General features: G+C 45.5%; 1 long non-coding RNA gene across 1 annotated transcript; it reads left to right on the top strand.

Annotated features, from left to right (window-relative positions):
- Positions 1 to 8875: 8875 nt before the first annotated feature.
- Positions 8876 to 19790, top strand: LOC117801790. Its single transcript, XR_004624500.1, has 3 exons — positions 8876 to 9035; positions 19070 to 19178; positions 19498 to 19790. It is a non-coding gene; the product is annotated as an uncharacterized LOC117801790 (long non-coding RNA).
- The last annotated feature ends 35268 nt before the right edge of the window (positions 19791 to 55058 follow it).

Genomic DNA, 55058 nt, shown 5'->3' with positions numbered 1-55058 from the left:
AGACCTTGCTCCAGGCTGAAAAGTGCCTGGCGTAGGAAGGCTCCATTCTTGATTTTGTTGCACAAGAGATTTGAGTAACATTCCCAAAAGGTATGGGTTACAGAAGCTTGAAGGAGTGAGAGAGAGGTCACTGTGGGCTACAGTTCAGGTTCTCTACTCATTTTCTTCTAGGACACACCTGACAAATGATGCTTATACTCAGTGCCCACAGCTACAGGTGAACCTAGGCTTTGATGTAATTCCTGGCTACTGACCTGTAACACAACAGATTTTCCTCCTACTTAAGAAAGAATGTTGGCCTGCAAGTAAGTGATGTTATCATATGGATAACTTTGAATTCATTCAAATTTATTTTAAAAACAGTCATGCCTGAACTTCTCTATTTTTGTGTGGAAGGGGTTTGAAAATTCAACAGATTGCTATAGTGCACAAAGAAAATGTAGACTACTTGCTGTCTGTAGCTGACCTAATCTTTGTCCTGGGCAGTCACAGCACTGGGTCATCGAGGTGGGGAGGGGGTGGGGAAGAAAACGGCCTTAACTTGACAATGAATGTCATGGAAGTTTTTCTCCAGTTTAAATAGCTTCATGCAGGTAACTCAGAGTGCCTTGGTAAATACTCAGCATTTCAGACTTCCTCTCTATCAAGTTATTCTACAGTGATGTGGTTATAGAAAATTTTAAGAGAGGTTACCATTGTTTAGAAACTGGGAAAGAGTAGTGCTTCATCAATAGGGAAATGCATGGACATTGCGATAGATTCTGAAAATAGCCCCATTCTTCACCTCTCCCTGTATCCTGACTTTTTGTTATGTTACTTTTCAGGTCCTCCAACTCGGTCTGGGCTCAACCGTATGATTTTCTTTAGCCCATGCGTATAGCTGACCCAAGGCAAGCAGATGTTTGAAATAGGCTTACAAGTTAGGCTTGAATCTTGTGCCATTGCCATTAGAACACGCCTGCTGGGGGAGAGAGATACGTGGAGCACAGCCGAGTCCTCCGTCCTCATAGCAGAGGTCATCCTGGATCAACTATCAGACAGACTACCCTAAATATGAAAGTGGACCCAGCCAATCAGCAGAGCTGTCTAGTAGCCTGCACCCCTCCCCCCACCCTAAGAAATGTGAGCAATAAACACCGTTGTTGTGAGCCATGAGGTTTTATGGTTCTTTGTTACAGTGGTAGTCCAAATCCACTGAGAAGCAGATGCCTAGATGGAATAAAATGTACAAGGATTTTATGCAGGGAATATCAATGCGGGAGGAAAAAGGGAGGAAGGAACTGCACACCAGGACCTCTGTCGGAAGGCAATGCCAGGTCTAACCCAAATGAAGGAAGGAGGGAAGGAAAGTTGGGTAGACATGTCTGCCATGTAGTCTAAGGAAAGTTCAACCTCAGCCAAAGTCAGCTGTCAGAGGAGTCTTGAACCTCCCAGGAACAGGTGTGCCTTAGTGTGCCCACTACACTCAGCCATTGGCTGGGAGAAACCTGTGCGAAGCATGGCCTTGGCACAAAATGGGCAATGGCTTTCAGAGCACACTAATTGGCCAGTTAGACTAATAAGTCTGTGAGGTTTTTTTCTCATGGCTGTCAAAATTACACAGCGTTATTGACAAGGCGTGGAGACTCTGCTTGCTTGTAGAAGAGCAGTTCCTAACGTGGGTGGCACTGCCTCCTAGGGGGAGTTCTGGAAGTGAACGGGGCCATTTCCTGGCTGTCGTCATGATTGAGGGGGTGCTACTGGCGATTAGTGGGCATGGGCCAAAGATGCTCCATATCCTGTAAATCCCTGAACCACCTGCACGACCAATCGTCCTGTGTCCTATATGATACCCACAAGGGGAGGAATCTGTTGAAAATGATCGGAGCCAAGAACCCAGTTCTATTTTAGACAGAAACATCAAATATTTTTTGCCCAATACAAATATGCACTGTGTTCTATGATTACAATTATTGTGGATTATGAAGAAAGGTTGCTCTGTTTCAAACTTGACTAAGTGTTGGTGACCCATATTTGGAAATCATGCCACCAAGCAACGTTACTTGGGTATTTGAATCACCAATACAATGCTCCTGAGAAAGGCTACATTTATGGCTGGGGCCACCATGTGCAACATGCAAACATTTGATTATTTCATTATATTCCCTGCGTGATCATTCCCAGGTATTAACTCACAATAAAATATATATTATGTCATCATACTGATTTTCCTGAAACTATGTGGTAGGTAAACTTTGTTTATTTATTTTTTGGGGGGGGTTAAGAGGGGCTGAGGGAGGAGAGAGAGAATCTTAAGCAGGTTCCATGCTCAGTGCAGAGCCCCACGTGGGCCTCGATCTCACGACCCTGAGATCATGACCTGAGCTGAAATCAAGAGTTAGATGCTTAGCCAACTGAGACACCTGGGCACTCCTCTTTTCAAACTTTATTTTTGGATGAAAGGAAGTGCTAGGTCTGGCATGGATAAGAACCACTCCTGTAGAATTAGGATCAAAAAACTACATAAGGATTATCAAAGAGAAGGGAAATATACCCATGTTTATAGCCGCATTATTCACAATAGCCAAAAAGGTAGAAGGAACCCAAGTATCTATTGAGAGATGAATGGATAAATAAAATGTGGTATATATATGTGTATACATAACAGAATATTAAAAAGCCTTAAGGAGTGCCTGGCTGGCTCAGTCGGAAGAGCATGTGACTCTTGATCTTTGGGTTGTGAGTTTGGGCCCCACATTGGGTGTAGAGATTACTTAAAAACAAAATCTTACAAAAAAAAAAAGAGAATGAAATTCTGACATATGCTACAACATGGATGAACCTTGAAGATAATATGCTAAGTGAAATAAGCCAGTCACAAGAGGACAAATACTATATGATTCTACCAAAACCAGTTACCTAGAGTAGGCAAATTCTTAGGGACAGGAAGTTGAACAGTGGCTGCCATTGGCTGGGCAGAGGGAGATTGTGTTATTGTTTCGTGGGTACAGAGCTTCAGTTTTGCATCATGAAGAGAGTTCTAGAAATCAGTTGCACAACCATATGAATACACTTAACACTACTGAACTTAACAAAATGGTAAATTTTATATTATGTATATTTTACTACAATAAAAGAAAGAGAAACGAAGGGAGTGTAATTCCCGTCCCCAGGTCAGACTCTGAGTGAAATTGATATGGACACTAGCATGTAATAGTGCCCATTAACGTTATACTGGTATTTAAATACATGTGTAAGTGTGTATACATATATGTTCGATGGCATATTAAAATTGACAAGAAATGTGACACGTGGAGAACTGGTAACTCAGGAAATATTTTATACCAGAACAAGATTTTGAAAAAACAAACAAACAAAAAAAACAACTGAAAGAAGTTGGAGTTTAACTGGAAAGTCCCTGTGACCTCATGACCTTTGTGCTATTTATGCAGCTATTGTTGTCCACATCAGGCCCACCCTCTCGCTGGTCGGGGTGTTGGGGCTGAGCCACATTTGCCTCATTTCCCACATTCCCCTGCCAGCCCGCTGCCTGTGGTTCTGGGAGGGCAGAAGAAAGGGGAGGAGGGCTTCTTTCCTGCTCCTCCCTCCGGTTGGGAGATGACTGGTAGCCGCAGACAGCTCTAGCTCCAGCTTCTAGCTTCTCTCCGCAGTCCCCACCGCAGTCCCCAGCCTTGCACAGCCCTCACGGGTGCCAGCACCAGCCGGCTACATCTTCCTCAGCAGCCGGAGCCCCCGCGGAGTTGCGCCCCTCAGGGAGGACCGAGCGTGCACCTGCGGAGAGAACTCCGGGCTGGGTTGGCTCTGCGGAGCCCTCCTTGGAAGGCTTGGTTTCTAGAAATACCACCTCTTCCCATTTGCTCCCCAGCCCAGCAGTAGCTGCTACATGATTAATCTCTGGTTTACCCCAGCACCCCTTTTTGCTTTTCACTACCCAGTTTTCTTTTTCACACACCTCCCCTCTACTCCCCCAGTTATCAAACACCTTTGTAATCAACTGCTTGTACTATCTTTCATCCAGCGGAAATTCCTGGTGTGATTGCTGTTTTCCCACCTGGATCCTGACTGATGGACTCTTTGAAAGATGTACAACTTCAGTCAGTAAAGTGATCTGTTAGTGAGGCTCCCTCCACCTGTCTTCCTAGGGAACAGTCTGCTAGGGATCCCTACAGCAGCAAGATTTTCAAATACTCTAACACTATTTTCCAGGTTTTTTGTTTGTTTGTTTGTTTTGAGAAAGAGAGAGAGAGAACGAGTGCGAGTGGAGAGGGGCGGACCGAGAAGAAGAGAGAATCCCAACCAGGCTCCACACTCAGTGCAGAGCCTGACATGGGGCTTGATCTCTACCCAGAGATCATGACCTGAGCTGAAACCAGGAGTGGGATGCTTAACCGACTGAGCCACCCAGGCGCCCCTCTAATATTATTTTCTACTAAAAGGAATCAGGGCTCCTTGGAGAGTGGCTGACTTTATGACTCTCTGGAGAAGAAAGTAGAAATGGATTGGAAAATCTCATCGTTGTGAAAAGCAAAAATGCTTGCAGAGATTTCAGGGACTCCCATTGGCCAGACTGTAACAACTTGAGCATTGAAAAGAAAAAAAAAATCCGTGCAAAACAAGATGATACTCAAAAGAAACAACTAAAATATAGTACATTCAAGGTAAAGGCAATCATGAGTCTCGAATAGTGTTTGCAGAAAATGCTCTTCGTGCTAATGCAAACCACACACACATCGGATTTACTTAACAGCTAAGCACCACCAGGAAAATCCAGGAAGTAGCAATTCAGCTTATCCCCCAAAATACTTGCTTGGGACAAGATCACCCTGGAAAGAGAACTTTGATCCTGTGTTTCAGTCCCAAATCGTAATTCAGGTATTTGGTAATTCAACCGATTATTTCAGTAAACAGTTATTGAGTGGCTATTATTCTAAGCACTATTCTAGGCATTTGGGATGCAACAGTGAAGCAAAAAACAACACAGAAACATCTGTCCTCATGAAGCTTAATTTTAGCGGAGAGAGGTCAGTATGCAATAAGGCTAATAAAGTAGACTCACAGTAGGTTAGAGCATGGCGAACATTGTGGAACAGGGTGAAAGGATCCAGAGATGGGCAGCTTGCAGTATGAAGTTGGAAGGCCGCACTGTGAATATGAGATCTGAGCAAAAATGGAGGCCATGAGGAAGTTATCCAAGTGGGTATCTGGAAAGAACATTCCAGGCATGGAGAATGGCCACAGCATTCCTTAACTTGGGAATGTACCTCGTGTGTTCCAGGAACAGCAAGGAGGCCGGTGTGGTTGGAGTGAAATGAATAAGGGAAAGAGGGACAGGGGCTGTGGTCAGAGAGGTGTTGAGAGAGCCGGTGGACAGGGCCTCGTGGAGCACTACCGTGACTTTGGCTTTTATTGTGAGTGAGGTGGAGAGCTGCTGCAGAGCTCTGGGGGCATGATTCAGCTGGTTTAAAATGACCTGCTGTGTTAAGAATAAGACTGTCAGGGGACCTAGAATAGAAGCAGCGAGACTTGCTGGGAGGCTGTGGTAATTACCCAGGCGTGAGGTGGTGGTGGCTTAGGTCAGGGCAGTGGCACGGGAGGTGGTGAGACATGGTTCAAATCTGAATGTATTTTGAAGGTGGCACCAAAGGTATTTGTTAATGGATCGGACATAGGATGTGAGAGAAAGGGAAGAGACAGGGACGACTCTGAGTTTCTGGCCTAAACGATTAGGAAAATGGAACTGATATTCCCGAGGTGGGGAAGGTTGAGAACAGCAGGATTTTTAGGGAGGAAGAAAAACATTTCAGTTGCGGACCTGTTAGATCTGAAATATCTATCTAGTCATCCCAGTGGAGCTGCTGAGTCGGAATCCAAAGTTCAGAAGAGAGGTGTGGGCTGATAAATCCTAGTCAGGGTGGGCAAGGCTAGGCTGAAGTAACCAACAATTGCAGACTCTCACTAGAACAACCCAACAAAAGGGGATTTCTTACATGAAGGGCTCTGCTCCATGGCCTTTTCACTCCAGAATCCAGTCTAATAGAGGCTTCACTACTGGGACTGTTGTTGCGACCAGAGGGAAAAAAGAGCTGGAGAGCCTCACACCAGCAATGAAAATGCTTCCACCCTGAAGTGGCCCAGACCTCCCACTCACATTTCCCTGACCAACGTAAGTCCTGTAGCCACAGTTCACCTGAAAAGCGTGAGGAAGTACAATTCTCTTGTGTTCCTGGAAAAAGAAGACCCGGAGGTGTGGGTGAGAAACATTAATGCCTACTAGAGCTGAAGATATACAATAGGGAGTCAGCACACAAGTAGCATTTAAAGCCAAAGGAGTGGGTGAGACAGCCAGGAAGAGAGCGCAGATAGAGAAAATGAGAAGTCCAAGGGCTGAGCCCTGAGGACCACCATTACCCAGAGCCCACTGACTTTAGTCAATATAACAAGGCTTACATGGCAATTTCCCTTGGTTACAGGAGTAATTTGTTACTATAGGATGAAGTAATGAACCAACAACATTGATACCTTAGTATGAAGTGGGCTTAAATAATACAACAGCAAGTTTTTAAATTGTTGCATGGCTCATCTATGGTTTGTTTGTTTGTTTGTTTTGATGCCTTAAAGTGATCAAAGTTAATCTGATTTCTTTATGAAATTTGTAAATCTGCTTCTATTTATGAGTCACATGAGTAATTAGGAAGATTCTACTTTTTAGATGTATAAGTCTGCTGTTTGGTGTTTGAAGTTCTTGGGAGAATCAGATATATTTGTGACTGTGGTTTGAAATCTCTAAAGGAATTCAAGGAATCGAGTTTGTAAATGTGTTCAATGTTTAGGAAAAATTAATCTTTCAAATGTATAAACTCATTGAGAATAGATCAAAGAGAAAGTGAAAGTGAGTGTTTTTCATTTTCACACAAAAATTACTGAATTTATAAATTAAAAAATCTGTATGTTGGGCTTAGAACCTTTAGAAAAAAATAGGTTTATAGATTTATAAGCTAACACGATATTAATGAAAACACAAGTAACGTCCAGTGTTCCTTTTTTTAAGATTCTATTTTTATTTATTTGAGAGAGAGAGAGAGAGAGAGCGAGTGAGAGACAGCGTGAGTCAGAGGGAGAGGGAGAAGCAGACTCCCCACTGAGCAGGGAGCCCGCGACCATGACTGGGGCTTGCTCCTGGGAGGCAGCTGCTGAACCGACCGAGCCACCAGGGGTCCCACAGTGTTCTTGCTGCCACAGGACACCGCCCGTGGATGCCGAAAACCCCAGCAAGGCTCCTCCTCCTTCAGTGCTCCTCGGGACGGCGTGGAGGGCATGCGGTGATCCTGGGCTGACACAGGGACCTCTGGGGCACGTACTGCTCCCTCTCCGGGGGTTGTCTCAGCGCTAACGTCCAGTCCTTCCTACGTGTTCATGGCTGAGACCGTTTTGACCGGCCTATCCTCCACCTTGATGGGTGCGTCCTTTCTAATGGGTTGGGACATTATTCATCATCTTCAATATTAGTTATTTTGGATCATGGCCAGATTCCATGGCCATTTCCTTTGGTCTCAAAGTCACCACAGCCTGAAATTCTTTATCCTGACCTGAGGTCTCCTTTGGACAGCCAACCCGCCCAACACCCCTGAATCTGCTCATGGGCATGGGGGGACTTCTGGATCCCTTGCACTTCTGGGAAACAGTGAATCAACAGTGAGATCTTTTTGGCCAGGACTGTTTTATTTACCCACCTATTCCCAGCACGTTGCAAGTTGCTGAGAGCATCATAGACACTATGATACAGTGTGGGGACTTGTTGAGCTGTGTAGCGGCGTGGGGTGGTGGTTGGTTGAACTGTGTAGAAGTATGGAGTTCTGGGGCGCCTGCATGCTCAGTCATTAAGTGTCTGCCTTCGGCTTAGGACATGATCCCAGGGTCCTGGAATCAAGCCGCGCATCGGGCTCCCTGCTCAGCGGGAAGCCCGCTTCTCCCTCTCCCACTCCCCCTGCTTGTGTTCCCTCTCTTGCTGTGTCTCTCTCTGTCAAATAAATAAAATCTTTAAAAAAAAAAGGAAGTATGGAGTTCTTGTTTGTTAAATGGTATAGCTTATGGAGTGACGAGTCAGACTGTGTTTCTATCTTTCTTGGCTACTTATTAGCTATGTGATCTTGGGCAAGTTACTTAACCTTCCTGTGCCACATATAATCATCTAGGAAATAGAGCTAACAACCACAACGTGCTCTGCAAACTGTATGAGCTATAGACATAAAATAATTAGCATAGATCCTGGTACATTGTAAAATGCTTAATAAATGTTGTCTAAAATAATAATTATACAACCTATTTTTATTACTATTTTGTGTGGTCCAGTTCAGTTACTTGAACTGGTTAATGTATCAGAATAAGGAGAAAAGAAAAACAACCCTCAAAATCCTAATTCCATCCAAGGAAAATGAATTTGAATTCTTGTCTGATTATTGCGAGAAAGAATGCAGCAAAGCTTTGCAGTATAACAGAAAGGCAGAGTAGACATCTTCTGGTGACCTTGTCAAATGCAAATCCTTGTTTTCTTTTTTCTTTCCCTTGTATTCTGGCCTAGCTCCCCTGGACTCTTATTGCCTCTGAGAGTGCTGGGGTGAGTCACTACCCTCAGGAAGGCGCTTGCAGAAGAGAGGGGGTTGAAAATCCGAGCCATACCATGAAAGGTCATCACCAGTGAACAGGAAGAAGACTGGGCAGTTGGCCCTGCTTGGCAGCTGACCTTGGCCCTTGGCAAGCCTCCCCCATGGGTTTGGCGTGTTGTAGAAGTGGGCAGGTCATCCTGACTCCTCTCCACCCTGTACCTCCTCCCACGCCCAGGGTCCGTGTGAAGGTCACACATCTCTCTTTTGAATCATCTCCGTGTTTAGGTTGCCCAAGTCTAAGCTAACTGGGAACACTGACTGTTCTAAACTGAAACCAGATGTTCATTTTGATGTGAAAGACAGAAGGTTCCATTTAGTAGTATATGAGGAATGGTTAAATTTGTGCAAGAGTCAAGGTCAACATCAACAATGGTAAGTCATATGGATAATATATACCCTTTTTCTAAAATAAGATTTTATTTAGTTATTTGAAAGAGACAGAGATAGTGACAGAGATAGTGAGAGAGAGCATGAGCAGGGAGGAGAGGGAGAAGCAGGCACCCCCATCGAGCAGGGAGCTCACTGCAGGGCTTGATCCCAGGACCCTGAGATCAGGACCTGAGACCAAGGTAGATGCTTAACCGACTGAGCCACCCAGATGCTGACTGAGCTCCGATACTATATACCTTAAATGCAATTTACTTCTATGGTTTTCCTTCCTGAAATCCATAACCCCTGTCTAATCACGTGAGGAAGATCAGACAAATCCCAAAACAGGGGCAGCCTTTAAAATACATGACCAGTACTCAAAACTGCCAGGGTCATCAAAGACAGTGACAGTCTGAGGAATTATCACAGCCAAGAGGAGCTTAAAGAGACATGAGGACTAAATGTAGTGTGGTGTCCTGGATGGGATCCTGAACGGAAAAGGACATTAGGTGAAAACTAAGGAAATCTGAATACAGTGTCAATATTGGTTCATTTATTGTGACAAATGTACGTATCATTCTAAAGTAAGATGGTAAAAATAGGGGAAAGCGGGTGTGGGTATATGGGAACTCTGTATTACCATCACAGTCTTCTCTGTAAATCTAAGACTATTCAAAAGTGAAAAGTTTATTTTTAAAATCCTGCGTAGGAGAGGTCTGCCACCTTAGCTCATCAACCGTGGAAAGGCGGGACTGCCACTTTGAAGCCCTACTGTGTGCAGGGTTAGGGATTGGAGAGGCTGGAGGAGATAAAACAGATGTGGCCTGCCCTGGCAGAGTGTACAGTCTAGCAGGGAAGGGCTTTGCCTACTTTGGCATTGCTGGAATTTCTCTCAATGAATACAACCCACTTTCATAATCTGATTTTTTATGGATGAAAAAATATAATTGGGAGTTGAATAAAAGTGACAACTAACAGGTTCTCCTTATGAATGTTAACCTGGATTTTCTAGACCACACTGATTCTTATTCTTGGACAATGGGTTTTTTTTTTAATTATTTATTTTTTCTAGTAATCTCTACACCCAGTGTGGGTTTCGAACTCATGACCCTGAGATCAAGAGTCACACATTCTGCTGACTGAGCCAGCCAGGTCTCTTGGACTATGATTTTTAAACACTTTTTTTTTTTAGGTTAAACTAGAAATCTTATCAGTTGAGGATAGAGTTTCCCAAACGTCCTTAACCACGGAATACACTAAAAATGATAATGTATTGTCGGAACCGTAGGAGACACAGATCTGCTGTGATGTAAGCTGGTATAAAGAAGGCGGGGGGTGGGGGGGAAGGGTCTCACAGAGGGATTTCCTTAAGGAAAAACATTCAAGCAAAACATCTTTCAACTTTTCATGTTTTTATAAATAAGACTTGTAAAATAATTGTAATAGATGTTTAATAGATGTGTCCTGTGTTTTAACTTTTTGTATATTTTGTCTTTTACATTGTGTTTTAAATATTGTGTGTCTTTTAAAACTCCCTGTCTTGCTACTGGGAGCGGCCTTGCTGCAGCCAAGAGGGCTGCCGGGTGCAGCCTCAGGCCTCCGGTTCCAGTGCTGTGTGTTGTGAAAAGTCCTACCTTGGCCAGACACATTGGAGCACAGAAAGGATGTCAGCTATAGGTTGTGTGATATTTGTGTCCTCTTCAATCAGGCTACTCCAAACAGTGTTCCTTGTTTCATCTCGGGCAACACACACCTAGATTTTTTTTCTTTTAGGAAGTTGAAGCTCGGTTTTTGTTTTTTTTTTTTTTATCTTCACTTTAAAGTATTCTAAATTTGTGTTAGGTTCAGATACCATTTAGAACCCCGAGGCCCTTCTTTGGATTTAAAGCTTTCTTATTTTGGCCATAGATTAAAGTTAAACATGTTAGTAGTGTGCATTTGTTTGCTATTGAATAAGCAGTGCTTAAATATCATGAACATATGCTGAAATTAGGTGACCAGGTATGTGACATTAATGGTAATCAGTCAATAAATGATGGACATAGCCATATAATAGGATTGCATTTGCTTGCATTTAACAAGAATCTGACAATGTTGTAAGTAAATTTGTTCCCCCCTCCATAACAAGAAATTTGGAGATGAGCAGACCAGAACTAGTACAGTGACTCTATGATGCCATGAAGGACCCCAACTTTGTCTCGTTCCTTGGATTGCCATCCTTAGCATGTGACTTTTGTCCTCATGGTCACAAATTGGCTGCTGCAGCTCCAGATGTGAAGTCTGTATCCCAGGCGGGAGAAAGAGCAAGGACAAAAGGCAAAAGTTGCAAAGCAGCTGAGTCTTTCCCTTTCATCAGGAAAACATCTTTCCAGAAAGCCCATTTGGTAGATATATCCTTAATCTCCCTGCACCCACCAAATGCTTTTACGTGGCTGCTACTAACCACGAGGGAGCTCAGAACAATCAAGTCTTACAGCCCGGGGCACCCTGAACAACATGAGGGTTCTACAGGTGAGGAAGGCAGTTAGAGTGCACGTTGTGCAAGCAATTTCAGGGCACGAGAGCATGAGCTCACATGTCAGTCGGTAAATGCTGCCCTTCCCTCAAAGCACAGAGCAAATGTCCTCCAGGGATTGCTGCAGGAGGGTGTGCTAAAGGCAGATCATTAAATAATGATATTTGTTCGGTTGATTTTTTCTGTATATGTTTTTCTAGAATAAGGTTTGGGAGAGAAAAATAACATCAATATCAATTATTTTTATGGAACATCACTAAATTTCTTCAGAGCACAGTTTAGGAAAATTCTGGCCCAAATCGTAGAAGTAACTTATTCCGTATGACAGATACAGTTTACATTAAGAAAACTGAAAACTTACCTCAAGATTTCTTTAAAGTATATACTCTCTTAGATTAAAATTTCAACTTAATTTAAAATTTAAAAATTGATTTGTACCTCTCAGCACCGGACCAATTGTATCCTCCTTATGACTACAAATTTTCATTTCCAAATTCCAAGTGGATCAATAGTAACACAATGTTCACTTCCTGGGTAACTCTTTTAAAAACAGTAATGTGTGCTTGTTAGTCTCTGCTTGACGGTTTTGGCTTTCTCCCGGCTATAGTCACAAGTCTTCTTTTACTCTTTCTACTGACACTAGTCCCTGTCCTGAGTGAAACTGACTCTCCTTTCTTACACTCAATTCTGAATGACTTCATTTTTACAATAAAAATAGTCATATTATGAAAACCATACATACTCATTGTCAAAAAACAACACACATTCATTCATGTCTTAGCTTAGCACAAGCTCCCTCTCATGGATAACTGTTAACACTCTCCCCCCGCCACGCCCCAATCTTCATCTCAGGAATAATATCTGGTAGGTGGCTCTAAGAGAAAGATCTGGGCAGGCTGGCCCCAGCCCCTTCCTTTTTTGGGACAGACCTCTGGTCCGACATCTCTGCTGTGCGAATAAAGCATTCACCCAACTGGGCCCCAGACTGGGGAGTGTGTCTAATTCAGAAGTTAAGCCTTCCTAAACCCACTGGCCACAGACTTAGGTCATGTTATCTTAACAGCTCTACAGACAATAAGAGCGATATTTTCATTTCCATCAGCCAGACTCCTGTGTCTGCCTCTCAAATAGTTCAAAACTCAGAAGGGAGGGGGAAAAAAAGAATATTATTTCTCTGACTTCCTAAAACCCTAATAATCTTTATCAATGTGTCAGAATGGTCACCATTCTTTAAGGCCCAGAACAAATGCCATCCCTAGCTCCCCTCCTCCTGAAAGCAGACACAACCTGTCCTTGCTCCAGTCTCTTCGATGTCCTTCCTTGCCTCACTTTTGGTCACTTGCCAAATTGGACTTGAGAGTGAGTTCTGTGCTTACACCTCAGTGCTACATAGCACAGGTGGTTCTCAACTTTAATGGTTGGGCTTTCAGACAACCTAAACTTCCTTTTCACATTCTAACTGATACTCCTAAATGGAGGGCTGTATGCCAAATTCAGACTCTCATGCATCAGCTGAGAAAAATGAACGTTTCCAGCTCTCATGCAGTAGCGTTGCTTGCCAGCCGACTGCTCTGTTCTGCAGCTTTACCATTTTTGTCAATGTTACAGTTTAGGGATAATTATTTAAATATTTTATTATATTTGCAGTGGTTCTTTTATAAAACAAACGTAAAGTGGAAAATGAAAATGCCCATCCTGGTGATCAAAAATAAAGAGCTTAGACCTGATTCGGTTAAGGCAAAGATGGAAATCATTAGGCATGCTGAATGCCAGGAATAGTTAACCTCGATTTGGATATTTGTTTTGTTTATGGTAGTTGACTTTTGTATTTAACTGTGAAGGAAAGGAGCAAAATGGAAAAAAAAAAACATGTATAATATGGTGCATTAGTCCGGGTTCTCCCGGACTTTTGAGTTTAGAAAAACATGGTTACTGAAGGGTTCCAGTTAACTGTGCTCATGATAAAAATTTTGGCTGTTTGATAAAATTCTAGCCCACAATTGCTTTCATTTCATATCCTTTTGCCAAACATCACAAATAGCTTTACACCTAGGCCTACATTCATATGATCCCCATTTTACATCACATCTTCCCTCAAGGAGTTGATAGGCAGTCCCTTAATATAATATAAATAAATAATGAAATTATTTGTTAAAGATCCAGAATTAATGCTTAGAAGGCACAGAAATACATTGCACACATGTTAGATGGGATATGTGTGTGGCTACATTTGTGCCTCTCATGTTTTCACCTCCTGCAATATACTTTATCACTTCCCAACTTTTCTTAGAACTTCTAAGTTATGGGATTTTAAGACTCTTAGGCTAATTACTTTAATTCACAGGCTTCTCAACTTTTTTACAAGATAGGTTCACAATGTGTATGAACAATATAAGCACGAGAGCTGCTTCTATGGCTAGGAGAAGAGCAGAGATGTGTCTATGGCATAGCCTCTGCCTGGGATTCCTGAACCCTCAACGTTGTTGAAGCAACAGCAATTCTCTGACGGAATGATTTTTGATTCACATAGTGAATTTTGAGTAAAAATGTTGCCTAATTTTTACAGCAAACATTTGGAGGGTGAGAGTTTGGATGATGCCGGGGGTCTAATGAAGAGAAATGATGGCCTCCCTCTTTGAGAAAAGCTTCTCCATTGGATAGATAGATGCTGGCCTCCATTCTGGACCTGCCGGGTACAGTGGGCTCTTCTCACGGGCTAGCTCTTACTCCCTCCCTTCGTCCACAGAATTCTGCCAGTCCCGGCACAATGGTCTCATTTCAGATGAAAACATCACAAGTCTTCCTTGCTTCCTTGCACAGGTGCACAGGGAATTGCTCGAAGGGCTTTATCTTTTATCTTCGTTTGGGCACTTCCCTGAAGAACTGGGGGAAAAAAGGAGTTAATTCACTAAATCATGACAGAGGCCAGTAGTGTCTGAGGGTGGGAGGACAGAGGTGATTAAGACCTGGGACACTGGGGCACCTGGGTGGCTCAGTTGTTAAGCCTCTGTCTTTGGCTCAGGGTGTGATCCTGGAGTTCTGGGATCGAGCCCCGCATCAGGCTCCTCTGCTGGGAACCAGCTTCTTCCTCTCCCACTCCCCCTGCTTGTGTTCCCTCTCTTGCTGGCTGTCTCTATCTCTGTCAAATAAATAAATAAATAAATAAATCTTTAAAAAAAAAAATAAGAGTCTGCCTTCGGCTCAGGGCGTGATCCCAGCATTCTGGAGTTGAGCCCCACATCAGGCTCCTCTGATAGGAGCCTGCTTCTTCCTCTCTCACTCCGCCTGCTTGTATTCCCTCTCCCACTGGCTGTCTCTCTCTGTCAAATAAATAAGTAAAATCTTAAAAGAAAAAAAAAAAGACCTGGGACACTGACCTCCGAGGGCTTACAGTTTAGAGGAGTCGTAACGGAAATTCTGAAAACTCAAGTCTTTTGTCTCCTGGGAAGGCTGTACTCACCACATAATACATCTCATTCATTTTGTGTTAAATAATAACTATGATTTAATGCATAATCACTATAAATACTCATTATAAAGAATGCATTGCATTCTTTGTAAGAACAAAACAGAAACTCTGGTGTTCACTGCTTCCCATAAGAAGCTGCAGAGTGAGGGAGTCCTTACCTTGACACTGCTGCTTCAGGTGACCTCTGGGGGCAAGGGTCTCTGTGGGTGTGTGTTTGGGGAGGGTGGGGGATCTTCCCAATCCAAGTTTGTAGTCTGTGATGTGGGTGGATGCCTTCCTGGAAAATGTGAGGTGCTGTGCAAATGGCTTTGGCAGCTTCTCCTGATGAAGAAATCAGTAGTGTCTATTTTTTTAGGGCTCATTGAGGGATAAATGTTATCCATGTTTCTACCTGCCTCCCTGCCCCTATGGCTATGTCCTGAAACTAGCAACTTCTCTTGCCTCATGGGGCAATTAATAGGCCTTTGTTTTCTAAAGCTCAGGCAAGGGGTGCCTGGGTGGCTCAGTTAAGTGTCTGCCTTTGGCTCAGGGCGTGATCCGAGAGTCCTGGGATCGAGCCCCACATCAGGCTCCTCCTCTGGAAGCCTGCTTCTTCCTCTCCCACTCCCCCTGCTTGTGTTCCCTCTCTCGCTGGCTCTCTCTCTCTCTCTCTCTCTGTCAAATAAATAAATAAAATCTTAAAAAAAATAATAAAGCTCAGGCAAGTAAAATTCCTAGAATAGAACATATGCAACAAGCTTCTTGACATTGGTCTAGGCAATGATTTTCTGGATTTGACTCCCCAAAAGCAAGCGAAACAAAGGCAAAAATAAACAAGTGGTAAATAAGTGGGACTATATCAAACTAAAAAGCTTCTGCACAATGAAGGAAACAGTCAACAAAACAAAGAGGCAACTTACTGAATGAAGAAGATTTGCAAATGATATATCTTTTTTTTTTTAAAAGATTTTATTTATTTGACAGAGATAGAGACAGCCAGCGAGAGAGGGAACACAAGCAGGGGGAGTGGGAGAGGAAGAAGCAGGCTCATAGCAGAGGAGCCCGATGCGGGACTCGATCCCATAACGCCGGGATCACGCCCTGAGCCGAAGGCAGACGCTTAACCGCTGTGCCACCCAGGTGCCCCATTGCAAATGATATATCTGATAAGGGGTTAATATCCAAAATATATAAAGAACTCATACAATTCAATAACAAGAAACAAACAATCTGATTTAAAAATAGGCAGAGGATCTGAATAGACATTTTCCCAAAGAACATATACAGATAACCAACAGGCACATGAAAAGACGCTCAAAGTCCCTAATCATCAGGGAAATGCATGTAAAAATCACAATGAGATATCCCCTTACACCTGTCAGAATGGTTAGTATCAATAAGACAAGAAATAAGTGTTGGTGAGAATGTGGAAAAGGGAACCCTCATGTACTCTTGATGGGAATGTAAATTGGTACAGCCATTATGGAAAACAATATGGAGTTTCCTCAAAAAATTAAAAATAGAAATACCATACGATCCAGTAGGTCCATTACTGGGTATCTATCCAAAGAAAATGAAAACACTATTCAAAAAGATATATGCACCCCCTATGTTCACTGTGGCATCATTTACAACAGCCAAGATATGGAAACAACATAAGCAACCTAAGTGCCCTTCGATGGAAGAATGAGTAAAGAAGATGTGGTGTGTATACACACCCACCCCCCCCACACACACACGCATACACACACACACAGAGGAATACCACTCAGCCACAAAAAAGAATGGACTTTTGCCACTCATGACAATATGGATGAATCTTGAGGGTATTAGGATAACTGAAATAAGACCAACAAAGAAAATCAGCACCACGTTATTTCCCTTAAGTATGAAATCTAAAAAACAAAACAAACAAATCAAAACCCAGATACATATACACAGAGAACAGATTAGTGGTTGTCGGGGGAGGGGCGTGTGGGTGTAACATGGGTGAAAGGGATCAAGCAGTGCAAAGCTGCTGTCATGGAATGAGTAAGTCATGGGGATGTAACGCACAGCCCGTAAGGTACAGATGGTAACTAAACTTATCGCCCTGGCTGTTTTGCAATGTTTACGAATGTTGAATCATGATGATGTACACCTGAATATAATAGTTCAATTATACCTCAATAAAAAAATTAAAATTAAATAAAATAAAATAATAAAAATTTAAGAATGAAAAACCCCTTAAGATACCCACTAAGGAGTTCTTTAAGTGTTAAATAATTAGTAATTGTTAAATGCTTTCTATGAGTGGTTCTAGACGCTAGCATGCATCTAAATCTCCTGGGGATTTTGCAAACACTCAGAATTGCTGGTCCCTAGTCCAGAGTTTCTGACTTAGTAGGTTTAGTTTGGAGTCTGATACTTGCATTTTTAAGTTCCCGTGTGATGCTGAGCTTGCTGGCCCGCAACCACACTTTTAGGAACCACTGATTCGTATTATTCAGAGCTCTGTGGTGGGTTGTTTGTAAGTGTTTGAGTGTTTTAGTGATTGAGAGGATATTGGCTGAGGTTTTTTCTTTGGTTGGGAATGCATTATTATTTTCCCCGTGTTATAACTAATGCAATATAGACATTTGATATCGTAAAATCTCCAGCATATTTGTAGGAACATTAGATTCAGATAATCTCTTATGCCTGTGTTGCCAGCTGAGACCACCTGGGGAGTTGTTGGGAGCCACCTTCTGGCCCGGCAGGCCCACATTCAGGACTGGAGGCCTTCTGATGGTGGGCCGTGCTGGGAGAGAAGAGCAGCCTGAAAGGGAATTCGCAGCCCTGTGAGGAAATAGACAAAAGCCCCTGCATTCCACTGCAAGGCTAAAAAGCCCTTTCATTGCTAATGAACAGGATTTGGAGAACTTGGCTGGGAGCCTGGAGCTGGGGGAACCACGGCGTGGGTAACTTATTAAGTGCCCTGTGAAAGCCCCACTGGGCAAGTCAGGAAGCCCAGGCGTGGCTACTGGATGGCATCAACGGAAGGGACCGAATGGCACCAGGCTCTCTGTGGGACCCGAGGAGGTGTCAGTATCCCAGCCTGGAGGGGGGCTTCCAGTCAGTGTCGTTTGGGATGCCAGATGGGGATTTCAACATTTTGGAGAAATGGAGCAGGCTAGGGAGACTTTGTGTGCCCAAGGAGTCAGGAAGCCTCAGCTGTCTCACCCCAGTGTCATTTTCCCGAATTCGACACCTGCTTCTTCAGTCAGGTCTGGAAACTCAACTTCCTTCTTGGTACAAAATCTGGAGATCCGTACATTCCAGTTTTTCCAGCCCATGAGAAGAGCTTGATAGAGGTTCCAGGAAGTGAGATCTGGGCCTTTCCACCTCTGTGTGTGTTTCCTTCAAGGTTGCAACGTTCATGCTGATGCTTCTCTCTCATATTTATTAGTTCTAGGTCTGCCTAATGGGGAGATGGGGCCAGGAATAGCTGTATCCAATCGGCATGAGGGTGTTGTGGAAATCACTGGAAAGATGAATGAATGAATTGTTGGAATACTGATAGAGAGTGGAAGTCTTTGTGTTTTGAGATTGTAAAAAGTTCTGAATTCCACAAGGGCGAGGGTTTGTCTGATTTTTCATGGATATCCCCAGCTCTTAGCACAACGACTGACACATCGTAGACACTCAAAAAAATTGTTGAATGAATGAATGGGAAAAAGGAAAAACACAGAACTATAGAATTTAACAATGGGAGGGGTCCTAGGGTCAAGCTCAGATCCCGATTTGTAAGCCCTAGCCAGGCTGATACTTCTCCTCACACCGCAGTGGGCTCAGGAGTCCAGCACCGGGCAGGCCTCCTCCCTGGAGCAACTGTCTCCCACTCACGTTCTCTCACTGCTTTGCATTTTGAAGACAAATAACTTAAGCTCTAATTATTGGCTCTTTTTTGGCAAGAAAACAACAACAACAACATTCCAGTCCAGCTCTAAGCATAACGTGTCTGGTCCTATTCACTCGTAAAAAGTAAAAAACAAATGAACAAACAAAACCCCCAAAACTTGGAAACTTTCTTGGCATTCTGTGTTCTCATTCCAGGTTCCTGAAGGGGTCAGAAAACACATATCCTCTGTGAACCCTTTCCTGGTTGTGGCTAAAGCCAGCTTGGCCTCCCAAAGCTTCTCCGACATCTCGGGTCCACTTGCAGGTCAGCTTCTGGCTAGGACGATCGGGGGGGATGGTCATCAATAGGAAAGGACTGGAGAGGCCTTCGGGTCTCTTCACTGCAGAGGTTCCACGACTTGCTATGGTCACCCAGCTGTCCAGAGGCAGACCCTGTTCATGTCCCAGCCCAAGGGCACTTTATAGAAAGGACACTGCTCATCAACTGACCTGGACAGGCTTCAGACCGCAGGGCCCGTGGTGAGAGGGGTATGGGTGGCGAAACCTGCCAGCTGTGGCTTAACGGCCTGGCTGGGAAGTTGCACACCTCCCCCCACAGCCTCTGACTGACCTTCCTCTCCCAGCTGCAGCACCAGAGAGCAACATCTGTTCATGTGGCCACCCCTGCCTGCTGCAGCCTGTCCCGAACCTTCTCTGGCTCTTCCCTCGGCATCGGAGCCCTTCTGTGTGTTTGTGCGGGCAGAGGAAAGGTGCAGAAAGGCATGTGTCACCTGTTCACGGTGGTTCTCTTGAGCAGTGGGATTGGAGGGGCAGATGGAGACGATCGACTTTTCCTGTACCCACCTCTGTGTTGCCGGACTTGTTACAACCAGCATCTACAACGTATGCCATTTTAAAAAATGCAATAAAATTAAAAAGCCAGTTGTAAAAGGATGCATATGGTATGATATCATGTATATAAAATCCAAAACTACAAAAAACAATACAGTACGTTGTGTATGGGGCTGTACCCACAGAGTAAAAGCCCCCCAACCTGCCCAAACACTACATACCAGCTGTGGAGAGCTGTTACAGAAGGGAGGTGCAGTGGGGTTGAGGGAGGCAACTTTGAGCCATGACATTTCATTTCCTTAAAAAAAAAAAAAAAAGAAACAAAACCCAAAACCTCAAAGCAAATATGGCAAAAGGTTAATGTTCATTGGAGTGGGTGATGGGTAGCTGGGTGACTGTTAAATTATTCTCCACAATTTTCCGTACATTTGAAATACTTCATAAGCTAAAAGATAAGCTGCAATAGGGGGAGGAAAGGACTGAGTTTACTTGATTTGTAACTTTTCATCTTAGCAACTCCCTGTCCATTGTCCGGATGGAAGAAATTGGGGAAGGAAAGAGGGAGGGAGGAAGGAAGGATCGCAATGAGTTTGGGAGAGCTATTCTGCTTTTCTGATTTCCCTTATTCTTTGTCCCAGTCACTTGGGGCTACTATAACCAAATACCGTAGACTGGGTGGCTTAAACAACAAATGTTTCTTCCTCAGAGTTCTAGAGGCTTCGAAGTTCAAAATCAAGGTGCCAGAAGAATCCATGTGTGGTGAGGGTCCTCCCCCTGGTTCGCAGACAGCCACCATCCTGTTGGATCCTCTTCTTCTTTTTTTTTTTAAGATTTTATTTTTATTTATTTTGGAGAGAGAGCGAGAGTGTGAGCGAGAAGGGGTGAGGAGCAGAGGGGAAGGGAGAAAGAATCTGAAGCAGACATCACACTCAGCACAGAGCCCAGTGAGGGGCTTGATCCCATGACCACGAGATCATGACCTGAGCCCAAGCCAAGAGTTGGTCGCTTAACCAACTGAGCCACACATGTGCCCTGCACCCTTTTCTTATAAGGGCACTAATTCCACCATCAGGGTTCTACCCTCATGACACCATCTAGCTGTAATCACCTTCCAAAGGCCTCACCTCCAAACACCATCACATTGGGGATTGGGGCTTCAACGTATGACTTTTGGGGAACAAAAATAGTCTATAGTATTCTCCCACAATGTCTTATTTGGCAATAAACAAGAGAGAGGCAAAATTAACATACTCTGGAGAAATGGATGGATGGAAGAATGGATGGATGGATAGATGGATGGGTGAGCAGACACCCTAATGAACCGACAGCTTCCAGGTTCTCGGTGCAGGTTGGCATCAGCCTTCATCGTGGAGGCTCACGGAGGCCATCCCCTGCAGCGATGGACTGTTCGCTGCCCACCTCCCGATGTGATACAATGCATCCATGAAACTAGGCCCCTTGTGCTTTTGCCTGTCAAACCCCACAAGTACCTACATGTGTTACTAAGCAGTTGGAACACAAAGTACCTACTGCCAATTATCCCCCTGGTGCCACGGGGTGAAATATCCCTGGCGTCCTTCCCCAGTCCCAAGTTGAGACCTGCAGGCGGAGGCATAGGAGCCCAAGGGGACAGTGGCTCACCTGCTTTCAGGAGGACGGGAACAGAGCTCGAACAGAGCTCGTGGCCATTCCATATGCACCACCTTAATCCTTTTATTTTTTTAAAGATTTTTTTCTTACTCATTTGACAGAGAGAAAGACAGAGAGTGCAAGAGAGCACAAGCTGCAGAGGGAGAGGGAGAAACAGACTCCCCGCTGAGGAGGGAGACAACGTGGGGCTCAGTCCCAGGACCCTGGGATCATGAGCTGAAGGCAGACGCTTAACTGACCGAGCCACCCCAGCGTCCCGATTTACCTCCTATAAAGTGAGTTTGAGGAGAGCAGGGACTGTGGGTTCTTTAGCCCTTACGTATCCCTGGTGCACAGAACAATGCCTAGATCACAGGGAGCCATTGATAAATATCTCTGATGAATGAGGTGAGCTCTAGGATGGATCCTGAAGGACGGATGGGGTTGGTCAAGGAAAGAATCAGGGAGGGAAGAGAAAATCTTCCAGATGGAGGGAACAGCATGGCAAAGGCTGGCGGAAGGAGAACAGAACATTACAGCAAGTAATTCAATATGTTAAGTGTGTGTTAGTCTGGATCTGCAGAGAAGCAGAAGCCAAGAAGAGATTAGATATGCAACGGGTCTGGTCCAGAGCCCTGCTGTGCTCGGCTCCTGACTGGGAGGAGCTCAAGGGGTGAGCGGCCTTGCCATGAATCATGCGCTGAAGCTTCCAAAAGGATGGAAGCTGAGGCCATCAGTCCACTCCGCCCCCTGAAGCAGCAGATCTCACCAGTGCAGTTCCATGACCTCCCAACAGAGAGGGTGAGGAAGGAAGTGGGGAGACATGAGTCCAGAGAGCCGAGCAGGGGCTAGATCATGAAGATGGAAGATGAACAGAGTTGGGCTTTATCTGGAGGCAGCCAGTGCCACAGTATGGTTTCGTGCAGGGGGAGTAATTGTACTCACTTGCATGTCAAAGGATTACTTTGGCCACAGTGTAGAAAATGAAAATCAAAACCTATTAGAAGTCCAAAGCCGTACTCCAGGCCGCTGAGGGTTAGCGGTCATGCAGGATTCTCAGCCTGGCTTCTTTCACTTAGTCATACACATCTAAGGTTCCTCCATGGCTTTGCAGGGCTTGATGGCTCAGTTCGTTTTAGAACCGAGTAACAGTCCACTGTCTGGATGTACTGTGATTTATCCATTCATCTACTGAAGGACATCCTGGTTGTTTCCAAGTGTTGGCAATTATGAATAAAACTGCTATAAGTACGCGTGTGCAGTTTTTGTGTGGACGTATGCTTTCAACTTATTGGGGTAAATACTAAGGAGGTGATCTCTGGATCTTATGGTAAGTGTATTCGTAGCTGTGTAAGACACCTCCAGACTGTCTTCCAAGGTAGCTGTATCATTTTGCATTCCCACCAGCAATGCAGGAGAGTTCCTGTTGCTCCCCATCCTTGCCCGCAATTGGTATTGTCAGTGTTTTGGGGTTTAGCCATTCTAATAGGTATGTAGTAGTATCTCACTGTTGTTTTAATTTGCAAGTCTTTAATGACGATGACCCTTTTATATAATTAAATTTATAGTATAACTGAATTATTTCAGATGTCTGCTTTATCTTGTTTGCTGAGATTCTTCTTGTTTTATACGGAATCTCTTTTCAAGAGTATATTTTGTTTACTATGACTCTACCTGCTTTCAAAATAGCTACTTGAATTATTTTTCAAATGTATAATAAAAGTTTGTGTACTTGTAAGGACAAGAGTTCCCTCTTCTGTGAATCCCAATAACATTTCTGGAAAAGCGGGTGTGATGGCGTGGGAGGTGTCTATGGGGGGATCTTGTCTATGGGGGGATCTTGACTCTTTTTTTTTTTTAAGATTTTATTTTTATTTATTTGACACAGAGAGAGAGCACGAGTGGGGGGGAGGGGCAGAGGGAAAGGGAGAAGCAGGCTCCCCACTGAGCAGGGAGCCTGATGCGAGACTCCATCCCAGGACCCCGGGATCATGACCTGAGCAGAAAGCAGATGCTTAACCAACTGAACCACCCAGGCGCCCCTTGAGGGGACCTCTCATGCAAATGAGGACCCATAAAATGCTAGGTTAAAAACAGAAAAAGTAGTTCCACTTTGGGTTGGTGGCTATTCCCTTCACTCCTCCCTGCAGAATTTTCAGTAAACTGGAAAAGTCACATTTGAAAACATTCTGAGACTATTGCCTTATTTCTGTAAGAACTAGAAAAATGACAAGTGAAACCAGCACAGAGGAACGACTTCAAGGCCACACACCTGGTTAGCAGTGGGGGCGGGGGGCAGCTGCGAGCTCCCAGCTGGGCCATGTGCCTCGTCTCTTCTCGGTATGTTTAGTTCTGCGACCTTGTGGTTTCAAGACGCACACAAGGCTAACCCTAGGTCTGGGTTTCTTTCCAGAACCTCCTGCCCTCCCAAGCCCTTACTTAGCTGTCAGGACTAGCAGACCGTTCAGCCACCACAAGAGTTCAATGGTGCGCTAGGCCGGAAGAATTGACCTGGTTTCAATACTGGCTGGAATGGTGCGGGCCCTCAGCTGAGGTTGCCTGCCCTCGGTTTCCCAGTGACCCAGCCAATGAGCAGCACCGGACCATAAAAGGTCCTGAGAGCACTGTGCAGGGTAGAGTCTTGCTCCCCACTTGCTCACAGCAGGGTGAGGTCAGTATTTGCTAACTGATGGGGAAAGGAAGGTAGAGATGAGGCCGGAGTCCTTGACCACACCCCTTAGCCCTTATCTGTGGGGCTGTTCAATGATCTGCTGGAAGGTGCTGAGCGCAGAGACCTTGCGGTCTGAAGATAAACACAAGGCTGACCTTACGGGTGCAGGGACCTGGGTTTCTTTCCAGGAAGATACGTGTCTCCGGCAGCTGTGGAGGGAAGCCACCACGTTTTGTAACTGGGCATGACAGGGAGACTAGAGGCCGCGGCCACTTGAAAGGCTTTGAGAACACAATCAATACAACCGCGAGCCAAGAGTTCACAGCAAGTTTCAGCTGTTTGTGGGTGCTGAACTGGAAAGTTGAGAGGGGCCCCAGCTGCCTTGCGAAGAGGGGCAGGCGATCGGCAAAACCCATTTGGTAGCCACTCAGGGAAGTCCCCACAAGACGGAAATCTAACCTTTGTTAGATTGGGGGTCAGCGGCCTTCACACGAAGTAAGGGGCAGGATTCAAATAGAACAGCAGTAAAATTACTGATCCTACTGAGTGGCTACTGAGGACCCGGCATTTGCCTGTTAATCTGCACTACACGCTTATGAACCCAGTAGGGGAAGGTCATACGACTTGCCCTAGGTTATCCAGCTGGCAAAGTTGAGAGCTTTGATTCCAGCCCACCTACCCCAATACAGAGCCTGTTCCTTCTACAGTGCCAGGTCCCAAAGAGGACAAGAACATGATTTAGACGCTGCATCAAAGAAAGGGAGCATATCACAGGATATCAAAGAACAGATTTAAAACATTCTGCTGTGTTAATAAGAATTTTTTTTCTCAGGGCACCTGGGTGGCTCAGTTGATTGAGTGTCTGACTCTTGGTTTGGGTTCAGGTCATGCTCTCATGGGTTGTGGGATTGGGCCCCGCCTCAGGCTCCATGCTCAGCGGGGAGTCAGCTTGAGATTCTCTCCCTCTGCCCCTCCCCCAATGTGCATGCACCTATGCACACACTCTCTCTCATAAATAAATCTTTTTTGTTCTTTTTTAAAATTTCTTCCTTGCCTTACAAAATTGGCATTGGCTCTACCCACCCTGACCACGGTCAGCCCTGCCATGCTTATCAGGTTTCTTTAAAGATACTCCTACCCCAGCCCCCAGTCTGGAGAGAAGCTTGTGCCTCCTTCCCTACAGCGCATCAACTATCATCCCTATGAAGAATTTAATAAAGCAGGGAAATGGGTATTTAATTCTAAATTTTCCTTGAGGATTTCCTGATTTGGTTTAGGCCCAGCCTGATTTCTCCCCAGACTGGTGGCATGGGAATAGCATCATAGCTTATGTGATCCAGAAAATGGCACAGTGGTTTTAAGTTACACCAAATTGTACACTGGGTTAAGAGTTACTGCTCCAAGACCCTCACAACTTTGCACAAACAAGCAGCTGCAGAACCACATGTACGGTATAATCCGTTTCTGGGAGACCGAAAGCCCTATATAAATTCATTTGTACCTGTAGGAAGTAATCTGAGAGGATGCTTGGTAAACAGCTAACAATGGCGAGGCCCAAGGCTCTGCGTCGTGTTTGGGTAAAGAGCCCTTACCCCCTTTCCTTCCCACGCTTCTTTATTGTTTCAGACCTCTATAACACGATGAATTATTATTTCAACATTTATTCTTAAATTTTCATACAGTTAGTAAAATCCACTTTTTTTGGTGTAGACTTCTGCAAGGTTTGCCACGTGTATAGAATTGTGTAACCACCACCACAATCACCTAGTTCTTATCACCTAGAAAAAAATATCCCTCTAACTGAATCCTTGGAACCAGTGAGCTATATTCTCCGTCGCTCTAGATGGCCTTTTCCAGACTGTCGTAGAAATGGAATCTTACAGTATGTAGCCTTTTGGGTCTGGCTTCTTTCACTCGACATCATTATTTTGAGATTCCTTTGTGTTGTTGCGTGCTTCGGGAGTCTTCTCTTTTATTGCTGAGCAGTACTCCGTTGTATGAGGTCTGTGGTTTGTTTACCCACTCAGGCCTTGCAAAACATTCGGTGATGAAGAAAGGAGCTATACACATTCACACACAGGTTTTTAAATGAACATAACTTATTTGGGGTAAATCTCTAGGAATAGGACTGCTGGGTCATATCCTCAGTATATATTGAACTTTATAAGAAATTGTCAAACTGCTTTCCGAAACCAAATAATATATGAGAGTTCCAGCAGCTCTGCCTATTCTCTGGGACTTGAACTAGATATGACAAGTGTTTTTGATTGTAGCCATTCCGGTAAGTGTGTGGGGATACATCACTGTGGTTTTAATTTGCTTTTCCCTGCTGACTGATTGCACTGAGGCTCGTTTCATGTGCTTCATTTATTTGCCATCTTTTTGGGTCTAGTGTCTGTTATAAATCTTTTACATGTTTTTGTTCTATTATTTTGTTATTGTCGACTTGCATTACAATTTTTAAGAACTTTATTAACGTATAATTGACCTATAATAAACTGCATGTATTTAAAATGTACACTCGTTAAATTTGACATAAACCTACGGCTGTGAAACCATCACCACAATCAAGATGAGTTTATCCATTATCCACAGGAGTTTGATGCCCCTTTATGATCCTCCCATTACCCTTCCTGCCACCGCCCCATCCCCAGGCAACCCGTGATCTGCTTCCTATCACGATGGATTAGTTTGCATTCTATGGGATTTTATAGAAATGGAATCATATAGTCTGGACTCCTTCGTCTGGCTTCTCTTGCTCAGCATTCTTGTTGTGAGATTCACCCATGTTATTCTGTGTATCAACACTTCATTCCTTTTTATTGTCAAGAGTATTTCACGGAAGCAGTACACCTTAATTTGTTTATTCATTCACCTGTTGATGGACATTTGGGTTGTTTTCAGTTTTTAGCCATTACAAATAAAGCTGCTATGAACATACATAGACTTTGGGCGTACTTTTTCATCTACCTTGGGCAAATCCAGTGAATACCTAGGAGCAAGTATTGGGCTGGGACATACAGTTGGTGGATGTTTAACATTTTAAGAAACTGCTGAACTCTTTCCCAAGTAGTTGCCCCATTTCACATTGCTATCTTAACTAAATGAAAGTAATTTTTAAAAAGTGGTTTTACTGGTATTTACTGATCCCTACATGTAAACTATACAAGCTCTCCTCAGTCACTGAATCTGGGGTGGGAACGGGGAGAGAGCTAAGTTTTTCCTCGTAATAAAAGGAAGGAAGAGAGGAGTCGTGTGGGGTAGCGCCCCTAGGCATAGCCAGGAATCTGGGCCCTTGGGGCAGAAGCAGAAAATGAAAAGACCCAGTGACTGTGTGCCACTGATGGAGTTGGGGAGAACACAAACGTCTCCATGGGGTTTTATGGGCATGTGGGGCATGGGCTATGCTATGTAGAGACCCCTCTTCAATCTCCCCCCGTAAAATCTCCAGTGAAATCCTTACTGCTCACCAAGGCTCTTGTGTGAGCGGATTCTGTGGACCAGTGTTTCCCAAACTTCAGATAAACACCCATTCCATAGCCTATTACTTTTCTCTAATCAATTCACTTTCACCAAATTCGGTTCATCTTCATTTCAATCCTAAAAAGGTACCTATTTAAAAAACTATCTAAATGAAGCACATTAGCCTCCAAACTCCCTCACTCACCTCATGGGCCACCCATAGAACGCACTGCCCACTCCGGGAAATTCTTTCTTAGGGTGTAGGGGAGGTGAAAAAACCCTCCCTCTACCTCCTGGGTTTAATACCCAGGGCACACAAATCATGCCGATAAAAGGCAGATTAATAGGAGAAATGTTTGTTTTGTATATATATGAGGAAGTCTTACAGAAAAAAGTTAAAACTCCAAAGAAGCGATGAGACTGGGGGAGCTTACATACCACTCTATTTTTTAATTTTTATTTTTTGAGAGACAGCGAGCTCGAGCGGAGAGCGTGTGCATGCATGAGGGAGGAGGGGCAGAGGGAAGGAGAGTCTGAAGCAGGCTCCATGCTCAGGGTAGCCGAGGCTGACTGTTCTCACTAAGGGTGATACACTGTAGAGAAGTCACAAGACAAAGGAAGGTGGAGGAGTTGGCTTCTAGGTATGTAAATTGTGGGAAGGTAAATATATGGGGGAAATTAATGGAAGATAAGGGTTATTGTTATAGAGACTGATGCTGGGGCCTTCTCCATTCATAAGAGTCTGCTCTCTGGTCATTAAGATGGTCTTCCTCTTCCCGGTATGGAGGAGGAGACCCCTTTACATGGAAACTGACAGCTGAGGAACTCAGGAGGACTCAGGTTCTTTTCCTCTAACTCCCCCTATAGTGGCAAGTTCTCCAGTTCTTTTTCTGTAACTCTCCCTCCAACCACCGGGGGCCCATCTGATCTGTCTGCACTTCTCTGAGATGTCCAGCATTCCCACTAAAATCCAGGTTCCTGCCATTTCCACCTATTTACTGGGGGAGTGACCCTGCCCTGGGCTGATGGCGCCAGGCACAGAGAGTGGTCTTTGTAGGTTTTGTGCCCAAAGTGGGGCTCAGTGAGCTTTGAGAGTCTTAATCACCCTTTCCAGAACAGAGCAAAGATTATGAATTGGGAGCCTTGCAGAGAAAGGAGGGGCACCATCATTGGGACATGAACTCTGGCTCCCAGCTCCCCAGCCCTCCGACCTGTCCACACTAGCTTTCTGACTCCTCTTTTGAGAGGGCAGAGGACATCATGGAGTGGGGCAAGGAGGGAGGAAATGGGGTGGGGGAGGGTGGTTTCCAGTAATTTCTTTGGAGTCACATCCTCTTTTTTTTTTTTTTTTAGAGAGAGAATGAGAGGAAGCACAAGCAGAGGGAGTGGGAGAGGAAGAAGCAGACTCCCCGCTGAGCAGGGAGTTGGATGCAGGACTAGATCCTAGGACTCCGGGATCACGACCCGGGCCGATGGCAGACGCTTAACCAACTGAGCTACCCAGGCGCCCTGGTCGCATTCTTCTTTTGAACTGTGACTATATAATTTGTTCCATGTGAGCGTCTCAGAAGTTTAGAGTAGTGGTTCTCAAAGGGCAGGGCCTGGATCAGCAGACCCAGCATCACCTGGGAACTTGTTTGAAATGCAAATTATCACGCCACCCTAGCCCTCCCACAAAATTGGAAACTTGAGATGGAGCCCAGCAGTAAAAAAAAAATCCCCCACCATCCCGCCCCAATCACCACCTGATCTTTAGCGCCCCCCACACACACTTGACTGGCAAAGAACCATAGCTTGAGTCTGCGATGAGAAGCCCAGGTAATTGAGAAGCTGACTTAGCAAATCAGAAGGTTTTCCTCCCCCTAGCTTTCCAACAGAAGCCTCTTGCTTCCAATAAGACTTTCACACAGTCCTCATTCAATTCTTTGTGCCGACCTTACTTTTGCATTCCAACTGGGCACAAAGCTGAGGCCTGTTTTCCCATTATCTGTCAGATGAATGCTTGGATTGGTGTCCCAGCTGCCCAGTCGTGCTTGGTAATCTGAAACAGAGACCTGGAAGTCCCAGGGCAGTTTCTGGCTTCCTGCTGGGGAGACAGCAGGAAGCCTGTGGAGGAGGAAAGGACGTTGGTGACACAGCGCCACCCTGTGGCGGCAAGGGGAAGAGCCACTTTTGGCCACGCAGTCTGCACTAACCTTAAATCTCATCAAATGCAAACATAACAAACAGCCACTTAAAGAGCATTTACTATGTACTGGCACCCTGGTCATTGCTTTTTGTTGTTATATCCTCAGCTTTTCCTATATGGTAGATAAGATCCACGCAGCTAATAAGAGAGAGCCAGGCTGAGTCCCTGGAGTCTATAGAAGCTGCAGGAGCCACTGAGCCCACTCTGTCCTTGCAGCCCCCTACTTGGTGGTGAATGCTCCTTAAGGTCGTGCTTTCGAAGCTCACTCCTGCAGGCAGCACCTGGGAATCTTGTTAAAATGCGGACTCTGATTCAGCAGACCTGGGTTGGGATCCAAGAGCCTGCATTTCTAAGGGCTCTCAGGTGACGCCAATCCTGTTTTGTGGACCACACTGAAAGCCAAGACCTCGAGCACTGAGTGCTGTCCAATAGAACTTTCTGTGATGATGGAAGTGTTCTAAAGCTGTGTTGTCTAACACATTGGCCACTAGCCACATGTGGCTATTGAGTGCTTGAAATGTGGCTACTGTCACCAAGAAACTAAATTTTAATTTTAATTAATTTCAATTAATTTCAATATAAAAAGGCCCCGGGGCTAGTGTCTATCATACTGGCCAGAGTGCCCCTCATGAGGGGGGCTCAGGCTTGCTTTGAGATGGCTTGTCATTGAAGAGCCAAATTCCATGATAGGTTAAAGCAGAACTATCAATTAACAGAGTTTTAGAGAGATTAATATACCCCAACCTTGCCATTTGACATATAAACTGAGGCCCAGGGGCGCCTGGGTGGCTCAGTCGTTAAGCATCTGGCTTGGCTCAGGCCGTGATCCCAGCGTTCTGGGATCGAGCCCCACATCGTGCTCCCTGCTCCGCTGGGGGAGCCCTTCCTCTCCCACCCCCCTGCGTGTGTTCCCTTTCTCGCTGGCTGTCTCTCTCTCTGTCAAATAAATAAATAAAATCTTTAAAAATAAATAAACAAACAAACTGAGGCCCAGAGAGGCAAAGTGACTTGTCCCAGAGCCACGGAACTAATACAGCATTCTTTTCACCACTCATACTTTCCTCTAGGCCCACTGGCCTTGAAAAGAAAAACGTATGGCCCCCGATTTAGGAACTCCTCTGTGAGTACAGTGGCACAGTTCATAGATTGGAATCAAATGTTACTTATTAGTTTATACAATATATGAATCAGCTGACCACGTTTAAAAGTTACCGGGTTTCCCAAGGAAATTAACTGATTTTTAGCTATATCATATTTATATGGTTAGCTCTAACACCTGGGTCACACGAAAAGAATTATCCTCTGGGATGTTTTGTAAGGCAACCCAGATTAAAGGCAGCCCCTATCCGGCCCGCACTGGTGTAGCTGGAGTGTCTGACTTTGCACAGGGGATGTGTTTGACTGCGGCTGGTACAGGACCCTGGACTCCAGTCATAACAAGATGACGGAACGGGTCATCCTTTATCACACTGGGACGAAAGATTTCTTGATTAATCATGTAAAAAATATTTTTTTCAGTTGTAAAGCAATAGATGTATATTATATAGAAATAAAATTGTACAAAACGTGTTGTATTTGTTCTCTATTGCTGCATGACAGATTATTTCCAGAACCTAGCAGCTTAAACCAACAAACATTTTGTTACCTTGATCAGGAGGAGAGGCTTGGCCCCGTGGTTCTGCCTCAAGGGCTCCTGGGAGGTGGCGGTCAGGATATCCTCTGGGGCTGCCATTGTCATCTGCAGGCCAGACTGAGGCTGAAGGACCGCGTCCAAGCTCACTGATGCCGCTGTTGGCAGGAGACCGCAGGTGGGCGTCTTAATAGGGTGACTCATGGTGTAGCCAGGGCACAGGGGTGAAGAGCGCCTGGCTCCAGGGGTCCCAAACAGACAGGTGGGGCCACTCGCCACTGACAAAATCCAAAGGCAGAGAGACAAGTGGTGGTGAAACAGAAAAGACTTTGAGTGAGGCCAGCCCCGGCAAGGGAGCAGACTAGCAACTCAAAGACTGTCTCCGAAGTGCTTTTGGCCTGAAAGTTCAGAGAGGCAAAGTGCAAAACAAAGGTCAGGGGCTCCTACAGGAAGGCAGCGAAGGTCAAGTTGATCCCTGTCTTGGGTGGGGTCTTGCTGGCTCAGGGCAGTCCTTACTGCTTGAGGGGGTAGTTTCAGTTCCCATCAGGAATGCTTTGCCCACGGGGTCTTTGGCCTGAGTTGAGATAAACTGGCAAGAAGAACTTCATTAGAAAGTTTGAGGTAGAAATGGAGGTAGTTGAAGTCCTTCAACGACAGTTTTCCCAAAGAATAAATGGTGAGAAAGCAACACAGAGAGGCCAGCATGGAAACTGTAGCCTTTTGTAACCTTGACACTAAGTGCCATATTATCACTTCTGCTGCATTCTGTTGGCCACATAGAGTAACTCTGCTTTTTTTTAAAAGATTTTATTTTTAAGTAATCTCTATACCCAACATGGGGCTCAGACTCATGATCCTGAGATCCAGAGTCACACTCCCTACTGACTGAGCCAGCCAGGTGCCGTGAGAGCAACGCCATTGCATTCTGGTAGGGGACTGTTCAAGGAACTAATACAGCCAGGAGGTAGGGGTGACTGGGGGCTGCCCTTCACAAGTATGAAAAAAAAGATAGAACTCACCTGGACCCTCACTCTCCATAAATGATCACTGTAGCACTGGCAGGTAAAATTCCTTTATGTCTTTTATATAAAAATAAAAATATATGGGCAGATTTTTTTTTCTAACTCTTAACTTATATATTATTCTCTGCATTTTTCTTCCATTTCCCTTTTTAGATGAAAATCCAAGCTCTTTAAAATCTCCTTCCCCCCTGGAAGATGTAAACTCAATTTTTATTGTTTTATTGGATAACTGAATTTCGAACATGCATATTTGGTGTGCCAAAATTTAAAGGGAATTAATATCTTCACTCCCCTCCTAAACAATTCAGTGACATTAGAACATTAAATCAGATGATAAATCTCCCATTGAACGTATCGTTATCTGGCATTTTAGTCCCATCTCATTTTTACATATCCTACATTAGTTGTATAAGTTACTATTATTACCATCTATAGATTTACCCACTGGTTTACCTGTTTCTCTACTCCCTGTTTTTTCTTATGTCCTGAAGTAAGATAAAGTCTTGGCTCTAGACTTGGTACCTGGAGGTTTCTTCTCCTTTTTTCTTCATGAAAGCTCAGCATTTCTAGGAGTTTGTAGTAGGAAAAATTTCAAATCATCTGGTTCCCGTGTTGCTGGGAGTTCCTTTATTCAAGGTCTGTAGCGTTGTAATAATACTTCCTTTTGAAAAACTGAAACCCAGGGAAGAGATTATGTGTCCTGAAGGGGGCAGGAGGGAGAGCAGTCTTGAGGTGGCAGAGAGTCAGGGATGAAGGGAGAAAAGGCGAGAAGGAAGGTGGCAAGACTTCAGGGGTGATGACTCCCGGGTGCCTCCAAGGGAAGGAGTATCTGAGCCGCAGGTCTGGCACTACAGCCCACAGCCAGGAGTGGACGGGGAGGGTGTCAGTGGGGCCTGTGCTTATATGCGACCCCAAATCACAGGCGCACCCTGGTGTTTGGCTGCTACAGACCAGGAACCCCACACAACTGTGGTGTTGCGGAGCCCTGATTCCCACCAGGACTAGTGAGGGCTCCAAGGCAGAATGAAGTTGATTAAAGAGAAATAAAGGAATTAAATATTTCTTGCTCATATAGTTGGTGGGCTGAGATTCACACCTGTCCCCCTACCCCAACACACACACACTATCTTTTAAAACTGTAGTCTGTAGTCTTTGCTGTATCCTGATTTTTTCACTTAGCGTATATTATAGACACGATGCAAGGTCATTATCTGTACTTCCCAACCATGTCCACAGAGTATCCCATCATGTACAGTCATCGGGACGTGTCCTGCTTTACTGGCTGGAAGTGCAAAGTGAGCTCACATTGTTTCATTCCTCAGACCCATGGACCCTATCAGGAGAAATTCTCTTCCTTCTCCAGAAGCCCTCAGCTCTATCATAACCAATAATAACCCTCCCTGCCTCCACGCGTGCCTCCCCAGTACACCCCCTGCCCCCACTGCTCTTCCGCCCAGCAGGCCAGGTCCGCTCTGCTAACTCTCCCCTGGAGAGTCCCCTGCCCCTTCCAGGAAGTCAGATGCTTCTTGGCTGCCACAAGATGTCACCAACAGCATGGCAGGTGGATGCATTTCCTGTCCTCAGGGATTGCGGTGACCCAGGCTGTTTTGCCAACCCTAAAATGGAGCTATTGGTGACCCTGTACAGGTTTTATGAGAATTCAATGGGGAAAAAAGGACTGGAAGTATTGTAGAAATCGCTAAGGCTGAGCACTCATTTTCTTATTCTCCCCCTTCTGGAAACATGCTGGAATTGCACTTCCCCACTCTCCTAATGAAGCCGTGTGAGTTTGGGTGTCAAGGAAGTCGGTGGAAGTGACTCATAAGCCAATTCACCACTTGTCACGTCTTCTTTCTTACTGCCATTGCTGCTATCACCGTGCTAAATGGTGGCTATTCCATCAGTGTAGGACCATGGAGGAGAGTCCCCAGGCACCCGAGATGGGTGTGTAGAATTAATACAAAATAAACCTTGGTTGCTTTAAGAGATTTGGACATCATCTGTTACCACACCATAACCTAACCTAACCTGACTGATTAAATTTTTTAAAAAGAATGAACCTACTCAAGGTTATAGAGCCTTAGTATTAAAACAGAAGGGAAGAAAGGATGCAGGCAGTAGGGACCCTTTTAGGGGTCTTCCCCATTCCTCATTCACTGACAGGAGGTTACAATGGCCTTAAGGCAGATTTCACGGCTGGAAATTGCACAGAACACTTTCCTTCCTACTCTTGGGGAAGTCCAAGTAATTATGTTTAGGACATCTCTGCCAGGCCTCCATCTTACCTGTAAAATTTTATGGCCCTGGTGGATTCCCTATCTTGCTATGGAAACATTTGACAACTTGGAGTTCTCAAAGCAAGATGGCAGACTGAGTTCCAGAAGGGTTGAGATGGGCAGCATAACGAAGACAGAATTCTCGGTGAAGTGGACATCAAAAGTTTTTCTCCTGTTGTGCATTGGGGTTAAACGCAGGGCCAACTTATTCTTTGGGCACAGTAAGTATGGTGCCTAATGGATACGTACCCAGGGCTCATGACATGTTTAGGGGCCCATGAAAATGCTTTAATTTCTTTTCTGAATTAGGAGGAAAAAAAGGAAATTTTAAGGTGGGCAAATGTTTTAGCATATAATATTAAAATGGTCACCTTTAGGGGCACCTGGGTGGCTCAGTCGTTAAGCGTCTGCCTCCAGCTCAGGTCATGATCCCAGCTTTCTGGGATCAAGCCCTGCATCGGGCTCCCTGCTCAGCGGGAAGGCTGCTTCTCCTTCTCCCACTCCCCCTGCTTGTGTTCCCTCTCTTGCTGCCTCTCTCTCTGTCAAATGAATAAATTTTAAAAAATCTTTATAAAAAATAAAAATAAAATAAAATGGGGGGCGCCTGGGTGGCACAGGGGTTAAGCGTCTGCCTTCGGCTCAGGGCGTGATCCCAGCGTTCTGGGATCGAGCCCCACATCAGGCTCTTCTGCTATGAGCCTGCTTCTTCCTCTCCCACTCCCCCTGCTTGTGTTCCCTCTCTCGCTGGCTGTCTCTACCTCTGTTAAATAAATAAATAAAATCTTAAAAAAATAAAATAAAATAAAATAAAATGGTCACCTTTAGGGGCTCCTGGGTGGCTCAGTCAGTTGAATGTCTGAGGCTCGATTTCGGCTCAGATCATGATCTCAGGATCATGGGATCAAGCCCCACATTGGGCTCTGTGCTCAGTGCAGAGTCTGCTTGTCCTTCTCCCTCTTCTCCTTCCCACTGCTCATGCTCTCATTCTCTCTCTTTCTAAAATAGATAAATAAATAAATCTTAAAATATATATATATTTTATATACATACACAATTGTCATCCTTATACTGACTCAATAATAAAATATAATTTTTAACATTTTTTGTGGATGAAGGGGATCACAAAGGCCAAAATCCTTGGGACCCACAAATAATCATACTGTAGCCCTGGAGAAAGGATTTTGTAACTGATATCAATCCGGGTGACCACACACTTCTTGGAGATGAGTATGGACATGGCATTGCCACCACTTGTAAATATCCTTTTCCTTTACGAGTGTGTTCAAATTTCCCTAGTTACAACGAACTGGCTCTGTCTTTGCCTCTTTAAGTTCCCATCAGGACCCCAGAAAGCCATAACTGCTAGAGGGGAAAGGTGCTGGATCAAATGCATATGGTCACGACCAATTCCTCCAGCTTGCTCCCCATGCTTGCGTTTTCCCCTCGGCCTCTGATTCTGAGAAGTCCAGCAGGTTCCAGGGAAGCCTGTCCCTCATCTAAATCCAGGCTGCCACACAGCACCTGCCCTACGCCCATCTACCCTGGCCGAAGTGATGATCACCTCCAAAATCAGCATCCCAATCCAGCTGGAGTAAGTCTCAGAACTTCTGCCAGAAACTATGGCATGCAAACGTTCTTCCCTGGAAGGCATGGTGTGCAAAGGTGAATCTGAATTCCTACACAATTTGCCACCATGATCAAAGCCAAAGGAAATCTCAGAAAAACTGAGCCAGATCCTTGATCAACCACACCTGAGCCCTACCACTAGATTTTTTGTTAGTTACATAAGCCTATAAATTCCCTTTTACTGTCAAAGCCAGTTTGGATACGGTTTTCTGCTACTTTCAACCAACTTTACTGAAACTAAATGTAGTGTTATCATTCCCACTTTATAAATTAGGAACAGAAGGGTAAGTAAGTCACTAACCCAAAGTCATAGTCCAGATTAATCTTAACATGTGCTTTGCATTGATATCAAATGCTATGTTTTCACAGGTTTCACAAATTTTATCTGCAGCTCTCCAAGTATGTGTTATCCTATAAACACTGTAAGTATGAACAGATGTAAGCAGAAAGGAATCACTGTATATAAGACTTTTGTCTTACTCTTTTGTCTTACTATATGACTCCTTTAAAGAGCTACCCCATTCTGGGAAAGCACCCCCCATCACCCGCATACCTAAAGAATTGGAAGATAGGGAATTTGAAAGGCGGACCCTCGCTGCATCCCGTCCGGCCCACCGAGCCCTCTTCCCACCCCCTCTTGGCTGCCAACCTCACTGCTTTTTTATCATTGACACCCTCACCTCCTTCCTTCCCATCTCTCTCAGCCTGCTTTTGAGTCTGTTCTTTGGCTCAGCATGTCTGGACAATTGTACCTCCTGTGGTTTGACCTGGTTCTCCTGACCTCCTCTTCTCATGCATGGTCTTCTCAGGTAGACCACCCAACCACTAATATGGCTCACCCTCAAGTAATGGATTTGTGTAATATTCTCCCTTTCTGTCTACAAAAGACTTTTTCAAATCCTCACAGCATATGGACAAGAAACACAGGAAGGAAACGGAGATGATGGATGTGGACAACTCCTCTGAAACTAGACTGAGAAAGAGAAAATGGAGATTGGGTGTTCTTGGAGGGAATGTGGTATGGGCTGGTAGAAGACGCCCAGGGTCCATCTTCCTTTCTTCTATGGTAATAGAGCCTCTGTGTTTAGGCGGGTGCTAGAATAATGGCTCCATTTCCCAGCCTTCCTTGCAGCTAGGTGTGGCCAGGTTACTAAATTCTGGCCCGCTGGATGTGAGTGGAAGGTGTGCCCTTATAAGGAAGGGCTTCCTGTCCTCCCTGCAGCTCTTCCCCTTCTGCTGACAGGAATGTGGGTTCGCACAGGCCTTGCAGACAAGGGCCACACCCTGGGAATGGTGGAGCATGGAGAATGAAGAGGCTGAGGTCCCTGACGCCATGGTGCCTGCCACCCTGCCAGCCCTGGGCTACTTGGGCCTAGATGCTGGTGGGACAGACAAGTAAACTTTCATCTTTTTTTTTTTTTAAGATTTTATTTATTTGACAGAGAGAGAGAGAGAGCTCAACAAGAAGCAGGGGGAGAGCAGGCAGAGGGAGAGGGAGAAGCAGGCTCCCCACTGAGCAGAGAGCCGACTGGGACTCGATCCCAGGACCCTGGGATCATGACCTGAGCGGAAGGCAGACGCTTAACTGACTGAGCCACCCAGGTGCCCCAACTTTCATCCTTTAGGCTTCTATTATTGTGGGGTTTTATAGCAGTCAAATCTACTTCCTAATTAATACAGATAGAAGGAAGTTTTTTAAACTTTTTTGTTCTTAATGAATTTTGAACATGTTCCAGGGTCAGTTGGAAGAAGCCCAGAGAGTGAGGCTGAAAACAAACAGTGATCCAGGATGATGGCTAAGGGCAAGGGTCTTGAGAAGACAGGAGGAAAGGGGGTCCAGAGCCCAGTCGGAGGGGCCAGCTGGCTCTGGTGGTGGGAGGGACACTCTCCACTTGGAAAAGGGGATGGAGAGGGAGGAGCAGGAGACTTGAAACGTGGCAGCAGAAAGTTGAGGTGGTTCCTTCCTAATGGCTTCTACTTTCTCAGTGAAGTGGGCCATAGGGTCTTCGGTGGAAAGAGAAACAAGAGAATAGGGCTGAGCGAGTTGATGTGAGCATTCAGAGGTGGGGGAGTGGCCTGCCATCCTTCCCATGGCCGTCTGTGTTTGCTGTCCAAAAGCACAGGAGCTAAACACCAGACACTGACGATTTAACTCGCTGTCGCATGCCACACAAGGCTATCTCTGAAGAGGATTGGAGACCAAAGTCTTCTCCAGGATTTATATTCTTAAAAATAAGAACATAAAATAGGTTGACAGCCGAATCCAGTGTATCTAGTTTATCCAAAAGTTTCAAGCCAAAATGTATTCAATACTTGTAGTTATTAAATTATAATTTGGTCCAAATTACAAAAAGGTCCATTTTGATTAAAATATCGGGATACAGACCCAAATAAAACACATAGGTGTGGCCGTTGCAGATCCCATGCTAAGCTTTTCGCGTGGTGTCGCTCTTGATCCTGTGACATAGGCATTTGCATCCTTATTTTATAGATGAGGAAACTGAAGCCCAGAATGATCAAATCACTTGCCCTAAATCATGCAGCTACTAAAAGGCAGGCCAGAATTTGAGCCAAGGTCATTCTGACTCCAAAACTCGGTTCTTACCCCCTGTCCACTGCCTTCTGTTAACCCAGGAGAGCAAACCCTGCTGTGCCAGGACCTGTCAGTCCCAAAATTTTGCTATCCCTCTAGAAAGCTATGGAGTCTTTATGGAAGCAGAACTTCTAGTGGTCAGCTTTCTATGTCAGAGTGACTGATTGCGAAATCAGGTTCTGCAGACCCTCCACTCCCTCAGCATCCCAACAACTGTGCTGAGGCAGACATCTTCCGGCTGGTCTGAAGCCCAGGACTTTCTTCATGCCAGCGGATAGTGTACTGAGTGGCCAAATTTTGGAACATTACCGAAACACAGCTTTTGACATGTTACTCTCCTGCTCCCATTGGCCCATAAGGTAGAGACCAGACTTTATGGTCTGGCATTCAAGGATCCCCCTCAGCAATCTAGGCAGGCTACACTAGTTAAGAACAGTTTCAGCTGAGTGTGGTAGAAAACCCAAAATAAATATGATACAAACTAGTTTATACATGGAGGTTTCTTCCTAGTACCTAAATAAAGGTCACAGATTGGCAGTCCAGGGATGGTATGACAATGCCACATAGTTACAAGAGTTACAGGTTTATCACTACGTCATTTCTAGTGGTTCTTGTCCTCCTGGTCTCATACGATGGCTAGAGAACCAGCCATCACATACATCTTCCAGGTATCAGGATAGAAGAAGGGAGAAAGAAGGGTCAGAGGAGAACTTGTTCTATTTTAAGGGGCTTTCCCAGAAGTTTCTATAAACCTCTGTTTATATCTCATTGACCAAAACCAAGTCATATGATCACACATTGTTGAAAGGAAGACTGGCACAAGTAAGCATTATTCTGGGAAGCCTTTAACGAAAGAATAGGGTAGGACAAATACAGGGAGAGGCAGGCTTTGGCACTTCTGGCTTCCTTGGGAACTCTCTACAGCTATCTGGTCTGTTCCTGACTCCTAGACATGATCCACATAGGGGAGCCCTCCTCCAGTCTTCAGGGAGAATCTCAACGCCTCAGGTCAAGACTTGACTTCTCCCTTAAGCATCTCCTGACTTCCAATGATCTTCCCTCTTCCTACAGAACCTCTTGGATAAGGAAGTGGAGAGTGCAAAGTCCCCAGACTTTAGAGCCAGAAAGATCTGGATCTCGTCTTGGCTCTTCTCCCACTCCTTGTGTGATCTTGGACAATTTATTTATCTTCTTAAGTATCAACTGTCTCTTCCTGTCTTCAACAACTTGGAACAGGCAGCATGGCAAGGCAAGGTCTGAATTAATTTTTTAAAAGATTTTATTTATTTATTTGAGAGAGAGAGAGAGAGAAAGGAGCAGGAGGAGGTACAGAGGGAGAGAGAGAAGCCAACTCCCCACTGAGCAGGGAGCCTGACGCAGGGCTGGATTCTGGGACTCCAGGATAATGACCTGAGCTGTAGGCAGATGCTTAACTGACTGAGCCACCCAGGCGTCCCATGGTCTGAATTAATTTTTAAGGAGACGTTAACAACTACTTCTCTGTATAGTTAGAAGGAGAGAGTTCATGTTGAAGCAAGCTTTTTTTGTTAGTGAGGAACTGTTATTTGCTCCTCTAACTTTAAAATACATATATTTTGCAAACGAGCCCCCTAGGTATAAGATCTTTATCTTTGACAATTAAAAGGAGCAACAGGACGTTTTACTTGCTTTAGCAATGTGATCCCTCGCTAAGAACCCTTGATATGCTGAGTTCTGAAGGAGGAACACATTTGCAGAACCATCTCAGAAGCTTAAAGGAGGAAAGGAACTAAGTCCCCTTAAGCCAAGCTTCTGAGATTTAAACTTGCAAAAACTTGTTGGGATGTCATTGACCAAGTCTGATGTCAGGAAAGGACACATAGAGCCACAAAGGGGTAATTTTCAGGCGGTTATGGGGAATCTGGGATGGTGATCTCCACACAAGTTACATAAAGGCAATCCAGAAACAGCCACCCGGGCTCAGCATCAGGCTTTGGGAATACACATGTGTATTAATTAAAAGCACTGCCACCTTCAAGTCTGGCATGTGGCATTATAGTGGGCTGGCAAGGACCTATACCAGCAAGGGCATCACCAAAGTATGGGCAAGTGTGTGCTGGCCTGTGCAAAACCAGTTTTCAACAGCGACACCTTGTGGCGGCAGCTGAAGCAACAGTGCAGGTTATACAATAATGACCTCTTTGGACTGAGAATGTAGGATTCTTAGAAAGTTGAAGGGTACTTCTCAAGAGGCAGATGATTTCCTACTAAAAGAGGTAGAGGAACATTATTAATGGTAAAAATAGTTTATATTTTGGTGAGGATGTGGAGAGAAAGGAACCCTTGTGCTCTGTTGGTGAGGATGTGAATTGGTGTAGCCACTGTGGGAAACAGTGCAGAGGTTCCTCAAAAAATTAAAAATACAGTTACCATATGATCCAGTAATTCTACTAGTGGGTATTCATCCAGATAAAACAAAAACACTAATTCGAAAAGACCTAGGCACCCCTGTGTTTACTGCAGCATTATTTACAATAGCCAAGTATAGAAGCAACCCAAGTGTTGTATATATATATATATATATATATATATATACATACATGTGAATATTACATACATATGTATATGAATACTCCTCAGCCATACAAAAGAATGAGATCTTGCCATTTGCAACAACATGGATGGACCTCAAGGGTATAATGCTAACTGAAATGTCTGACAGAGAAAGACAAATATCATATAATTTCATTCATATGTGGAATTTAAGGAACAAAACAAATGAAGAAAAAAGGAGACCAAAAAAAAAAGACTCTTTAAAAGTTTATTTATTTATTTATTTCGGTAATCTCTACATCCAATGTGGGGCTCCAACTCATGACCATGAGCTCAAGAGTCCCATGCTCTTCCAGCTGAGCCAGCCAGGCGCCCCAAAAAGACTCTTAGATACAGAGAACAAGTTGGTTGCTGGGCGGGGGGAGAAATTTATTTGTACCCTGAGGGAGTCATCCGTCATGCCTGTATAGAAGGCCACCAGTGGGTCTGTCCCCGGAACAGGACACAGAACTTGGAGAGAAGGCATTTCAGGTAGCTGTTTCTGCTGGGCTCCCTGCCATATCGCCTGTTGTCTCCCAGAACTTCTCCAGCTCCACTTACAGCCTGGCTCCTGGGCCTTGCGGTCCCAGCAGTGTCAGGATAGGGAGCAAAGAACAGCTCCAGAAGAAAAAAATCAGCCCCAGAAGCTGTCACTAGGTCTCCAACGGATGGAATCATTTTCAAGGTAATGAAACTGTAGTTAATGCCAACTTGCTGGCTAGTTCCCCTCCAACTAGGGCTTGGTTTTTCTGTGGCTTCTTGTCACTTTCCTGGCAGGAAAGTCCACTTCTCTGTAATCAGATTGCAGAGGTCACAGAGGCTCTTCTGAAACAGGAAGCAAGTTCTTTTCAGCATTCATTCTATTTGTTGCACATTTTAGCAGATTAAGCACTTAGGGTTGGGATTTTAAAAATATTTATTCTTCGGGCCAAAGGAGTGTCTTAATAAAGCTAAGTTCTTTGTATAAAGCTTCTTCAAACCCTGACTAATTAATTCCTAAAGAAGCAGCACGTGGCTCTTGATTATTGGCAGCCCCTCTTTGTTCATGAGACTAGCAGGGAGAGAGCCAACACCAGCACTGGGGCCCCAAGCGGCGACCTCGGACTGAACCCGTCCACAAATGTGTTTTGTTGGGGGCATTTCACACAAAAATCCAGATTTCTTACTCCTTTGGAACAAACGGGCAGTGTGGCCACGGCGGGCTTGGGTTCTCAGAGCAGCTGCTGCCTTCCGAGGGTCACGGTGCTCGTCGTGTTCTGCCAAAGTTCCTAGCACTCCTGTTGTCGCATCCGGGCCCACTGCACCCATTCCTATTCCCTGCGTGGCCCCGGTTTGAATTCGCTCCCCCCCTTTCTACCGAGGCTTCTCTTACACCACCCCGGCGGACAGCAAGATCCTGGAAGACAAGAGGCGCATCCGTTTCACTTCCCGCCCACCGCAGGAACTGAGCCTGTTACCCAATAAACACGCACTGAAGGAATAAAGGAAGAAGTGGGTGCGTACCTAGTGTGTGCCAGGCGTGGTGCTGGGCACCAAAGAGCCGCACTGTAGTTGTAAGACATAGTGAGCGAGAGAGATTACAGAGGGCAAGCGCGCGCATGTGAGCACATGTGCGCGTGTGAGTGCATGTGCGCGCGCACCTGTCTTGCCTTTTAAGCCAACATGAATAAACAATCAGAAGGACAACCTTGCCTGCCCCTGACAAAAGACCCAGCAGGGCTACAGACTGTCTGGCCACTCTCGGAAAACAGGCCCTTTCAGGCACAACCACAGTCTCTTGTTCGTGGCATGTCCAGTCCTATATAATAACCCAAACTTGGAATTTGACTTGGCTTACATTTTCTCCCATCTCCCTGGTTGTCGGAGAAGGGAGTGGGGTGGCTTTTTTCCCTCCCCACAGACTCTTCCCACCAGCAGGATGACAAGGTCCCGGCCACAGGGAGAAAGGGCATAATCCGAGGTGGTGCCCTCATCTGCAAACATTGGGGTCTGCTGGATGGCAGGTACCTAAAGGTGATTCTCGTGCTCACCTCTGCTGCTCAGAGATTCCCCCCAAACTGGGGGCTTCCCTGTAGTTCCCAGGACTCTATCATAATGTAGCCCTGGAATCTGGTTCACCTCCCACTTCCTCGCAGCCCCTACCACCTGGCCACATTGTGTAGGATTTCAGATGTTGCCACAATGGCTGCCCTGGAGACAACACTTCTGCCCTTGGTCTAGAAGAAACACTGACCTTCCATTTGTTTTGCCCAGGCCAGCTCCGCTCTCTCAGACAGGCGTGAGTCTGGCCCCAGTCCACAGAGGCTCCCAGCTGTCGAGAGCCCACCTCAAGCTCTCAAGCAGCCACTGAAGCCCAGTCTGAGCTCAAGGGGAAGGCAGTGACACCCCCATATGATCTCACCTACCCAGGCTTCCGGCACAGCCTTCTCCCAAGAAACCTTCCAGGGGAACTCCAAAGGTCTTGAAACCTGAATTCTGCATTTGAAGATCTCTTAAACCCACTTCAGGTTATCTCTTCAACAAAAATTGTGAAAAACAATGCAGAAAGTGCCCCATTTAGCATTCTGTTCTAGTAAATAATAGGTGCCCTTAGAGGGATACAGAGAAACACTCCTATGGGAGTTTAAAGGAACAGAGGATTTCTTCCATATAAGGAAAGAACCAAGGAAGACTGCCTGGAAGAGATGGCCTTTGAACTGGGCCTTGGATGTATGGAGGTGAGGAATGAAGGTATTTTTGGCAAAGAAAGCAGCACAGAGAAGGCACCGAGGCAGGGATTGTGCCATATCAATGGTGTCTTAGGGACATTTCCATTGCTAGGAACAGATACTAAGTGACTTCAGAAAAAGGGGCTAAGTATGGAAAAGGTTCCTATCAATACTCTAGAGCAGTTGTTCTCCGAGTATGACCCCTGAATGCAGAATCCGCGTGATATGGGGACTCGTTAGAAATGCCAATTCTCAGACCCTCTGAATCAGAAAAGAATCTCCAGCAAGCATTCTCTGGCTTAACAAGCCCTCCAGGTGGTTCTCATTCACAAGGAAGTTTGAGAACCTCTGCGATGGAGTATTTCTGGAAGGATGCACAAAGAGACTTCTTTCTAGGGAAAATAATGGAGTGCCGGAGCCCAAAGGGAGGGGGAGGGGAGATTTTTATAATTGTGCATATAACACCGATTCAAAAAAACAATCACATAATAGGTGTCACCCCTTTACTTCCCCTCATCCGCTTCCCCTACTGGCCCCTGCTCTGGCGCCTCTCTCCTCAAACTGCCTCTCTCGGCTGGGCAACCTGGCCGCCTTTTCTCCTCTCCGGGTCTTCTCCTGCCTGGTCTCTATCACGATACCCGCTAAGCCTCTTGAGGAGAGTTGAAGGGGAAAGTAGAAGAGCTGAGCTCAGCTAACCACTCACCGTCGTCGTGTCCTGGGTCGGGAGGTCCAGGCCACTTCCCAGCGGAGGGGACAGGAGGTGCGGGCCAGCGACCCTCTCCTGCAGGCCTGACGCAGAGAACACCGCCGTGGTTTACCACAAAGGGCAAAGGGCACGACAGCTATATTCCTGCGTAAGGATACACTGAACCTCGGTGAGATTCCACTGCTCATCTCTAGAACGGCCGGAAGGAAAAGCAATGGACGACAGCGGCTGTTGGCGAGGCTGTGGAGCACGACGAGCCTCCCGCGCGGGGGTGGGAAGGTAAAATGGCGTCGCCACCGTGCCGCGCGGTGTGGCGGCTCGTCAGAAGGTCCAGCATGGGCTTCCCATCGGACCCAGCAATTCCATCCCCAGGCTTATCCCCGAGAGCACTGAAGACGTATGTTCACACGAGCACTCGTAGGTGAATGTTCAAAGCAGCTTTATTCATAAGAGCCCAAACGTGGAAACAACCGAAATGTCCCTCCGCTGATCGGTGGATAACAAAATGTGGTCCGTCCCGCAACAGAGTGTGATTTGGCCATAGAAAGGAATGAGGTACTGTCACCGGCTACAACACGGAGGAGCCCTGGAAATACTTGAAGCAAAAGAAGATGGTCACAAAAGACCACATATTGTAGGACCCCACTTAAACGCAAGGTGCTCGTTGGCATATCTAGAGAGGCGGAAAATAGATCCGTGCTTGCCAGGGGCAGGGTCGGGGGAAATGGGGAGCGATGGCTAACAGGTATGCCGTTTCTTGCCGGGGTGATGAAAATATTCTGAATTAGATAGTGGTAATGACTATACCACATTTTGAATACACTAAAAATCCCTGAATAGTACACTTCATTTTTTAGAAACGATTTTATTTATTTATTTGAGAGAGAGACAGCACAATCAGGGGGAGGGGGAGGGGCAGAGGGAGAGAGAGAAGCAGACTCCCCACGCAGCAGGGAGCCTGATGCAGGGCTTGATCCCAGGACCCTGAGATCATGACCTGAGCCGAAAGCCGTCGCTTAACCGTTTGAGCCACGCAGGTGCCCCATGAATTGTCCACTTTTAAGTGGTAATTTCATGTTATAAGAATTGTATCGCAATAAAAAATCATTTTAAAAAAGAACCGATTTACTTCTCCATCCACACTCCTGTAGGATAATAAAAATGTAACCAGTCGCCCATCAAATGAAAAACACTGACGTGAACAGATCCTTCTGGCAGGGGCGGTGCAAAAGCTGAGCTTTTAAAATTCACATGCTGTGTGATCTACAAGGACCTCACGAAAGTGTGTTTGTTTCCATCTCTTTACCTCCAGCCACTTGCCATATTTTGATAATGTTCTAAATTACAGGACCCAGAACTGGTCTTTAATTACAGAGTGCTTTAATAGGGCTTGCTGGCAAATACCATAGAATTAAAGGAGCCACTAATGAAATACAGCATCGTTTTATCTGTTCTCCGGTGGCAGCTTTTAAAATGCAATTAGTACCATGCAAGATATTTATTTAGGATTTTATCTCATGTATCATTCCATCTCCAAACGAGTGTTGTACTTCTAGCTGCTTTTTACTCCTTCATATAAGTATTTTCTCATTTTCAATCCACTCTTTTCTTCCCTCTTAGACTCCAGGGAGCCAGAATGTCAGCGGCATGCAGGGGGGCTGATTAAAGGAAGCAAACATCTTAAAGATGTTCACCCATCCCACTCCTTACTCCTCCCTGGTGTGAAGGGAAGGTGGAATGGACACAAGGAGTCAAGCTAAATCCTTGCTAGGTACCCAGCCATTTGCTGCAGGAAAGCTGCACCCCTCTGGGTGAGGCATGACAGGTCCTGCCCAGCCTGGCCCCTCCCCCCAGTCCCAACTCTGGGCACAGGTCCTGTGCTGACCCCTTCCTACTCTCAGAGGGGGCCAGGCATTTCCGCGGCTCTCCAGTTTCACCTCCAATGCCCACTCAAGGGTCACATCCTCTGTGAAGCCCTCTCGACCCACCTTCTACCCCAAAAGAGACTCTGTTCCTTTTGGGATCCCCTTGTGCATATTCAGCAATACTGGCCTTGGCCTGCTGCTTGGCCATCAGCAGTGTGTGCTGTCCTCCCCTCTGCGGCGGGCCCTCCAGGACAGAGGGATGATGTCATCTTCGTCCGCCCCCAGCTCCACACGCAGCGTGCTGCACCCAGGAAACGCTCAACAACTCTTTGCTAATGACGTCATTCCCAGTCTTTCCTGTGCAAAAGAGCCATCAATGAATCACGAACCTGTGGTCCTCCCGAAGACTCCTGCTGCTGAGGACATTACCTAGCACTGTGCGTTGACAAGAGAAACCATAGGTGCAGAGGACAACGGATCGCCTCCAGGGCACAGACTTCTAATGGCGGTGCTTTCCAAGGACCTGGAGCACCTGGGATGGCTCTCTCCTTTTTCCCTTTCTGGGTGACCACAGCATAGGCTGGGCCTGCCGTCTGAGCAGGCTCACCTGTGCCTTCCTTCTGCCTGGCACCCTTCCTCCCTATTGGCAGCAGCAGGCCAAAGCTGTGGTCCCTGGGCGGCCAGGGCAGGTGGGCCCCAGGCATGGAGGAAGCAAGCAGCCTCCCGAGGTGGCCCTACTGGGGTTTCAATGGGTCAGATTTCACTGATCACAGGGGTAAAAGGGGAGACTCCACTAGAGGGGCTGGGGCTGGGATCTGGATCAAGGCTGCTTAGTCAGAAGTCATGGAGGTGTTAATTGACTTACAAAAGGGGAGCTGGGCCAGGAATTAACATTCAGCTTCCTATAGAGTGTTCCACATGGAGGTGGGGACTCAGGCCCCAGAAAACAGTACTGTGTCACCTGCTGTTTGTCATCGGAACTTTCTTGGCGCATATATTCCCTGGGAGCTTCATGAGGACAAACTGCTTGGGTTTAAATCTCATTTCCTAGCTGATTGTATGGCCTGAGAGAAGTTACTAACCTCTCTGTGCCTCAGTTTCCTCACCTGTAAAGTGACAATGAGGCCATTGTGCTCATGAGTTTATACAGGGAAAGCGCACTCGGTTCATGGCTAGCACTAAGCTAATGTTGGCTGTTGCTTCTCCCACTGAAGTCCAGTTGCTCCAGCAACCTGACACTACAGTGTTCAATCTTTCTTCCTCAACAACAACTCTGTCATGGTGGGTAGCACCCCATCCATCCAGCTGAGCAAGTCACAAACCGAGAGGTCACCCCGACACCCTCCATCTCTCCCCCCAAAACCATTACCAAGGCTTGTCAACCTTGCTACCTTACTGACATCTGCCAAGGTTACCCAACTTAAATCTCCCAGATCTCCTCTTCTCTCCTCTATAACCTCTCAGCAGGACTACAACAGTAAGGCCCCTAACCGCAACCACTCCAGCTCCTGACTAACCCGTTTCCACCTTGCCACCAAAGAGATGCTTTGAAGTGCAGATCTTTTTTTTTATATAATAATACTTTTTATTATATTATGCTAGTCACCATACAGTACATCCCTGGTTTTTGATGTAAAGTTCGATGATTCATTAGTTTGCGTATAACACCCAGTGCACCATGCAATATGTGCCCTCCTTACTACCCATCACCAGCCTATCCCATTCCCCCACCCCCCCACNCACCCCCCCACCCCGAAGCCCCGCAGATCTGACTGGGTCACCCTCTCCCTGGGCTCTCCCTGCTGAAACCTCATAATGACATTCCACTCTTCTTTTGGGGTTAAAACCAAAATCCTGACACCATGCAGACTGCGTCTGTTAGAATGTTTTTGGCCCCCAGGGTCAGAAAGCCCTATCAAAACTGGCTTGAAATACAAAGTGATTTATTAGCTCCTTCAGAGGTAACTGGGGTAGTTCAGGCTTCAGGCTTTGTATGATCAGGGCTCTAGCACCATATTCTGCTATTTTCTCAGCTCTGCCTTCCTTCCTAGGTGTCAGCTGCAACCACAGCCCAGCTTCCTTTCAATTGGCGTCAAGTGGGACACTTCTGGAGGAAAACAAAACAAAACGATGCCCAGCCATAAGATAAAAGTCATTCCCTTCAGCCTGAGCCAACTGAGACCATGTGCTCATTTCCAACAAAAAATTCCTAGTGGTATGCCATGCACTGAGTCTTTCCATTCTCTGCCTCTGGCAAGAAATGAGTCCTTTACTGCAAACACACATTGAAACCATGCTAAAAGATAACATTGGTTTTATTTTAAAAATGCTCAACTCTGAAAAATATGAGAACTAACCATCAACCTTAAAGCTGCCCGTTGTCCTTGATGATGGATCTGGGATTAGCAGTGCCTGTGGGAATGGCCTTATGATAATGGGCAGTAAGAGCAGGGTGCTGGACGATGGATGAGGGAGGAAGGCAGAAGACAAGGGGCTTGCTGGCCTTCTCAGAGATGGACTTTGGATGGTGGAATGGAAAAGGTAAGAAAATGCTGCAGTAGTGTCTTCTGTGCCCTGAGATTGCATTCTCAATCTTCTCCTTGTTCTCTTTCTGAAAATGGACTTTGCCACCAAAGGAACTGAAAGCAGGGACTCAACAACCCTTTGTACGCCCATGTTCGCAGTAGCATTATTCACAATGGCCAAAAGGTGGCAACAACCCAAATGTCCATTGATGGACGAATGGCTAAACAAAGTGTGGTCTATACACAATGGAATAGTATTCGGCCTTGAAAGGGAAGGACATTCTGACGCATGCATCCACATGGATGAGCCTTAAAGATATTCTAAGGGAAATAAGCCAGACACAAGAGAATAAATGCTGTATGATTCCACTTACATAAGACTCCCAGAATAGCCGATTCATACAGAAGAAAGCAGAATAGTGATTGACCGGGGCTGGGGGTGGTGGTATAGAGTGGAGACTTATGTGTAGAGTTTCAGTTTACAGGATGATAAAGAAGTTCCAAAGATGGATGGTGGGCAGAGTTGTACAACAGTGTGAATGTACTTCATGCCACTGAATTGTACAGTTAAAAAATGGTTAAAATGGTGAGTTTTATGTTATATATATTTCACCACAATAAAAAAATAAGTACTCTGTTCATCTTCCAGGCATTGAGGGCACAACAGAGGGGTGACAGGAAATGCTCAAAGAATGATAGTTGATTGATTGTTCTGTCTGGATAAAAGAGATTTTTAGTGATATACTTTCATTTTGGCCCTGTTGGGGAGGAAAAATTTTTCTCTATCTTTCAAGGTGTTTTTTTTTCCCCTGGCTGGATTATGAATTAAATTGACATGAGACAGATTAGCAGGAGAAAATCAAATTTAAGTACATACTGAGGGGCTCCATAGGAATATGAGGTCTGCAGGCAGTCAGGGAATTGAGGCTTATAGGGCACCCAGAGCTAAAGAGAAAGGGGTAGGGGTCTGGGACTTCAGAGGGAAGAAACACAATTCACAGGAAGATGGAAAAGAGTAAATGTTTGGTAAATAAATGTTTGCTGGGCCATCAAGAAACAGTGGGACACAGTCAGGAATTTTAGCAAACAGACTTTGCTAAGTTCCTCCCTGTCCACCACCCCTAACCCATATTATGGTTGTGGTTATCTAGGGCAATAGCTTCCTTCCTGAAGGAGGTCCTCCATCTAAATTGTTGTAGGCAGTGAGAGGAAGGCCTTCTGTTTCTTAAAAATAATCAGCCTAGGGGCGCCTGGGTGGCACAGCGGTTAAGCGTCTGCCTTCGGCTCAGGGCGTGATCCCGGCGTTATGGGATCGGGCCCCACGTCAGGCTCCTCTGCTATGAGCCTGCCTCTTCCTCTCCCACTCCCCCTGCTTGTGTTCCCTCTCTCGCTGGCTGTCTCTATCTCTGTCGAATAAATAAATAAAAAATCTTTAAAAAAAAAAATAATAATCAGCCTACAATAATCCACATGCTGAAGAGACACATTTTGGGGTGGCGAATTTTGTCCCCTACCCTCCAGTGATCATGCTAACTGTGATGAGGAGGAGGAGACTTGGGCCTGCCGTGTACAGAGCCCTGAGGCAGCCCTGTGTGAGAGCCTGCCCCTCCCAGTCCTACAATGACTCCTCTCCCCAACCCCCTCCCTCCAAACCCACCCACCCCGAAAATGCCTCAGCACAGTGGACTATTTTAAGAACTGAATTCCCTGTCGGCATGGCAACTTCCTGGCTGTACCTCTTGTCATAGCTGCCTGGATGAAAGAAAAGCCACCTTTCACCAGGGCTCCAGCCGGCCTACGGCAGAGATGCTCCGAAGATAGACTCGACCAGAGGGAGGACATGGAGTGTAGGTCACAGACACTTCTTTGTGCATTTGCCTGTTTTACAGCCCCTCAGCAATGCAAAAACCATTCTTAGCCCGACCGGCCGGACAAAACCAGCACCCAGCCAGAATAGGCCCAAGGACCATAGTTTACCGAACCCCTGTTGTAGGACAGGGACAGCAGGCGCTCACACTTGCTGGGTTCCTCATTGTGGAAGTCTGAAAGATTTTGAAGGGTAAGGGGGCAACATGAGTAAAAGATGGGAAGGGAGTTATGGAAGAAGGACAAGGTGATTCATTCATTTTTTAAAAATTCCCCCTAAATATCTATGTTTTATTATACTTTAAAGGCTTATTTATAGACTTCTTGCGCTTCAGAATGAAAGTCTTAAGCCTATGCCATCTTTACCACATCCCAAATAAGGATTGAGGCTTATAATCTATTAGTTCCTTTTGTAGAAAATGGTATTTATTTTGTAAGCTGTCATCATTCTTCACAAAGACCAGATTTTCTTCAGATATGTTGAAAGAGAGTTTTTTTCTTTTTTGCCTAAAATTTTTTAGAAAAAAAAATTTTTTTTAATTCACTTTAAGGGCATCTGGCTGGCTCAGTTGGTAGAGCATGCAACTGTTGATTTCAAGGTTGTGAGTTCGAGTCCCACAATGGGCATAGAGATTACTTTAAAAAAATTTAATGTAGTTTAGGGGCGCCTGGGTGGCTCAGTTGTTAAGCCTCTGCCTTCAGCTCAGGGTGAGATCTTGGGATTGAGCCCCATATCGGGCTCCGGCCGCTTCTCCCTCTCCCACTCCCCCTGTTCCCTCTCTCGCTGGCTGTCTCTCTCTCTGTCAAATAAATAAATAAAATCTTTTAAAAAAGAATAAAATAAAAAAATTAATTTACTTTAAAAATTTTTGTTCATTATAGGAAATTTTAAGCATACTCAATAAGAATAATAAAATGAACTCCCATTGCTTCCATGTACCTGACATTACTGGTTTATTTTTAAAGGGTATTTCCATGTCAATTAAAGAAATGGTTTGTACTTTCTTAAAACATGGATTAAAAGGGGGGAAACAATTTGAAAATATAGTTGAATAGAATCCAGTTCTAGGCCCTGTCTGCAAGTGATTGTCGAGGGGAAGGGTAGGAAAGAAAAGGGGAGCACTCTTTGATGGTTACCATGGAAACCACTAGGTTAAGATGGTTGAGTTTGTTTATGGGGCAGTCAGGTTCCTGCTAATGGACTCTGGGTCAGAACTGTTGGAGAAATCCTTAGGCTGGTGATATCTTGCTCTCTCTGAAACTCCCTTCCACCCCCCAATACTGTTCTCAGTATCTTCACTTTGACCATAGTTTCATTCTGAATTTCTAGGGTTTGATTAAAACAGAGGCACTTTGATGTTTCCTTCCTCGATTTTAGGGCTTGCTTTTTGTATTGAGGAAGCCAGGGTCAAAGTGTTCATTGCAGACTCACTCTGAGGAGTTTTGAGATTTGATAGCAGACTCCTTGGGGTCCTGTTTCCAGCAATAGCCAGCAGAGGTGGGGGATGGGGGGGTGTGGGGGTGGGAGGGGCTACCTCCCTGGAAGAAAGCCCTGGAAAGGACGGGTGGAGGTCTTAGGGTATTGACCCCCACACTAGAATGCGGGAAATACTCCCCTGAAGAGCAGGGAATCCAGCCTAAGCCTTGAGATTCAGAGGCTCTGGATTCACTTTCCCCCTTCAGAGGGAACTTGACCCCACCGTAGATATCCATCATTCGCCAACGTCCAGGCCTGCTTTAGACATCGGATTATTTACTATGGGGCATACCAGGAGGAAGTGGAACTTTGGCATCGTGCTATTGGACTTGCGTCCCAGCCGCAGCACATTATTTCTATCTAGACAGACTCTCTCTGTCACCTGCTAATGGGCTTGGTGGGGGAAACCAATACACAAGATAAACGGCAGGCGCAGAGGCAGAAGCAGGCTGGAATTACTCATCCAGGGGTAACCATGAGCAGAGGGACAGACAGAAGGCCGCCGAAAACCGAGACAGTCTCAGTATGGAGTCTCAGTCTCAATGGAGTCTAGGGCCCCCAGCGCTGGGATCCCTAGACTCCATTGAGGTCCTATCCTAGTTGCGCGTCCTGCAGCTCCAGAGGGAAAAGGCTGCACAAACGAGGCACGGCCACCAGGGGGCGCGCGGGCCTGGGATCTGGGGAATGCTGGGCTGCGGGAGCGAAACCGGCGGCACGGCGGGGCGGGGGGGAGGGGGTACCGGCAGGGCGGGCTTAACACCTGTTCTCCCTGCCGGGTGTTAGCTAGCAAACGGCAAGGACAGGAACCTCCTGGGCAGCTGCTTTACCTGTCCGTATTTCCCCACAAAATCAGAAGTTCCTTGAGGGTAGTGACTTTGTTTTTGTCCCTTACTTCGTCAACGGCTCCAGTCCCTTGCCCCATCCTACGATTGCGGAGCAGAGTCACAGGACGCATTCTCACTCTAGAAGGCGGGAAGGGAGGACCAAGAGGAGGGATAGGAAGGGCTGTGGGGGAGCCTTGAGGCAGCAGCTGTTCTGGAAAGGAGTGAGAGATGCTAGATCGTCACTAGGGTGGAGCCCAATCATTGGCGGGGAGGGGGAGCTTTGCACTGGAAAACTTTGGGGGTGGAGCCTATAGGGCAATCTATAATTTGGGAAGAAATAGGCCTTGGTTCTCAAACTTCTTGATCTCTGGACTCCTTTATACTCGTAAATATTATTGAAGACTTCCAAGAGCCTTGTATTTATGTGGGGTCTACCTCCCCAAATTTACCATATTAGAAATTAAAACTGAAAATATAAAAACACTTATTTACTTAAAGTTACAATATTAAACCTACCACATTAACATAATTTTAATAATAACTGTATTTTCCAAAACAAAAATAAGTTACTGAGAAGTGTGGCACCATTTTACATTCCTGCAAATTTTTTAAATGTTTAGCTTAATAAAAGACAGATGGAGTCTCATATCTGCTTTTGGACTTACTCTGCTGTGATATCAGCAGAATTTTCCCAAAGCACATAGCTTCATATGGTCATGAAAAGATGAGAGGGGAAAAAGGCAAATAATGTTTTATTATGAGAATAGTTTTGACTTTGTGGACCCCCTGCCCATTTTGATATTAAATAGAGTATTAACTGCATACAGTATTATTTGTGGATAAGAATTGCAAGACTTTTTGTAAAATAAAGGTTGTCTTTGGTGAGGGCTAAGGAGTGAGTGCCAGGCTGCCTTGAAATTCACCCACTGGCAAAGATGGGGCCTCCATGGCCAGTGGTACCAGAAAGCAGGACCTCAGCTGGTGTAGACACACGCCCATTTATATGTTCACTCACATCCCGTGGGTGTTAGAATTCTATTAAAGATGACTTTTTGCTGCCTGCTGTTCTGAGGTGAGCTGATGGAATGGTGGCCAGACTCCCTCTCCTGAGGCCAAAAGCATTTCGTGGCTTCTTATCAATTCGAAAAGATTTCAAAACAATGCCCCACTCAACTCACACCTGTTAGAATCACTGTCATCGCAAAGATAAGATATATTGAATCACTATATTGGACACCTGAAACTAATATAACACTGAATATTAACTAACCCAAATTTAAATAAAAACCTAAAAAAAATGATAAGAGATAATAAGTGTTGGCAGAAGATGTGAAGAAAAGGGAACCCCTGTGCACTGTTGGTGGGGTGTAAATTGGTGCAGCCACTGTGGAACACAGTATGGAGTTTCCTCAAAAAATTAGAAGGAGAACCACCACATAGTCCCGCAATCCCACCTCTAGGTACGTAGTCAAAGGAGATGAAAGCAGGACCTCAGAGAAACATGTGCCTTCCCATGTTTGCTGCAGCGTGATTCACAACAGCCAAGGTATGGAAACAACCTAAGTGTTCATCAACAGATAAACAGATATATATACACAATGGAATATTACTTAGTTACAAGAAAGAAGGGAATCCTGCTCTTTGCAACCTGGATGGTTGAATCTCGAGGGCATGATGCTGAGTGAAATGGGTCAGACAGAGAAAGCAAATATTG

Source organism: Ailuropoda melanoleuca, chromosome 4 (genome assembly GCF_002007445.2).
Source record: "Ailuropoda melanoleuca isolate Jingjing chromosome 4, ASM200744v2, whole genome shotgun sequence".
In the NCBI taxonomy this organism is placed as follows: domain Eukaryota; kingdom Metazoa; phylum Chordata; class Mammalia; order Carnivora; family Ursidae; genus Ailuropoda; species Ailuropoda melanoleuca.
Note: the sequence above shows the minus strand (reverse complement) of the source record. Positions and strands in the feature narration are given on the sequence as shown.